Genomic DNA, 72,089 nt, shown 5'->3' with positions numbered 1-72,089 from the left:
TTCACTCTTATATCACTTTGATATTATAGTTGGACTTTGTTGAGTTGTAAATCTCTTAACCTCTCAAAGCTTTTAAGCACGAGTTGAATCTTTTTCTAGGAGAATGTCTCCATATTTGTTCATGTTACTTTAAGGACGGTCACTGGATGTGTCACTAAGAGGAAGTGGGAGGGGGGGTCTCTCATATCTAGGACTAGTGAGAGTCTTAGGTAGAAATTGCATGGGTAGTGATTAAGTGAGAAGTTAGTAGGATGGTGAAAGCTTTTATGCATGCTTCGAATTGATACTACTATAGTGAATTTCATTCATGGCTTGGAAAACCCAGATGTAGGTGAAGTTGCATCGAATTGGGTCAACAAATTACTTGTGTCTTTTACTTCATGTCCTTTAATTAAATTAGCTATTTGTTATTGATGTTGTCCTGACGTTCTGACATATTTCATAGCATCTGATTTGTCATAACATTGTGTTCAACATCTGTTATACCTACGTGCCAGAATTTAAACCTCCACTTATGTATTTCACCAAAGCAATGTAAAAGTACACCTCCATTTGTATTCTTCATAAGACTCAACATGACTATGAATGCATGGACTTCGAGCAAAAGCTCGACAATATACAAATCACCAAACTAATATATTCACCAAAGCAATGTAAAGTGCACCTCCAATTACATTCTTCATAAATTCATCACCATTTGCATTATCAAGTTTTTACATCCACACAATCAACAAGTCATAATTCAACAAGAGTTATCATCAAATCATCAAGTTAAAATCATCAAAGGAATCATAATCATAATAATAATCATCATCAACGATTATCACTTCAAGAAACAATAACGTTTCACAATCACATTTTGCATAAAAGACGAACAACTAACCACATCATGGCATTCCTCATATTAAACACTCAACCATCATTGATACATTCTTATTTTATCCTATTATTGTGATTACAAAGCCATTCGTAAGTTCTCCGACCATAAAATCTCATTTTGACAAAGTTCGTCTATTTTCACAAAAATCATCTTTTTCTAAATAATTCATCGAAACAAAGCATTCATGCTCAAACACATCAACCAAGAATTTTCATATATCAAATAACATCACAGTAGTTCATACATATCATCATCATAGCTCAATTCTGGTTATCTCCAAAAATCCACTAAGTTCGTCTCATTTTCTTTATCCAATGTTCATCAACACAAAGTCACCGTTAAATTCATTACACTACTTCATTTCTGTGATAAAAACATCCATTGATTGTTAGAATAAAGTCTCTACCCTTAAGAACAAGTTTGAGAACATTTGGAATGAAGGAAATTGCATTTTTGTGGTTTCTGGTCAGACAAAATCATGGCCCGATTTTCTCAAATCGTGGCACGATTCTTACAGAAGCAAAAACACCAAAATTCTGGTCAAAACCGTGGCACATTTTTCTCCAATCGTGGAACAATTTTGGCCCGACAGACATCATCAGATTTTCAACTTTCACGTTTTCAAGCGTAAAATTCCGATTATCGATCCGTTTTCAATTCCGTTTTCTCCAATGCGTCGCAAATACATAGACCATTCAAACTATAATTGAAACCATGATTCACAAAAGTGGTTAAAACGACTTTGACACGAAAACTCGACTTTCTCCCAAACGATTTCTCACCCAAAACCTTTGATCAAAAACACAAATTCTAATCATTCTAATTCATGATAACAACTTCATCAATCCATTCAAATTCATCAAAATCAAACTTCTCCAATTTGAACTCATTTTCACAAGTTTTTTAAAAAAAAAAACACAACAACTTAACCACAACAACACATTTACCAACACCTAATGCATGAATAATCATCACCAACACCTCCCAACAACATTCATATCATATAATCATCATTTCACCCACAAACAACAACAACATCATCATTTTTTTTTATCAATTTAAGTCAAAACTTCAAAATGACAATTTCAACATAATTCAACAATGAGATTTAAGTACCCACAACAAGTTTCTAACAAATTTCACATTTTCAAAATCATCACTTAACTAGGAGTACGAATCACATTCAAAATCATAATTCACACAAAAGCAGTTATGACCCATAAGTAGAAAAAGAAGATTATAGCTTATTTGATGAAATAGAACTATCCCCCTTAGCTCAAACCTTCAAAATCTTCTAGTTATGGTTTCACTCTTCTCTTCTATCTCCCAATCTCTAGCTTTCCTCTTCTCTAAGTTCTTCCTCTTCTATTCTTCTATTCTTTTCTCTACTTTCTCTCTCTAGCCTCTCCAACTTCTGTTATGAGAATGAAATGTTTCTAACCCTAATTTTCCTTCATGAGTTAAGTATATATACGACTCTCCAATGGGCTAGGTTTCTAAAATATAAAATAATTACCATTTTGAAATAATTACCTCAACTCGCTAGTAACTTAGTAAAAATAACTATTCTCTCTAAAGCACTAAAAATAACCTTCCCAATAAAATTACTAAATTACCCTTACTCATCAAAAGACCAAAACACCCTTAATCTTAAAATGACTAAAATACCCTTCTAGGCCAAAAATCAACTAATCCCAAATCAAATACACAAGCAAGAAAATAAGCATATATAAACACATATAATAAATAAATAAAATAATCCTTGTGAAAAACGGGCTCTTACATAGACGACAGACATGAATGACCCCTCAGATTTGAGAAAATCCTGAGGGACCCATAATCCACGTAGGTTTTGTCTTCTTCTGTGAACTGGCCATATCAAAGGATATGATAAAGCATTTATTTTGACTTCTTCTCTTTACGTGTGCAAACAGACAAGGGAACTTAAGAACAAAAGGAATGCAACAGATAATTCTACTTTCAATAAAGGAAATTCAAAGGACTATTCAACATAATTATCCATATCAGGCAAAGGGCCAACGTTCCTGATTGAAGCTTCTCAACAACTCCATATGCGCTGACATTCTTCTGCAACGTCTATCAAATGACTACCTCTATAAGGAGTTGAAGACCTGAAGAAGATTAACAAGACTCTACTATTTTACTATGCCATTACTCTGTCAAATCTAAATAGCGCAAAACACTTAGGATTTTTGTTTTCAAGTTCATATTTTAACAATAACTCCATTTACAGTGACACTCTTCTCCAACGTCTATCAAATGGCTGCCTATATAGGAATTTTTTATTTAAGTAAATATCTGTAATATCTCGCCTGTCAGTATCAGAATATTATCAGTCGAGTGTGTCAGAGGATTATTATTTTGAAAGAAAGTTTATGGAGAATATTTATTATGAGATGTCACCCTAATATGGATAAAGTATCAGTGTCGTTTTTAACACGTTTAAGGCAAGGGCAATTTGGTAATTGCGCGTCTATTGGATATTTAATTGTGTTTGGACTCAAAATATCTCATTCTTCAATTCTCTTTCTCTCTCTAGGGTTGGCAAAGACTTTCTTCTTCCTTCTCTCTACTCTCCATCGCCCTCCTCTCTTCTTCACCATCAATCTTCCTAAGTTTTTCTTCGCTCCCATGATAAGAATCCATTCCATGTTCTCTCATGTTACCCTAAGTTGGTGCAAGTTAACTTTAGATTGAACCTCTTCTTTTTCTCTCACGAAGTTCATCCATCTCTTCCTTTCTTTCTCACAATCAATCCTTTTCAAGATCTTCTTCCTCAAGTGGTAAGAATTAACCCTAGGTTCCTTCAAGATCATGGAGAAGTGTAGAAGCTTGGTTTTGGTTTGAATATCTCTTTCATCTCTCTAGAAACTCTTTTTCTCTTTTCTCTTCCAATCATCAATATCTCCAAGTTTGTTTAAGAAAATAAGTCAAGCAAGGATGTTAGCAAGCAAGGAACAACTATGGATTGATTAGAGATTTTGGTGGTTGGTTGAATCAAGAAGCTAGGGATTGTTATTGAGTAAAGAGGAAGCTTGAGTTGTTTGGGTTATGGTTTCAAGTTTGATTCAAGAAATGGTTTCTTTATGGCCAAAGATCAAGGTGTCTTAGTTGCAAGAAAGAATAACAAGATTGAAAGTGGTGATCAAAGAAGCAAGTGAGCAAGAGTTAGGGCTTTGGTTGTTTGAGCTTGGGACTTGAGGATGCTTCAAGAAATTGTTTAGGTGAGTTCCTTAGATAGCTCCCACCCTTGGGATTATGTGGTTTATGCTTGTAAGATAACCATGAACTTTCTAGGGTTTTTATATGTATATGTTACCTTTTTTTTTGTGTCAAGCATATATATACATGTGAATACTTGTGTCAAGACTATTTTACATGTCCTATATGATATTTAGCAACTTGCCATGCTTTGGGATGATTGTATTGAGGTTTTTGGGTCAAAAACTCTATTTTGCAGGTGCTGGACAGTCAATACTCGCAACTGCGAGCAGGTAGCTCGCAACTGCGAGCAGAATGGCCGAACTGGAGGTTTACTCGCCTCCTAGCTCGCCACTGCGAGTTGAAGCTCGCCACTGCGAGTTGTAACTCGCCATTGCGAGTGGAACAGTGCCCAGTGCATTGTTTTACTCGTCTCGCCTCAGTCGTCGTATTCCGGTCCAGTTTGCTTGTATGCATTCTTCTTCAATGATAACCCCTCAATACATGACTTCAATACATGGACTTTTATAAATGTTTCTTGATAGTTAAGCAAGTATTCATAACGTATAAATAAGCATGGCATGCAAGAGTTTTTAACATGAATTGAACGGGTAGCAAGAAATAGCTAAATTGGGAATGGAACTAGAGACTCGATGTAGTTGTCGAGAATTATATCATTGAATATTCTTTTACACTCATGAACTTATATGTTTTTACCCCAAGGGATCGATTAAGGATCCAAGTTAAGGAAATTAACTCAAGAGGTTATAGATTAACCATTCATGTATGCATAAGACTATGATTAATATAAGTTGTAGGTGTTCGTGTCTCTCGTTATCCACGTTAGGGGGATACGAGAGATTCTCGACCTAAGGGGAACGGTTTAAGCCGCAAGGGACCCACACGACACTGAGGGAGTCCGATGTACGTACATCGGTCATGTATGGGAGTGTACTCGGGGTTACTCCACCCGGGACTCTCCGTAAAACGAACCAAGATTATGATTGTTTGTTCAACGCTAACATAATAACGAACTTATGTACGATCTTGTAGAATATGTTTATGTTATGCAAGCATGTTTTCAAGTATGTTAAGTTATGAACAAGAGCATTAGATGCTATATGATATGTGCAAGTCATGTGTAGAACAAGTAATGAACATGATACCGAAGACGACCTTAGGTTTCCCCTAATCGTTCGGTTTAGAGTCGTGTCGTGATATGTTATGTTTAGGCCTTGATATGTAGAGCGTATACTTGGCAATGCGGTCCTAGGTTACCCTCGGCCGCCATGACACGTATAGGAAGTGAAACCTATAACAAGCAAGATAAGCCTGAGACGGGTTTAGCATGCACTACCGTCTAGGAGACATGACCACACACGTATAATCAACCGCCAGGTTCTAAAGTAGACACGTGGTGACCGTAGGATTTTCCCTTGAGGTCGCCTATAGCCTAGGATTAGGTGGAACTCACTGAGACATTATGTCTCATCCCAATCCTATTTTGTTTCAGATTAGCAGGTCGGACGACAAGTTGGTTGCCGGATGGATGTCTCATCAAATGCTCGTTCGTACACGCTGAGGAATGGTTTTGGATCTCAAGGATGTATTTGTTGTTATTTTAGACAAAAGGTGTAGTATCGTATTTTGCGAACGTGTAATGATGTATAACATTTATTCGAAGATTTTATGTTGTAATTTTAATGTATCCAATACTAAAAATAACACACGTGCTAAACTTTCTAGATACGTTTAGTATGGGTGTTACAATATCTTAGAAATCCTAAAGAGTTTAGTCATTTGTTCAGTTTACACTATTGTTAAATTCAGTGTAAAAGAAAATTGATTTGTTTACTTTGTAAACATTTAGAAAGTCTCTTGCCTACGTTCTTGTTGAAACCTTGAGAATTTATTAAGTCTTTAGGTAGTGACATAGAGCATTTATGAAGTCTCAATCAGTTGTGACTGAGCAAGGGAAGTTTCTTAGAGTTGTCCTTAAGCAAGGAAGTCTTTAGGTAGTGACCTAAAGCAAGGAATTCTTGAGCAGTTGTGCTTGAGCAGGGAAGTCTCATGGAAGGGTCCTAGAGAAATTTGTAATCATGTCTGATTATAGTGAAACCCCTTGGCAATGCAAGGGGATTGAACTATTCCTATGTTGTGGGAGGAACCAATGTAAAATTGTTTTCTGTCCGCTCTCTCTCTCTCTCTCTCTCTCTCTCTCTCTCTCTATATATATATATATATATATATTTGTGTTTTGTACGTATCTGCTGCATTCAGACTCTGATTCAGAATCTGTATACCTCAGATTCTAACAAGTTTATAAACACCAAGAAAAACAAACCATAAAAAGTTATATCATGTGTAAAAGACTTTTGTGTTGTTAAAAGAAATATCAATCATACATCTTAGTAGCATATATTAATTTTTGTTTTGTCATACCAAAGTGATGCGTTAATATGTTGAAAAGAATTATATATTAATTACTTTGTCAATAATTAACTCCTTCACACTTCTATGACAATTATGTAATGCCAAAATAAAATGAATTATTTTTATACAAAAGCATATATGTAACACTAACACACAAGGTAAAAAAATTGCTGAAGGAACATTATATCATTGTTAACATCCAAAGGGGCCTTGAAGCTGACAACAAATTATGGATAGATATGTGCGATCATATTCATGTTCCAAACTACATAGTACTCTATGAATTGAATGTCATCCACCCAGTTATCATATTCATAACCACTTGGACAAATTTGAACACTTCTTGAATGAAGAAGCTCAATGTTCCTCATTATAACACGACATAGGACCAAATGCTTAGTTCCATTTTCATCGGCATCGCAATAAAGTGAACTGTGAACATGAAAAAACTAAATCCTGTTAGAATTCAAACATAATATTCTATATGAAAATTTATGAAGTTCAATGTTCATCATATGCAAACTAACCAAGCATAAGGATGGGTAACAGCAGTAAGATGAACACCAAATACATATATTCCTTTAGAATGAGATAGTCCATAGTGACAAAGTCCATATTGTGTCATCTTTGATAGTTCCTCTGTAGAACAAGTATAAACTTCAGGGAAAAAGTTGTTCCCTTTCTCATGAATCCAAGCAATGGGTTGTTGCGAACCCATTTTCAAATCAACATGATACATATGTAGAAAATTTAGCACAACATCTTGACCATCTAACTCTACCTCCACATTTGCCTTCTTTATTTTGAAATTTTTCTTAACCAAGTCAACAACATAATACAGATAGTCCAACCATTCACCGTTCTTATAGAACATCAAACGTTTGGACATCCCACTTTTCTTATAGTTTAATAGTTCCTCTATAGAACAAGCATAAACTTCAGGGAAAAAGTAGTTCCTTTTCTCATCAATCCAAGTAATGGGTTGTTGCGAACCCGTTTTCAAATCAACATGATACATATGTAGAAAATTTAGCACAACATCTTGAACATCTACCTCTACCTCCACATTTGCCTTCTTTATTTTGAAATCTTTCTTAACCAAGTCAACAACATAATACAGATAGTCCAACCATTCACCGTTCTTATAGAACATCAAATGTTTGGGCATCCCACTTTTCTTATAGTTTAAAAAAATCATGGCCAATGATCTTGAACTAACAAGACTAGAGTCATCTGGTTTGCTAACATCTTTAACCAATCTCATTTGTTTGACAGCCACACTTGCTTTTGCTGAAACTCCAGTCGCATGTGAAACACGTCGAGTAGCCCACTTTTGCTTCAGATTCACTATAGTTCCATCCAACGACTTTGAGTGTTTTGCTTCCATTTCTATCTACTAGAAGACTATCTGTATACACATACTCAAATATAAAAGCTTGTGTGCAACAATTAAATAAAACTCTAGACCTTAAGGAACAAGAATATTTGACAATCCATGGATATATAAATCATTTGAGAATAATAAACTAGTATAAAGAATCATATGCTCATCATAATAATATAATGTTGACATAATAAAGATAGTCAATAAGAGAAATCCTTGGAGAGCAAAACAAGTAATTTGAAACAATTGGACAAGTTAAATATTGCAACAACACAAACATAACATAATGAAATATAACATCAAAGCAAATTTTGAAGGTTAATTCAGCATCATACTGTTGTATGTACAAGAATTTTACCAATATGTCGAATGTGAAAATTTATGCTATATAGTTCTACACAAGACAATCCAAGTAAACTCATAATCACAAAGTATAATGAAGTGACCTTTGATGACATTGACTCTCCAACAAAACAAATATATTTCGACAACTCTTCTTATGGTCCCCAAAAATCATTGAAAATAAACATTTAATGAGTGATATGATTTTCTTAAAACTAATAAAGCTTAATCCATTTACCATTTACTAACCTAAATCCGCCATTGAAATTTTCACCATTCGGCATCCATGAAAAGATTGAACATAGTAACCAAACTATCATTTACTAAAAGCTAAAATTAAAGATACAAGCGTAAACACAATAAATAAAATACGAATAAAACCAAAAAAAATAAACACAAGTAAGAAATGACTCAATTGATAATAGTAACACAAAAAAGTTATATCTACCCAGCTATGCTCGTAACAAAAGAATTTAACAATATAAAAGATCGTATCTTTTTAAAAAAAAATAATAATTGACTTAATCAAAATTCAAAACCAACAAGGCCATACATGCACCGTTCACAAATTCCAACCCAAGAAATTGTATCAATATTTCCCCAAATTTAAATAAATAAATAAATAAGTCCACACCTCTCTTTCAATTTTTTTAAGAAAAAATTTAAAATGTAAATATATCATTTTTAATTACTTATATCAAAAATATGTTAGCACCTCAATAACCGAGCAGTCATCTAAAAGACCCCGACATAAAATCATTCAACAACTATCAGTGAGTTTCAATATTACCTCAAACAACAAAATTATTTCAAACTCATTTCAAAATCAGAATAAAAAGATCCTAACTTGATCCACTTAAACCAACCCATTAATTACATATTCAATCAAACATAAAAATAAACCAAAAAACAAAGTAAATTACAATAATTGAAACTCAAAATAAAAAACAGACAGTTAAATTAAATAATACAATATAAATGAAAACTAAGCGATAGAGAAAATGCTTTAAATTTATACCTGAATTCAGAAACACCCACAACAATAGAATACCAAGAAATTTCACAAGTAATTTGTTCTAAATTCAAAGTTGTACATCTAATTGGAGGAGTAAGAGGTCCTTTTTATAGTTATTCTAACCAAGAAACATAAACTCTAAATTATTGGGTATCTCACAGACATGCTTGAAATGGTAAACATTAATTGATGTTTACCTTTTTTTTTTTTGTCGTCATCACTTCTAGAATGCTGAGTAAGCACTTAGTCATTGTTCGTTGTATTAGTTTTCTTTTTCAACAATTCACAAATCTTTTTTATCTTTCTCGAAATAAAATTTCTTAATTTTAACCTGATTTTCAATGAATTTGTTAAGTCATTAAAAAAATCTTTTAATGTGAAATCCATGTATGGATATTTGTTAAAATAATTCAGGTGTATCGTGTGAACGGTTTTATTATATCGTGAATGGTTTATTATGGCAATAAATTTTTAAATATCATGTGAACGGTTTTAAAATACTACTTGTTTTGACGATTTATACTTGCTCACAATATTTGCACTTATCATGTAACATATTTTAATCTAACGTTCTGTATAGATTAAACTCTTAAAAATAATGAGAAATGCATGTCTAATTATTTTTATAAATATTTAAGATTATCATGCTATTAAAATAACAATCAATTGTTATGGAATTTAATTTTATAATGAATTACATTATTTATTTAGAATTAATAAGAGAAAAAAAAAGAAGGGGTAAGTTTCAACATTTATAATACACACATATATAGAAATAGAACATTGCATGAAATGGCTAGAACTCTTTTAAATGAGGACAATGTTGAAAAATAATTTTGGTTTGAAGCCATCAACACTTCATACTATATTTTGAACATAGTCTCTATCAGAAGGATTTTGAACAAAACCCGATATGAAATTTGGAAAGGAATAAACCAAATATTTCTTATTTCCAATATTTTTGGGTGTTATTGATATATCTTTAATCATAAGGATAACCATGTAAAACTTGACTAAAATACAGACAAAGGATTCTTCCTTGGCTAATATACTACCTCAAAGGCATATAGAGTATATAATATGAGAACTTGGACCATGGAAGAAAGCATGCATGTCAAGTTTGATAAATTTGAAGAACTTGAGAAGAAAAGAAAAGATGAAGATGATGATATACTTGATACACAAGCAATCTCCAAGAAAGTAGATGAGGAAAAACCTATCTCAACTACAACTCCTTATCGGAATCCTCCTAGAATCTGGTGGTGAGTGGATTATTATCCACTGATCAAATCATTGGGAGTCCTGATGATAAGGTCAGAACTATAAAATCCTTCAAAGAAGAGTCAAACATGGCTATGATAACTCTGATTGAACCAAAATCTATAGATGACGCAATCACTTAAGAATCTTAGGTTGAGACTATGCAAGATGATTTATACCAGTTTGGCAAGAATCAAGTTTGGAACCTTGTCCAATGTCCTTGTTAGGTTTGTATTTTGTGATTGGACGCATTTTGTTAAAACAAGTGTTCTAGGAAGATGGTGGACAATGTAATGCCATACTTTTATTATTTATTATTTTATTGAGATTAGATGTCTTTTTATAATTTAGTCGACTTATTTTGATGAGTGATATTTTGTTATGTTATACGCTGGTATTTACTAGTATAATATATATGTTATTTGGTGTAGAAATATATTTGTTATTTTGTGTGGAAATATATATGTTATCTGGTGTAGAAATATATTTATTAGTAGCCCCTATTGTATATATTTAGTGGAAGAATATATTTAGTGTGAGAATATATTTAGTGGAGAAATATAATTATTAGAATAAGTAGATTTGGGGGCTGAAATAGAAAGAAGAGAGTTATTGGGCCTAATTAGATATAAGAAGAGAAGTTAGTATTATAAATAGAGGAGATGTTAGGTTGAAAGACTAACATATGCAAAAAAAAACAAGGTTTAGAGAGAAGAGAACAAGAGGAGAGAAGAACCAAGAGAAGGGCTGCCAATCGATAATTCTAAGGTAAGGGTGAGACTATCATTCGGTAATATTAAGTCTGTAATTCTGAATTTGCAATTAACATGTTCTAGGATTAGTTTGTGAGAATTTAAGAATTAGGGTTCTGAGAGAGAATTGATGATTAGATGATGAGAAGTTGTTAGATTGATGTAGAAATTGTGTACAGACCTTAGATAATCCATTGGGTAATCATAATCATAGAGCTTGAAGTGAATTTATGTTGTTCTTGAAGGTTTTCATGAAAAATGGGTCAAATGGTGATTTTTGTTGAAAGAGTGTTTTAGTTCAAGTTTTATATGGATTTGGGTGTCTTTTCATGTTTAGAAACGTTTAAACAAACTTTGGGACCAAATTTGGGCTTAGGGGATTCAAAATTGGGATTTTGGGATGAAAAATGGAGTTTTCCCGAGAGCTATCTCTGACAGCATTCTCTGTTTCATGTTTTTGCATCTTTTTCACACATTTCAGTTTTGAATTGGCTTTAGGTGTAAACACAAAAGTTGTAGGTATGGATGTTAGCTTTCTAATGCCGTTGGTTTGACTTCAAAAACATTTATAGAACTTGAGTTATGGTCAAATTACTGCACGTAGGTCACAGTGAATTTTTTATGGACTTTCAGAACACTTTTCCGAATTTAATATGTGCTGCATATGTCGCTGTTAATCTTTATTAAGATGTAAATGTCGGTCTAAGTCAAAGAGTTGTAAGATGTTCATGAAGTTTCTAAGACGTAAGATGTTGAGTCCATGCATACTCATTTAAAGATGAGGGCTCATGCCCTGGAGCTTTTGCTCAACGACGATGAGGGCTCATGCCCTAGGAGCTTTTGCTCAACGACGATGAGGGTTTATGCCCTATGAGTATATTTATGCTCAACGACGATGAGGGCTTATGCCCTAGAATGGTACCACATGCATTTGCATTTCATGATGATTCGAGATGGTTTAAGACATTAAGAGTTGCATAGTCGAGTCTAGATGCATTGTCAAGTCAAGTTGTTAAGTTGTGATGTTTTAACGAATTACCTTGTGATGTCTTTTAGTATGATGATATGTGACGATGATTGTGACTACTATATGATGATATATTGCTAAGATGAAATGATGATGTCTATGTATTTGATTATAATTGTTAAATTATAAGATGTTTATATTGTTAAATGTAATTTATAATTTATGAGCTTAATATTATTGTTTGAGAAATCTCACCCCTTCTGCTTGAAAATGTTGCTCTTCGTATGGGTAACTTGCAGGTAACCAAGATTAGTCGACGTTGTGAGTAGACTCTCTCACAAGTGTGTCCTAGGTGCTCTGATCATAACAGGATGGGAATTTTGTCATTGTTTTCTGTTCCTTACGTATTATTTTATGAATCTTTCAAGAATTGTTGTTGAACTAAGTTTCTATAAGATTTTATGTTGAGGCCCTTGTGCCAAAGATTATTTTAGAAGTTGAATAATTCCGCTGTGAAGTTTTTACATTGTTGGATTTTGAAGGATAAATTATTATTTATTCCATTTATGATTTTTAAGAAGTGTAAAATTCCGTTTAAGTTGTTAAACTCTGATTTTTATTAAGAAATTTTTATGTTGGGAAAATGAGGTGTTACAGACAAGATGTCTTGACATGTTTGTACGACATCGTAGCATGCCTTGTTTCACTTTCTTGGAAGATTTGTTTTATACGTGAGATCTCTGAACTGGGAAAATTACTTCAACATGCTCAATGGTCCTTCATACACCGAGTTGGTAAAGGATTTCTGGGTAAGGGAAAAAGTTTACGATCAGGAAGCTGCTCACGGGGAAGAGGTTTAGATGATTTTGCAGGATAGGCCTCTAAAAGAAAAGACCAGGAAACATATGGGTTTGCCTGATTTCAAATAGGTGGAGATAAGGTCAGCTGTAATCGGTGTCAAGGTCACCATTATAGGAGCAATGATAGCAAAAATCACAGGCTGCAGAGATCATGGTTTACACTTCACAGACACTGAGAAGACTAATGAAACCAATGAATGGGATCCAAGAATTCACAAGGCTCTATTTGAAGGAAGGATTAATGAGAAGTGTGTCAATCTGCTGAAAGAACAAAAAGTCCTTCAGAAGCTGATGATTCTCTATTTCATGCCAAGAGAAGGTGGTACAGACTATATGTATTGGGATCACAAGCACTTTCTGTGCTTCTTGGTAACAAACTATCCAATCAACCTTCCTACTTAAATCTTTAAGCAAATGCGTACCTCAATCAAAGATGGAATTAACAAAGGAAAGAAGACAGTGCCAGATACAAGACTCATTTCTGAGATCATCCATCAGGGGGGACTACTTCAAAGGTTGCATGAGCTTGGATTAGATTCTGATGATGACCTAGGCACCAGTACTAGAAAGGTGATTAATGGTACAATGCTTGGAAATGTGAGGATTATTGACAAGAAGAAGGTTATAGTGCATAACGATGACTTGATGTTGTCTACTAAGAAAACAGATCTCCTGGACTTCCCTCCAATTTCAATGGAAGACCATCCAGTTGTTATTGCTAAATACATTGCTGCTCACTTTAAGGAGACTTGAGTTCTTATCAGCTGGGATCGGATTTGTGACAAAATTGGTGAGTCTCTAACGCCAAGAAGGAAGAGGAAAACTGGTTCTGAAGATGTGAAAGAAGAACCCCAGAAGCCAGCTAAAAAGGCCAAAGTGGTGATTACGAGAACATTGAAGAAAAATCTTAGAGTCTCATTACGAGGACAAGGAAATCAGAAGCTTCAAAAAAGGTTTTGGAACTATCTTCTAGTTTACAAGTAAAGGTTTTAACTGATGTTGTTGAGGGTTTGAAGGATCTGATGGTTGATGATTCTAAAGAAGTTATTGCAAGTAAACAGACTGAGGACAGGGAGCATGTCAAGAAGTTGTCTCAGGATCTGCAAGGTATGGAAGATGTGGAAAGCTCAAGTTTGGTGACTTCTTCAATAAGGATCAAGAAGGGGTCTGATGCTTTAGATTCAAGACCAGAAGGTGAAGATACAGGTAATATTGCATACACTGAAGGTGAGAAAAACACAACAAGGGGAGGTTGAATTGTGTTAGTTTTTTTCTTCTTTTTAAACTAAGTCCAATGTTCAGAATCTGATAGAGTTCAAAGTCTGGAACAGAGTTCAGAGTCTTATGCAGCGGATAATTAAATAGATAGAGAGAAGAGAAAAACACAAAGCAATTATACATGTTCCTTCCACAATCCAAAAGTAGTCATGTCCCCCCTTGCACTTCCAAGGAGAGTTCACAAAATCAAAATCTGATTACAAATGCTCAAGCACAAAAGCAAGAGACTTCCAAATGCTCAAGCACAAAACCAAGAGACTTCCTAATGCTCAAGCACAAAAGCAAGAGACTTCTAAACAAACAAAATTATGAAGGTGAGAAAAACACAAGAAGAGGGGGTTGAATTGTGGTTTTGTTTTCATTCTCCTAAAACTGAATTCACATTTCAAAACCTGATAGAGTTCAGCTTCTATGTGATAATCAGAGTCTAGTTGCAGTGGATAAGTAAGAAGAGAGGGAGAGAGAGAGAGATAGAGAGAGAGAGAGAGAAGAAAGACACAGAGCAAATATACAGGTTCCTTCCATAAACCGGAAGTAGTTCTGTCCCCCTTGAACTTCCAAGGAGAGTTCACTAAAATCAATATCTGATTACAACTGCTCACTGCTCAAAATAGCAAGAGACTTCAAACTACTCAAGCACAACTGCAAAAGATTTCCTATGCTCAAGAACAAAATCAAGAGACTTTTTATACTCAAGCACAACTGCAAGAAACTTCTAATCAAACAGAATTACAAAACAATTGTTTGAGGTTGAACACTTGATATACAATTAGTGGTGTTCACAATACAAATCAGATAGAGACTCTTAAGACTCTAGAATTTCTAAGATATGAAAGTTGAAAAGAAATTCTAAGTGAACTTTGATGTGAAGGAATTTCAGCAGAGATTTGGCACTTGTAAAATTGTTGTAAGAGTCTGTTTTTTTTTCAGGTCTTCACTCCTTGATATAAAGGTGTGAAAGAGACGTTGGAAATCTGCCAGCACATCAAATAAGAGTCGTTGTATAAGCTTGATCAAATCACCAATGATTTGTTGCTAGATTTGGTTATTGTCCTATGAAGGAACAATTTCAAATCCATTCTAAGCATAGAGGAATAGCAGCGTAGTCACAGCTGTTGTTCTTGTACTATTGCAAAAACAAAACAAAGTAGTGGAGATAGTGGTTGTACAATTATACTATTGTCCTTTTTCCTTCGCTTTTTCAGTGGATAAGCATCCAATGCCTTCAAATTCCTCTGAATTAGCCATTGCTCCAGGCTTCCATTCCTTCTGCGTACATAGGCATGAAAATAACAACATTTGACAAAATTTGACGCTTCCAGTTTTCAAGCTTCTGATGATCTTCAGCTTCTAATGATCTTCAGAACCTCTGATGACGTCAGCTTCAGGTAGACAGCTTCTGATAAGAGTGCTTCTGATGACGTCAGCTTCTGATGATCTTCAGAACCTCTTGTCTTCAGAACCTCTTTTCTTCAGATTCTTCCTTGCAACACAAGCTTCCTTTTTGTAGATTTCATTGCACTCATTTGTTCTTCCAGAACCTATGCTTGAATTAAAGACACTAAAATTTTTGTATATGGTCCTGCATACTTGAAAAAATATTAGGATATTCAATTGACAATTTTTAATACCTTGTTATCATTAAAACTTAAAGGGTAATGTTAAACACATTTTGTTCCAAAAATCTCCCCCTTTTTGATGATGACAAACATTAGTATTAAAATGTTCAATTGTTGTTAATTTAATTAACAAGTTGACTTTAAGGTTTGAGGTTTGTAAGCTCCCCCTAAGTCCAATAGTCCTTTAAGGTGAGGTTTGTAAGCTCCCCCTAAGTTCTATACAAGTGAATTAAATTCAGTTTTAAAAGCGTAATAACACTCAGAATAATCTCACATGAAATCAATAGACTAAGAGATAAGAAGTATATTTTCCTAATTCAATTTGTTAAGAATTAAAATTAGTGGGGCTCAGGGCCTTTAATACTATATCTACTCCCCCTTTTATCATCAACAAAAAGTATATAAAAAAAATAAAGACAAAATAAGAGAAGTGATAAAAACATCATGTGATAAATCTAACATAGTCAAGTTAATCAGAGAAAATAAATAAGTTAGAAGCATCAAAGTAACAACAGTGTTCAGAAGCAAGACTTAAGACATAAAAATATGATTTAAAAAAAAGCTATAAATGTGTGCAATCTAAGGCTTGGCTTGTTTCTTCATCAGTTCCATCATCTCTTGCATCGTGTTGGTCATCTTATCTGATTGGTTCTCCATTGCTTCTTTGAGTTCATTGTATCCTTTGATGACTGCTTCTTCTCTGACCTTTAACTCATCTTGCTGAATAATCATCTTCCTTTGAAGATTAGCATACATCATCTTCTGCTCAAATAGATCCTTCTCCAGCTTCTTGATTCTCTGTTCTTGTTTAGAATCATTCTTCAACTTCTAAAGAATGGGAGCATCAACTTGAATATTCAGCTTTGTTGCCCAGGTGAAATCAGGGTTCTCAGAATGGACACTTGATGAGATGATATTAGAAGCATCCAAGTAGAAAGGAGTGTCTGAGATGTACAACTTGCTCAGCTCCTGATTCTTGTTAACATTCACTTCTTCCATGCTTTTAACAACTTCTTTGAACCGGTCCTTAAGAGTGTTCAGAGCCTGATTATGTGCTTCTAAATAAATCTTTTGAAGTTCACACATCACATAATCAACTGTTTCTCTAAGAGTAGTCCATTCATCTACGTAGTTCTTTTGATGAACAAAGTTGCTTCTGGTCTGCACCAGTTTGTTCAAGTCCTTGAAGATGTCCTCACATACCTCCTTTAGTATAACAGAATCTAATAAAAAGGTAGGTGGTGGTGAGACATTTATAGGTTGTGGACTAATGGTTGTTGAGGAAGAAGGTACATTTGTGCTTGGAGTTTCAATAGCAACAGATTGGTTTGGAGGAACAAAGGGTGCATCATGAACAGATTCTAAAACAAATGGTGAAGATGAGTTTAAGGTAGTACCAGTTTGAATAGGTTGCTCATCTTAAGCATCTAAATCTGTTGTGATCATGAGGTTAGGTTCAGAGGAGAGTTCAAGAGATTTAAGTGTAGCTTCAGAGGATGGTAGTGCTACACTAATGGGTTGAGGATCAATTGTAGCTTCTGAAACAAAAGCAGGTAAAGCTACAATGACTGGTGATTCAACAAGAGTTTGTTCTTCTGATACTAAAGTGTCAGCATCAGTCATAGTTTGATCAGGTATTTAAGACTCAGGTTGAATATGGTTTGGTGATTCTGGCCTTAGTTCATGTTGTTGTTGTTGGCGGCTTTCTGAAATAACTTCATCAGAAGCTATTTCAGAGGCTTTCTCTGGATTTGCAACATAACCTGGTAGTTCTCCTTTGTAATGATCAGGCAGATGTTCAATTACAGACTCATCACTAGGTTTTTTGGAGGTTTGAGGTTGTGATGATGTGGATGTAGCTTCAGGATTTTCAGAAGCTGCCTGATCTGGTTCACTAGGAGCTATTGCTTGTAAAAGCCTAGAAAATTGTGGTACAAACCAATGATCAGCAGGCAGATTCTTACATAATCCAAGCCTTTGGTCAACTAAAGCACCAAGTCTATCATCTATAAACAATGGTTAAGAAGTTCCAACATCATTAGGTTTAGAAGATAGGTTAAATGGTGATGGGGTTGGGGTTTTATCTGAGCTAGAAGAGGATGGTGAAGAATCTAAATCTGTTATACTATCAGAGATATGGTGAGAAGGACTATTACCTCTAGCAGCTTCTGAAGTAGCAATGTAGTAAAAGATTCAGAGAATCTAAATCAATGTAGTACAAGATTCAGAGGCCATTTGTTGTTGGGTTTTAGGTTGTTGTTGGATTTTTGAAACAACAAAATTAGGTGCTATCGCAGAGGCTATTTCTGAGTTAGGTTGATAATCAGGTAATTCACCATCTAAATGTTGAGAAAGTTTATCAATAACAGATGAATCACTAGTTTAGGATTGAGAAGGAAAGGCTGACTGATAAACTTGAGTTTGTACTATCTTTGAGAAAACCTTCTCTTTCTGCTTAAACAGATTCTCTATCCTAGCATCCACATCTAAGTAAGGAGGACAAACAACAGTATCTCCATCAGGATGCAAAGCTTGAATAGGTTTAACAAAGAAAGCATCAGACTCTTTGTCTTTGAAACTGTCAGACTCTGATTGAGGTTTGGAGGATGGTGATGGGGGTAAAGCTTTTTCTAGATTTGTATAGACTCTGCTAAGTGGTATATCATCTAGATCAGTAGTGTTGTGTGTAGGTGAAGGTGGGTCAAGGTCTGCAGGGTCTGAGAGAGAATTGTGAGGAACATTACCTTTTTCTGAACCAGCTCCTGAAGTAGCAGCTTCTGAGCATCCTTGCTCCCTCTTCACATGCATTGTAGTCTTCAGCATCTCATTAACATCTTTGTCAGCTGTATTTTGAATTTCCTCAGTGAGTTTCAGAATCTTCTGAGCATTTTCAACAACCTCCTTCTTTACAATGTGAGCAACAGAAGTTCACAATTCTATGGTTACACTCTTAGCCTATTCAATTAAAAAAGCTTCTTGAGCTTGTTGACTCTCTTGAATTGGTAGACTCTCAGTAGCAACAGATTGAATATCTGTCTAAGGGTCTGAAGGTGTCTCAGCTACAGCCTTCTTGCTTCTTTTCCTTGTAATTAAAGAATAAGCTTCTTCAGCTTCTACATCTTCTTTTTCAGTGTACTTAGACACCACCATCTGCCTTATCTTCTTGGCCTTCTTCTTCTGAACCTTTGGCTTTAACTGGGAGGCAACTTCTGAGGCACCACCTCTAGTTCTCTTCTCCATAACCTTAACAGGTTCTCGATCATTGACTTATTCTTGAATGTCAGCTAGAGTTGTTCAAACACTTTAATCTTAGGAGCCTTCTTATGTTTCCTAGGCTTTACCTCAGCCTCTTCGTCATTGTCAGATTCATTCTTCTTTGATTTCCTCTTGTTTGCAACTTTCTGAGGAGTATTGTCTAGAGTTTCAGGGTATGAATTGTAAGCAATGATGTCTCAAGTGCTTTCATAATGGGAAACTACGTAGGCAGTAAGAACCTCTGGATTGTCTTCTTTGGATATTGGGGGGAAATCCACAATGAGATCTGATAACACATCAGACTCTTTCAGATCAGTCTTCAACACTGTAGCTTTCTTTACAATTTGCATGTATTGAAGTGTTCTTCCATTGATGATCTTGCTTGTGCAAGTTCCATGATCTTTATCAGACACTACTCCAGTGGACCTTAAAGTGTTGAGCAGTCTAGTCTGAATGAATATCTTTGATAGTAGTCTTCCATAAGGCACTTGCCTTCTCATCTTTTTACTTTGACTCTCTTTGAGTGCCCAGCACATATGGTTGAAGATGTATCTTGGAAGATTGACTTTCTAATGGTTGATTAAGAAGAATAAGAATAGATTGTGGTCTACTGGCATTGTGTCAGTGCCACCACCCCTTTGCAGAAAACATTCAAGAACTAGCTTCTGAAGAACTCTATGTTCCTTTTGCATATCACATAATTTGTTTGAGGGTATGTTCTTGTGAAAAACTTCCTTGGTTTCATTTACCCAAGAGCTTGTCTTACTCAGATTCCATTGAAATTTTCCTTCATTTGAGCATCTTGCAGCTCTAGCAATAATGTCTTATGTAATGGTGGCTGGAATTTCCATTACAGCAAACCTAATTTCAGACCTCTTGAACTCTGGAAAACCCATTTCAGCCCTTGTCTTCCCTTTCAGACTCTTATCACCAGCAATCTTTTCAAATTTCTCCATTTTCCCAGTTTCTCTGTCGTACACTTTTACTCTTACCCAGAAATCCTTTACGAGCTCTTCGTAGGTTGGACCATTCAACATAGTAAAGTAACCATCCAACTCTTGTGTAAGTATGTAATCAATGATGTCTACACCATGCCTCTTCAAGGCTTGAAAATCTACCGAACTTTCGACTTGAACAATCAGATTATCTTTGTCAAGAACCATAGTCCTAGGCTTGACCACATATGATTCTCAGTATTGACTTGCATGGCTACTGCTTGATTTGAACTTGATTCTGCCATTGATGAATGTAGAAGATTTAGGGTTCTTAGGTTTTTCGTTTGAAAATGAAGAGTTTTTTAGAGAATAGCTTGAAAGAAGAAAGTGTAGATAGTGAAGTGAAAAGTGTGCGTTTTTGTCTAAGTGTTTTTAGTAAAAACGTTTGCAATTCAGAAAAGAGACAAACAAAGAAAAACATTATTGACAGGGGGTCGCGAGATACAACATTTGAAGCACAAATTCATCATTGCCTTTTTAGTTATAAACCAATACAAATAAACCACGTCAGAGTGTCTCAAAGTAATTGTTACATTAGTGGGACAAGTGTCACAAAAAGTAACTCCCACCTTTTCCACTAACATAGCTACCAGAGGCAAAGTCTCCAGACTCTTAGAGTTCAGATGCTGACGTCATCAGAAGCTGAATTTCCTCAGAGTCTCAGTTAAGAGAGTCTGATTGACCTTAACTTCTGAACAACTTCAGATTCTGAATTCCTATTCAGAGGCAAGCCCAGAAAAAGGAGTTGAAGACAACATTGAGATCGAAGCTAAGAAAAATAGCTATTCTAAGATAGGTCCTGTTTTCAATTGCAATGTTGCTTAACTCTCTTTATCGAAAAACAAAATGTTTAATCATATCATGAATATTGATGCTGAGCTTTGGAACATTGTTGAAAATGGCATTGACTTTGAAGTTAATATAGAAGGTATGGCTCTCAACAAAAAGGTTTTAACCGAGGATCAAAAGCAGCTGCTCTATAGAAAGCATCATAGAGTGCATCGAATTTTTGTAGAAGCCTTGCCTTTCTCTAAATACATGAAGATCATTGAGAATCTACAGCGAAGACCTTTTTTGAATCCTTGTGCTTGATGACACGTCTGCATTAGAATATGTATACCTCAGATTTTGCTCAGGCTGTTCTACCAAAGAAAACGAAACCCACGAAAAAACTTACACAATAAACCCCCTTTTTTGTGTGTTTTTCTCACCTTCATGTATTATATTCCTATATATTGATAAACAATTAGACATCTTATATTTGGAGTGAATTATTTTCTTTCTAATGGATGAAAATGATTTTTTTTTAACGCATGATGTTTTTGACTTGGAAAATGCTAGATATGAAGAATGATTTTATCAAGAAAGATTCAAGAATGACATGGCACAATAATCACCTTTAGATTTCAGTCTTATTTATTAACCTTTCTTAAAAAAAAAAAAAAATACATAACACCTACCACCCCATGATTTCCGGTCAGGCTGAGATTTTATTGGCTAACATTAATTTCAGGATAATTTCTTGATAAAATCTAAGGGTGATTATTCTGTCATGTCATTCTTGAATCTTTCTTGATAAAACCTTTCTTGATATATAGGATTGCTCGACTTGACTTATTTGTGAGCATCTCTTAATTAATTGGAAATTGATTCAGTCTTGAACTTTTACTTTCTATAAAAAGTAACGTGAAATTAAAATGATAAGGATTTTTTTTAGGTTGTTTCTATAGAATGATAATGATTGCAATGGACTTCTTTCTGATCCTCCCTCATATATGCATAATTTAAAAATAAAAAATCACGATTGTCATATGTGATAATGTGTAATTATGCGTGCTATATTTTTGTTTTTTAATTCTGGAACATATTGGTATGGACAATGCATAAAATATGCAAGGTTTGGGATTTAAACCTCGACCATCACAAAAAAAAAAAATGCGTGCTATATTTTTTCTTTTCAAGTTTTTCCTTGTGTTTTTTGTGATTTCGTCGTCTATGTGCGGCGTTGTGTTGTTCGTCGTCTTGTGCAGCGTTTGATTTCGCATTTTGTCGCAATGTTCGTTTAGTTCTTATTGAAAGATTGACATTAGTCAATTACAAATTCAATTAATGATTTGGGCATCAACGTTGCAGATCCGGAAACAAAAGTATTTCGATGACTTAGATTTTATCATATTATTTATAGGCATTTTGTCGTTGTATGTTATTAACTTGGATGCTATGAGGTTTCAGAGTGATGGAAAAGTAGCATATTATTATTATTTATGGTGACATCTTTGCAGACCTCAAAAGTCTCGGAGAAATTGTGGAAAGTATTCAATATAAATAGAATAAAGAATGCCCTCAAAATGCCAGATTTCAAATTACCTACGTGCATGAGGACATCCAACGCCTCATACTCATCCATGTCTACCTTTCAAAATATGCTTATTATAGATTAATTTGTCACTATAACGATACCACAAAGTTAATACACGTAATGAGAGAAATAAAGAAAGACATTTTCATAAAACATTATTTTTGTACATCTTCTAAGCCAGGGTCGATATCTCTGGCTTCTTTCTTTTCATCATTTTTCAATTTTCAATATTTCTCCAATTTACTAATTATGTATAGTCTTATACTATTTTTCATTGACTTTCCAATGCTCATTTCCCTCTCTTACAACTATCTCTGCTCGTTTTCATATTGCATGCATGGATGGCATACCACATTAATGATTTTTCTTTCAATCCATAAAGCTTCATTTTGTTATGCTAGTACTTATGCTATATGCGATCACAAGAGATTTTTGTGTTGTTTTGTGGGATAAAAAAGAGTAAAAATTTTGGGTTTTCTTTAGTAAATGATGATTTAAAAAGTTTTTGGTATGTGAATAAAAAAAGAGGGTCTTGGTATCGCAGCGGAAAGAATAAGAAAGCAAGGAATCAAGGAAAATTGTCATTGTTGGATATTGGGTATGAATAGTGTCGTAAGGATAAAACTCACACACAAGGACCACAGTAGCTAGTAATTATACAAAGAAGAAACTATTTAACTAGTGGTTAACCAAGGTTAAGCTAACTAACTAGATTAGTTAAATAATAACTATACAGTGGGTAATACTCCCCCTCAAGTTGGACTATGTAAGTTACAAAGACCTAACTTGGAGATAAATGATTGAAAAGAAGTAATATATAAAGGTTTGGTAAACACGTCTGCAAGTTGCGAGGAAGATGGAACCGGTAGAAGATGAATTGTAACACCCATACTAGACGTATCTAGAATGCCTAGCACGTGCGTTAAGTTTAGTATTGGATACATTAAAAATTTACAACAAACAGCTACAAATGAATATATATTCAACCAAATGCGTTCGTACGTAATATTACAACTCAACTTCTCTAAAATGATATGAATGCATCCTTGATTATCCATGTCATCCTGCAGCAGGTACGAACGAACACTTGTTGCATCATCCATTCAGCTACTAGCTTGCTAATCCAACCTGCTTATCTGAAACAAATAAGGATTGGGATGAGACATAATGTCTCAGTGAGTTCCCCTAAATCCTAGGCTATAGGCAACCTCAGGGGAAACCTACGGTCACCACGTGTCTAAAATACAACCTGCCGGTTGATTATACGTGTGTGGGGACTAGCATACTTAGACGGTTGTGCATACTAGGGCCGTCATAGTCTTATCTCACCTGTTATAGGCTTCACTTCCTATACGTGTCATGGCGGTTGAGAGGAAACTAAAACCGCAATGCCAAGAATACGCTCTACGTATCGAGGCCTAAGCATACTATAATCATGACACAATTCTAAACCGGACGATTAGGGGAAACCTAAGATCGTCATCGGTATATCTTTCTCTATTCTTGCTCTATGCATAACTATGTTGTATCTAACAACATATTCTATCTTGCTATCATACTAGTTCTTGACGATCTACGTCTATGTTCTACTATTCTTGACGATCTACGTCAAGGCTCTACTATTCTTGACGATCTACGTCAAGGCTCTATGACATAACATAATATATCTAATAATATGCACAGTCAGATTCATTCATTAAGTTAGCGTTTGACAAACAAATATTATCTGAGTTCATTTTACGGACAGCCCCGAGTGGAGTAACCCCGAGCGCAATCCCTATCTATCCGATGGAAACCTATCTAAGGTATAACCAACGGCACTCCTGCAGTGACGTGCGGGATCCTTACGGCTAACCCCATTTCACCTAATGGAAACCTCTTGAACCAACCTAGTGTGGACACAAGAGACACGACCACTACATCTTACTTACTAAGTGACATGCGGGTTCCTTACGGCTAACCCCGTTTCACCTAATGGAAACCTCTTGAGCCAAACTAGTGTGGACACAAGAGACATGACACCTTTAACTTTAAAGTCTGGGTCTATAAATGCATGAGTATTAAATCTATGCTAGCTATCTCTTTTACCTCGGATGCCTATACGATCCATCTAGGGGTAAACTATATGCTTGCTTAACTTTCTATGTGAAGAGATATCTAATCAATTCACGTCTTGCCATACTCGTATGGCACTCTAGCTTCTATGCGAAGAGAATACTCTATGTCACTTCGCGTCTAAGCAAGCATACTACTCATGTCTAGCATTCTATTCTTTACTAATTATTCTAGTTCTTGACAAGCTATGTCAAGGCTCTATTTTCATCCCATGCCTAGCTCTTTGCTACCCGAGTAACTCGGCTAAAGCTCTCTATGCCAACCTTGCCATACATGTTAAGATTACCATGTTTTCCATTTCAAGAATCATTTGATGTTATGTGCATTGCCTAGATGTTGTTTTGGGGTTATAAAGTTATAAAACGTTGAAAGAAAAGCATCAGAACGCACCACCGACCCACACTGAGCCAACAGCCAAAAAGCATGTTGGCTGGTCCAGAGGGCTGCGCTAATAGCGCCCCTGGAGCGTGGCTTTTCTGGGGAGCTACGCTATTAGCGTAGAATTTCGCTAATAGCGTAGTTCTTCGGGTCTGTGGTACCAAATTTCCAATTTTTGACCCAAAACTCATTCTAATGGTTCCTGCAATGCACCAAAACATCCAGCAACATACATATACATTTCTAAACTTATTTCATAGCAATATTAACATGTACCAAGCAAGATCAAGGCAAAGGTATAAAATTCTCATTTTCCTAAAATTAACATAATACATGTTTTTCTTGCAAAATCAAACACATAATCCCAAAGGTGGGTTCTATCTAAGAACTCACATGATAATTGCAGCACCTAACAAGCTTTGATCCATCTTGCTCAAGTTCAAACCCTAACTTCCAAGTTCCTCTAATCATGCTAAACTTCTCCTTCTTGATGTTTCTTGCTCACAAAGCTTCTTTGATTCATGCTTGATCACTAATCCCATGTGTTTGGAAGTTTAGAAAGATTATGGTAGAGAGGGAGAGTGGCGTGGCTAGAGAGAAGGGAGAGAACAATTCTTTCTCTCAAACCTAGAGAGAGAAAGTGAAGTGGGAAATGAGATATTTTTCCCCAAAATCGCTTATATACTCCTTTGTGCGAGTTTACTTAAATGTCCTTCGTCTCAGTCGTGTTTACCTGACTCTGATACATAACTCATGCTTGACTGATATTACTCATTAATATCTTTCGTCGTACTTAACTTTATTCATCATGCTCACTTTCTATGAATCTTAGTCCTCTGATACATTTAGCAGATGAAATTTCCATTAGCTGACGAGCGGGATGTTACACGAATGATACCGCGTTGAATCTTCTCACGTATGACATGACAATCAATTTCGATGTGCTTCGTTCTCTCATGAAAATTGGGATTGTGAGCAAGATAAATGGTTGAAGCATTGTCACAGTATACAGCAGATGGAGCATTTATGGGAATTTGAAGATCAGCAAGGAGATAATGCAACCATTGTATCTCACAAGAAAGACTAGCTAATGCTCGGTATTCGGCCTCAGATGAGGACCTAGAGACGGTATTTTGCTTCTTAGATTTCCATGACACAAGAGATGACCCAAGGAAAACGCAATATCCCGTAATAGACTTACGAGAATCCGTACAACAAGCCCAATCGGAGTCAGCAAACCCAGACAGGTGGAGGGGACTAGAGCTGGAGAAGAAAAGACCTTGTGCTGGAGCAGACTTGAGATAACGCAGAACCCTTGGGGCAGCCTGAAAATGAGAGACAAGAGGTTTTGCAACAAATTGGCTTAGTTGCTGAATAGAGAATGCAATGTCAGGACGAGTGGTGGTGAGGTAAAGTAATCTACCAATAAGTCGTCTATAGGCCGACACATCAGAATAAAAAGATGTACCCTCACTGCTAAGTTTCATAGAAGGATTGGAAGGAGTTGCAGCAGGTTGTGCAGCCAATAAACCACTATCATCAAGAAGTTCCAAGGTGTATTTTCGTTCATTAATGGTGATGCCTTCCTTTGATCTAGCCACTTCAAGTCTTAGAAAGAAACGTAAGGCTCCAAGGTCTTTAATTTTGAATTTATTGTCCAAAATGGTTTTGACAGAATTAATTTCTATCATGTTATCTCCAGCCAATACGATGTCGTCAACATATACTAACAATGCAGTAAAAGAGGATTCAGAAGCTTTCACAAAGAGGGAGTGGTCAGCTTGGGATTGAATGTACCCAAGAGAGAGAAGGGTAGTTGTGAGTTTGTGATTCCATTCTCTGCTAGCTTGTTTAAGCCCATGTAGAGATTTGTGAAGTTTGCAGATTTTGTTGGAACCAGCAGAGACATAGAGTGAAAAACCAGGAGGAAGAGACATGTACACTTCCTCATTGAGATCCCCATGTAAAAAGGCGTTGTTAACATCCAATTGTTCAAGGAACCAACCTTTGGAGGCAGCTAAGGCAAGTAATACCCGAACAGTGGTGAGTTTGGCAACCGGGCTGAATGTATCAAGATAATCTACACCTTCCATTTGGGTGAAACCCTTAGCAACAAGTCTGGCCTTGTGCCTTTCAACAGTTCCATCAGCGTGAAACTTGGTTTTGAACACCCACTTACAACCAATTGGAGTTTTTCCACTAGGAAGGTCAACAATGGACCATGTTTTGTTCAAAGCAAGAGCATCAAGTTCAACTTGCATAGCCTTTTGCCAACAATCATGTTTAGAGGCTTGGAGAAAGGTTTTTGGTTCAGTGCTAGCAGCAGCTGCCAAACAGAAACTTTCGTAGGAAGGAGAAAATCTATGGTAAGATAAAACGGAAGATAATGGGTAAGGAATGTCAATACCTGAGGATGTAGTGGATGAGCTAGATAGGTTGCAGTGATAGTCTTCCAAGTACTGAGGTCTAGTGTGAATTCGGGTTGATTGCCTTATAGGCTGAACAGGAACTACATCATTAGGAGTAGGGGAGGATGGGCTAGAAGGATGAATAGGAATGACATCATTGACAGCGTCGGCACTAGGGCCAGATGCAATAACAGGATCAAATGTGGGCAAAGGATTGTTAAGTATGGGAGTAAGAGCTGCATCAATAACAACATCTGCACTAGTGACAAAATCGGTAGTAGGATCAAAAAGAAAGGGAGAATTATCAGGATGTGGGCAACTAAGATTGGCTGGGGAATGTTCATTCTTAAAGGGAAAATGAGTCTCATAGAACACAACATTTCTAGAGACAATTAATTGATGAGAAAGAAGATCATAAAGAATAAAACCTTTCATGCCATCTTTGAAACCAAGAAAAACAGTTTTGCAAGCTCTAGGATCAAATTTTGTTCTGTGAGCAATGTAGGTGGAAGCATATGAAAGGCATCCAAAAGCTTTCAAATGAATAAGGATCGGTGGTTTATTATAGAGAAGTTCATAAGGACATTTATTTTTAAGAAGAGGAGTGGGAATACGGTTTATAAGATGAACAGAATGTTGAATGGCAAAGTTCCAAAATTTCTTAGGAAGATTAGCTTGAAAAGAGAGAGCTCTTGCCACATTTAAAAACTAATGAGGTAATTTTCTTTGTTTAGAAAAGTGACATATGTCACAGGGGAATTTAATGTTTTCAAAACTAATGAACGGATATTTAGTAGAAATACAATGATGTCTATCAAAAGAAATATGGCCTAAACGCATATGCCACAAAAAGGAATCATTTGTATTTGTGATGTTTGAATTACAAGTAGAAATGGGATCAAAAGGGAAGATGCAATCAGAACCCGAATTTTCACAAGTAGACTCGGTAGCAGGGAAGACAAGCACATAAAGTCCATGAAGCAATCTAGCTGTACCAATCATCCTCTTGGTATTGACCTGCACAAAAGAACAAGAATTATTGGTAAAGACAGCATAACAACCTCTAGTTTTGAGTAGTTGTGGAACAGAAAGAAGATTAGAATGGAAATTAGGGACAAAAAGGACATTGAGAAGTTGTAAATCCGAAGAAATTACAACAGTCCCTGCCACAGTAGCAGTGACATAAGTACGGTTAGGTAAGCAAATTTTAACAGGTTTAATAGTGAAATGATCAGTCAGCAAAGATAAGTCATGGGTAATGTGATCTGAGGCTCCTGTAACTACAATCCAAGAGATGGATTTCTTACCAAAATTTGAAGAAGAGGTATTTAGAATGAGTGGATTAGTAGTACGTGAGTGAGATGCATGAGGCATGATAGAATTGACAGAATGGGATGCAGATTGCAGCTTTGACTGTTGAAGCAAATCCATGAGTCCATTGTATTGCTCCTGTGTGAGGGAAACATTGTTGGTGGCAGGTTCTGAAGAATGATTACCAACAATACCATTGCCATTGAATGTCACATGAGCAGAACTGCCAGTTTTGGGACCAGATTTTGTTTGATAACTGGGAGGAAATCCGTGTAGCATGTAGCAAGTGTCAATGGTGTGATTTCTTTGGCCACAATGTGTGCAAAGACGATTACCACCTTGACCACGACCTCCCCCATTATAACGACCACGACCTCTACTGTTATAACCACCTCTTCTATTATCTTGACCTTCGCCTCTATTGAAAGAATGAACATTATTGGCTGCAAGTGGTTGTACATTAGTAGCAGGAAGAAGTTTCACATTGTCATCAATGTCAGTTCCTAAAGCAGTATGAAGTTGACGTTCTTGTTGAATCACAAGACTAAAAGCCTTAGAAATAGGAGGAAAGGGATCCATCATCATGATTTGGGATCTAACATAGGCATATTCCTCATTTAGGCCTTTCAAAAACCTAATGGTATAATCTTGATCTCCAAAAAGGCGCATGGATTCAACAGCACCACAAGAACATTGAATTGCACATGTATAACTAGGGAGAGGCCTAAAATTATCTAGCTCATCCCATAAAGACTTCAATTCAGTATAGTAATCAGAAATGCTAAGACTTCCTTGTGCCAATCGGCAAATATCATCATGAATGCCAGAAATTCGAAACATGTCGCCTTGATCCAATCGATAATGTAAATCCTTCTAAGCATCATAAGCTTTATCAAAGAAAACAATTGATTTAAGTACATTTGGAGAAACTGACCTTTGAATCCACGAAAGCACCATACTATTGCAACGAATCCATTGATTGTGAAGAGCATGATTCTTGCCAGGAACTGAAAAGGTACCGTCCACAAAAGCCATCTTGTTTTTGGAGATTAGAGCCATTCGCATTGATCGGATCCAAGATTGAAAGTTTTTGTTTCCTTGTAACGGAGGTGCGACCAAAACCACCGCGGGAGTTTCGCTGGGGTGCAGAAAGAACGAATTCGAAGAGTTCGTCGCGAAATCAAGGTGTGAATCAAGATTCTGGTTCGCCATTTTAGAAAATACAGGGAAAATAAGGATAATCAAATGGGACAGATTGAACCCTAAATATTGAAATTGGGAACAATCGAAGGTGAAAATCACAAAATCGGAACAAGAATGGCGAAAACAGAGCTCAGAGAAGCTCTAATACCATCTTGGTATCGCAGCGGAAAGAATAAGAAAGCAAGGAATCAAGGAAAATTATCATTGTTGGATACTGGGTATGAATAGTGTCGTAAGGATAAAACTCACACACAAGGACCACAGTAGCTAGTAATTATACAAAGAAGAAACTATTTAACTAGTGGTTAACCAAGGTTAAGCTAACTAACTAGATTAGTTAAATAATAACTATACAGTGGGTAATAGAGGGAAATTGATTTTTGGTTCTTTTAGTAGAGGCAAAAATAATTTTAAACAAGTTAAATTTTTACTAGAAAAAGATATATCTAAAAAGGAAATCTATATCGTAAAATTTTTGGGTTTGATAATTAGTGAACATCAAAAGTTTAATTGAATTTACTAGTTAATAGGGAAATTTGCTTCTGTAATAGAACTATCATGTACTTCTGCCCCATCCTTTTGATTTAGCATGCCCAAAATTTTGGGAAATTTTCCCGGATGTGCTTCCCGCATATTTGCTTTTCAATCCAACAGTGTGACATGATTGCTTCAAGAAGGATGGACCAATTGATAAGAACATTTCTTTTATCTTTTTTCTGAGAATGAAAGGTGATCCCCAATCATGTTTATTAGTTGGTCCATCCTTGTTGAAAATAAAAAGGGATAGTTGTTAGGAAACATGGTATCCATGGATAAAGGAGAGAAAAGCTTATGGAATTGTTCAATTGATAGTAAAATGTGATATTACAAATGAGAAAGTTATCCCACTTATGGGGAGGTTACAACTATATATACTAATAGGACTAATACTACTTGTAACTAAACTATGTATCTCTAATAGTCCCCCTCAAGTTGAAAGGTGCTCAAAACACTTCCAACTTGAAATGAGAAAATACAAGGAAATACATCAAGCAAATGAAAATACAAGGAAAGATGCCAGAAACACATCGGCTAAAAACTAAAGTCATCAAGCAAGTGCTTATCCAATCAAGAAGCAACCACAACTCAAGGTTGAACCAATTGAAGGAAGAAGCATCAAAGCAACGCTTAACCACCATCCGGTAGAAGCCAATATCAACAAAGGCAATTAAGGCACAACGCTTAAGCATCAAGAGTGTTCAATCACTCAAGATAGAAGCACAACACAAGAAATACAAGGATATCCAAAAATCAATGATGATATCCAAAGAAGAAGTGCAAGGAATGGTCATAGTCTACAATGGAAGGAGGTCATATGTTGAACAAACTTCACACCAAAGGTAACATGAAGCAACAAGACCAAGGTTCCAAAGATAAAAGTGATGCCCTCCAATGCCGAGCCGAGACAAGAAAAAACCAAAAGCAAGCCAATAGAGATGCATAGCCATGTAATGTGTCTTCAAACCATAGAAAACAAATCCATGTTGATGCATTCAAACCATAGGCCAAAACCAATGCTTCCAATAATGAAGCTAAACCAAAACGCAAAAGAAACAAAATCTCCAAACATAACAATCCAGTAAGAGGAAAATAGCTTGTCTCTGTAGGTGGGTGGAAGGTACCCCATATGCTTCTCCATCGGACAAACTTGACAAAAATGGAGAGCCTTCCAGACAATCACCTTGATCAGACATAAATTGAGTTAACGGTTGTAGCAGAAGATCTTGAAAGTGGTTATGAAGGATTTCAAGCCAAGAAAAATAGTCTGAACAGTCCAAACACAAGAGTGAGCTAAGCCTGATCATCAGAATCAGCAATTTATGTTTCATGTAATGGATGATGCAAGTCTTAGCTCTATCTTCTTTCCTGGGGAGACACCACTTCACAAGTCTAGGTATAAGATGCATTACTGTGACAAAAAGTGGATGCTTGCTGGCAGAATCACAACCAGTTTCCTCAAAATTATTCCGGTCAACCAAAGTGCATAGTAACGGTAGAAAAGTTCCAAGAAATATGCCAGGATTCATAGAACCCAAATTGTTGAGATGCAATTCATTCACCGACAAGCATTTCTTCATACTACTGTTGTCACAACTCCAACACTCATCCAACAAATTCCAAGGCATTCTCAAAAGACAATGATTAACAGAGTCATAGTACACTTTGACAAGCCCATCATCATAGTCCTCCTTCAAATGTTTACATATAACACGCAGCGCTTTAACGATACTAGCCACAGTCGACCAATCACAATTCCTCACCCCATGTTGCAGCATGAAATCAACATCAGGAGAATCCAAGTCATTATTTTCAGACGAACACGAGAGCCTTCTAGTTAAAGCCATTTCCAATGAACAACACAACAAATGAATGAATTCACCCCAATTGTTCCCCGTAGTAGACACGAACTCATTCTAGTCACAATTTTGGGAAGACATTGATGAACAGAACAATGCTGCTCCAAACCGCACAATTCTTCTTCGTTTGAAGCAGAATCAAATTCACGAATCCGCAACTGAATTTTTCTCATTACCAAATTGAGAAACCATAAACAATATCTCAAAACTCCATCAAAACACATGAGTTTCTCAAAATACTTCATCAAAACGCATGAGTTAATCCCATATAACAGAATCATGAACCAAGAACCAACAGGTATTAAGTGACGACTTTCCACAAACACATGGTGAGCACAAAAGGCACATACTGCAATGTCAACACAACACGTTTCGGAAGACTGAATAGTCAATACGACACAACAGTAAAAATAGAAAGAAGATGGAATATCAACGATGCAGAGAATCGATGCGAAAACGACTCCGTCTTGAATCAAAAATTATGATAAAGATGAGTCGCAAAACGAATTTGAACCATGAATTTGAATTGAAACTACCAGAACAAAGTAGAACGAACAAAGGAAAACAATGGAAAGAGATCGAACAAGAAATTTGAATCGAGTATGAAATTGAACAGAAATTTGGCAAAGAAGGAAAATATACCATCAAAATCATGAAACCCTAACAATTGGGGAAAATGACATGATCAAGATCGAACATGATCCAAAACCAAAAACGCAAAACTCGACCAGAATCGAAGCAAGAATCGCAACAATAAACTGACATGAATCTCATATATTGGAGATTCGAACAGAGAACAAGAGGTACAAAGACGATCAGAAAAGGAAATTACAAAATCTAGAAGAAATGAACAACATGAACAATCGATGAGAGAAACGGAATTGAACGAAGAAAGAAATCACGAAGATGAAACCGAATTGAAATCGGTGAGAAAGTACAAGAAATCTAGGAAAATGAAGATTATAGCGAGAAACAAAGTGAAAAAGAGAAAATTCTATTTTCTCGAGAAAATGTAGCGGAAAATCCTTCAAGGAGGATACCAGATTAGCTCTGATACCATGTTAGGAAACATGGTATCCATGGATAAAGGAGAGAAAAGCTTATGGAATTGTTCAATTGATAGTAAAATGTGATATTACAAATGAGAAAGTTATCCCACTTATGGGGAGGTTACAACTATATATACTAATAGGACTAATACTACTTGTAACTAAACTATGTATCTCTAATAATAGTCACCCTTCAATCTCAAGAAAAAAAATTAAAAGAAATGTTCTTAACGAGTTGTCCACCATTCTTGAAGCTATCAGGCTACACTACTGATATGCAGGCCCGGCCTTGGGGGAGTGCATGGTGCTCAACCAGGCCGGGCCTCTAAATGCTACGGGCCTCAAACAAAAAATTATGTCTAATACCCACCCCCCACTTAAATAAAAAAAATATATGTTATATCTTTTTTTTCTTCGCTACACGTTTGAGTTTTTTCTAGACTCTAAGTCAATTTGGAAAGCTATTTCATTGAAAGAATCACAACAATCATTTTTTTCTTCGCATAAACCATTCGTTTTACCCTTTTTCCACAACAGAGGAGTGACAAATCCAAACGACACCGTTAGATAATTTTCACCTCTTTCACTTATTTTTTTTTTTAATTCTTTTCATGTTTAGAAGTTCTTCTGATTCTGATTTTTTTTAATAAAGTTTAGCTACACAAAAAAAATTGCGTTTTATTTTACTAGGGGCCTATTTTAAAAAGAGAGCCGAGCCTCCTATTTCACAAGAACGGCCCTGCTGATATGAAAAGCAAATCTACAGGAATTTGCAAAAAACACATTCAGGAAAAATTCAATCTAATCCCAAATTTGGGGCATGGTAAATCTGATAGATAGGCAATATGTTGAATGATAGTTTTATCACATAAACAAAAATTTCTCCAATTAACATTGATGATATTCACTCGTGCCTCAACTATTTTGGTCGTGCCTCAACGTGAACCTCTGATGCTATTAAATAATCAGTTATAGAGTTGATTTTTTGTATATTGCTCTTGTTTCTTCTTCACAATCCTCATGAAACCATTAAACTACATAAGTAAAATCACTAGTCCATCTAAACAATACCTAAAAGGAAAAAAAGACTTTAAAACATTTGATTTAAACTTTATAAATTCAATTTTTTTTATAAAAAATAAAAGCATAGGCAGAAAGAAAAAAAAAAGAATTAGATTCAAATTGAAGTTAATGGTATTAACACAATTGTGTTGGTACCATCAACTTTAATTAGAAATTGAATTTTTCAGCCAATGTTTATTTTTTAAAATTGCAATTATAAAGTTCCAATCACATGCTTTTAAGTCCTTTTTTATTTCAGGAACTATTTAGATGGACAAGTTATTTTTACTGATGAAGTTGTATGGTTTTGTGAGGATTGTGAAGAGGAAACAATACCATATCAAAAGACCAACTCTGCTACTGATGATTTAATAGCATTAACGGGCCATGTTGAGACACAACGTATTATTGATCCAAAATGAATACATGAATTTTATGGATACATGAATTTTGTTTTATCACATTCATTTGATAATTAGTGAACTTCAAAAGCACATTCATGAAAAATTCCATCTCGTCACAAATTTTGGACATGCTAAATCTGACAGATGGGTCAGAAGTTGATTGATAGTTTTGTCTCAAAAACACAAACTTCCCCTATTAACTTTGATGATATTCACCATTAAGCTATAGAAATTCATTGATTATCAAACGAAGGTGGCAAAACAATTCATTCCTCTATTTTTGTCGTGTGCCTCAACATGAACCTCTGAAGCTATTAAATAATAAGTGACAGAGTTGATTTTTTATATGGTCTTGTTTCCTCTTCACAATCCTCACGAAACCATATAACTTCATAAGTAAAAATCACTAGTTCATCTAAATAGTACCTAAACGAAAGAAAGACTTTAAAACATTTGATTGAAACTTTATAAATGCAATTTTTTTATATAAAAAAAACATTGGTAGAAAAAAAGATTCAAATTGAAGTTAATCGTATTTACACAACTGTGTTAGTACCATCGACTTCAATTAGCAATTGAATTTTTCGGCCAATGTTTATTTCTTAAAATTTGCAATTATAAAGTTTAAGTCACATGTTTTTTAGTCTTTTTTTTCTTTTAGGAACTATTTAGATGAACCAGTGATTTTTACCGATGAAGTAGTTTTGCGAGGATTGTGAAGAGGAAACAGGACCATATCAAAAGACCAATTGTGCCACTGATGATTTAATAGCATCAGTTGTTCATGTTGAGGCACGACGTATTATTGATCCAAAACAGATGTATGAATTTTTATTTATCGCCTTCATTTGATAATCAATGAACTTCTGAAGGTTAATTGAATTCACTGGTTAACTGGGAAATTTTGTAAACATTGTTATGGGAATATAAAGAGACGCATATAGAGTAATTCTGAGAGACAAAAGCCTACTGCAGAAGTAAATCATTATTCTAAAATTAGTTCAATTAAAATCCAAAAGACATATATGCCTCATATAACGTAATACATATCAACAAGTAGTATCATCAAAGTATTCTATAATGGTAACTTTAAAAATGTATAAGTAGTAGTAGAGGTTGTGGCATCAAATAATTACATGTTCAATTTTAATTCCCAATATACATTTTCAACTAGTTTGTCTTAGTCTGAAATTCACATTTAATATTTTTTTCCAAAAACACTTTTTATGCGTTTTCATTACAGCATTGCAACATTTAACATAAAAATTGGTCAAGTAAAAATTCCTTATAACTTATAAGGACAAAACCTTAAGTGTTAAAAAGGTTTTTGGTCCTACAAATATAATCAATTTTGTTTTTGATCCTCATAAAAAAATGACATGTTTTAGTCCCTATAAAAATTTTCAACACATACTTTAGTCCTAGTAAATTTAAAATTTGTTTATTTATGTTTAAACATTTAAATTTTTGAATGATTTTTCACATACTTATTTAAAACATTATACAAAGTTCTTGGGTAAAAAATTAACTTAAAATTTGATTTTTAGCTCTAAATAAATTTTTATTTTCATTACTTTAATCTTGTAGGCATTTAGAAAATTCATATTTAAATCATTACATGTTAAAAAATATATATAATTCTTTACAAAAAAAAAAATTATTGTAATTACTTTAACATATATGTAAAAAAAAACCGTTAAAAACTTTATAAGTTTGAGCATAATTAAACAAATTTTAATTTAAAAAGGATTAAAACTGTGTATCGAAATTTTTTATAGGACCAAAACATGCCACTTATTTTTATGAAGACTAAAAATAAGACTCGCTATGTTTATAGTGACCAGAAATTTATTTAACCCAAACTTTAAATTAAAAAAATTACAACAATGCCTCATTGTGTGTAACATTTAGATCATTGATAGAAATCTCACTGAAACCAGCTAAAATAATTAAATCATCATCCTAAATTAAAAATAATGGAAAACAATTAGCAGAACAAACATAGTAAAAATTAATGAGAATAGAGAAAAATAGAGAAAACTTTTTTGATAAATTTTAAAAAAAGGAAAACTTATGGAATTAACAATTTTGTAAATGGTTCTTTTATTCTTTTATCAGCCAAGAACAACAAATGATTTGCATAAACAAAACTAACATAATTGAAATTGGAAACCACATACCTTATCAATATAAGAAGCCACCATCGGTTATTAGTAACGCTCACATGATTTTGTTGCATTGGATTTCCTCTCCATTATTCTAAAGCATTGCAAGAACACAAATCAGTCTCTATTTTCTTTCAAAAGAAAAGGCATGAAACCAAAAATAAAGTGGTAATGCATAGGAACAAATTCTTTTCTTCATCATTGTTCATTCCTTGTATCCTTTCATTATTAAACACCATAGAAATTGTAAAACCAGAAGGAACAAAAAAACATACAATTAATATTCAACACCAAATAAGATAAAAAAATATATAGATATTGAAAATTTAGAACAACTATATTTACTCACATGGTCGCTATTTTGGGATTGCTTTTTTTTTTTTTTTGAAAGAATTTTGGGATTGCTTAGTGAAGGGAGAAAAAAATTAGGGTTTGTGAGTGCAGTAAATGGAGAAAAAAAATTAGGGTTGGCGAGGGCTGAAATTAATGTATGGATAGAGTATACAAACGATGAAAGAGATTGAAAACTTGAGCAACGAATGATGAAAATTTGTAGGCAGTGAAGTGAGACAAAAATTAGGGTTTGTGAGGGCTGAAATTAGAGGTGCCGTAGTTCATATGGTTCAATGAGACGGTATATATTTGAGAGGTTACGGTTTCTGCAATCATGTACATGGGCTATTTGAGCTTAAACGAATGGAGCTGCTATAACAAATCAAATAGAAAGATCAACTCCAAACACCCCGTAAATTTTACTTTCTAAACAGCACTTCAAATATTTTAATAAAAACTAGAACATCGACCCGTGCATCGCACAGGTCAAACCAACCAAAAAAAGTCATGAATAAGTTTTACCGGATAACTAAAATGTAATTGAATATATTTTTTTTAGGGGAATTGAATAGTTCACATGATGATTATGATGTATTACACAATTCATATTAAATTGACATCGTTAGAGTTTGAGGCTTGAACAAAGAGAGACATTAATATATTTTAGAAAATTGCTATTTAGAATGATGCAGCCACAAATTTTAAGCGCGATACCTAAAGAAACTTATATTGAATAGTTAACAAAACTTAATCATTTTCCGTCACTTCAAATAAGATATTCAAGAACATGGTAGGGTTTACAAAACTTGAAACTTAAAAGTAAATTTGCAAGTTGTTACTCGTTAATCATTCCAACACCTGTAACCAATAAGATCAACATGCCTACTTTGAACAACTTATTAATGAATCCAATATCTTCATTCTTATGTGGAATGTGTTAGGATTTACTTTATTATTTACATGATATCAAATCCTCAATGACTTATAGTGACACGCAAAGCAATTTTAAAAATGAATAATAGTATCATAGTAAGCTTAGAGAAGGCATCGTACTATGAATATAACTCGATCAACTTACTATTAACGAAGCCTCAACAAATTCGCATCTAAACCCTACAAAATATTCCTTTGGATGACTTAAAAATACTAAACCAATTGCCTTCCACAACCTCATAATCTAGGGCTATATACCAAACAATCCAAAGCACTACAAATGGAAAACTTCAAAATACTGTAAAGATCCAATATGCAGACCAATTAAGAGAGACTGACAACATGACGATCCCCAAACTAATTAATTTATTCGATAAAGAATAGACTGACATGTTAAAAGATGCAGGAAAAAAAATGTGACACTTCATTCCAGATCTCTCCACAAAAACATGTCTACTCTTAAAATAACAAAAACAGGACCTCAATATCTCTAAAAATAACAAACACAGAATCACAATAGTGCCAATTACTGCTAGGAAACAATAACAGAGATTGATACAAAACTGGGCGTGGGATTTGGCTGCTCCATTCAAGACATACTCGTAGATTGTTACTGATGAATAATTTGCCCAAAACTCCTGAACATCTTTGGCAAACTGCTCTGAACGAAAACAATTTCTTCTCGAATTAGTACGAATTCTCACCTCCTAATACTGATGCAATTGTTGTTTGTCGTCCATGTATCTGCTAAACCATCAAGAGTATGAATGAAAATAACGTACGACAGGGAAATTAGAGCAACATATAAGTATTTTGAATCCCCGAATATTAGTTCACCACTTATGCTGAAAATATATACAATCTCACAAAAAAAAAATTTGTTGAGCATGAATCCATTGTTTAAAATCACAAAAAGAAGCTATTCCAAAATAAGTCTCATCTCAATCCATCAAAAAATAATTATGTAGAATCCCTAAAGTGCACTTAACCTATGGATAATGAAGCATACGACAGGACGGTTACAACTTACAAAAAACAAAATGTTGATGCATCACTATTGAAAAACCTAAACACCAGGAAAACATAAGTGTCTCTGATATGAACATCATATCATATTAAATATAGAATACAATATGAAATTTCATAGCATAATATTACCTTATGAGAAGGCAATCGATTTATTTGATATTTTTAATTATTTTCTTTGTTGGTATACACCAAATATGAGCTACTCTAACTTTCATCTTAAAATCTCTCTTTCCTCTAGTAACAGCTATAAGAGAGGAGTGTAAGTTTTGGCCATACTTTCAAATCAAAAATCACCATGTATAACCTTTGTTTTTCGTTTCAAAGCTACTGCAAGTAAAGAGATGAGTACCTTAGATATATACAGGGAGCTGATACATACAAATAAAGGTGCAAGTGATAACAACTAATGTGCATTGAATACGCATTACAGATGTGTCTTTGTATCCTTTGATAACTAAATAATAGGCTTAGAGTTGCGACATCAATGAGAATAACTAAAATTGAGCAAAATTAGAGTTCCCTTGATAACTAAATAGTAGGCGCAGAAAAATTGGCCAAAATATAGTGTAATTCAGATTGTAAACTATACACCAACAAACTACAAATTTGTTTGAGTATATTAGTACATGAAATATAGTGTAATTCATGCTGGCTAGTATCTAATCTTCCTACACACAGGTTTGCAATACGAATTAAGCATGTAGTACAATGCCGATGCATAAGTTTCGCCCTCTAAATTAACCGGCCATAAACAAATAAGTGATATATTCAGATTAGCTATCCAGACAGAGAAGTAAATTTAACCGATAAAAAAAACACTACAGTTTTAACAATCAGATTTACCAGGCGCACCAAGTACACGTTTTTGTTTGTGCAAAATATCATCAATTAGATTAGGCGAAGTGTTATTCCAAACAGCCTCTGGTCTGGACAGCTAATCAGAGACCATCAATGCTGCAAAAAGTCTTCGCAAATAATGTATGTTTCGACCTGAACTCTTTTGCATGAAATTAATGTCGGATACCACTGTATCTTTAATAAAATCACCAACAGTCGGATTTTTTGCTAAAACTCCATTGTCCACACCTGAACCATGGCCTATACGTCATAAATTAATAATATATAAGAAAAAATGTCAAAAAATAGAAGTATAACTCTGCCAAAAATTAAAATTGCTTAAAGGTCCGTAACCGTAATCTGCTAACCCGAGTTGTTTGGTTTACTGCAACCTTCAATATTCTCAGTAGAGTCTGCATAAGGGCAAGATATGGTGAGGTTTCTCTAAAGCTTTGCATTTGATAAAACATGTTTTCCAGGTCCAAGAAGCTTAGAAGACTCTATGCTACAGCTGCTGCATTTGAACACTGAAAAAATACATCCTTAGTGGCAGTTCCTTGAACCTTAAAAAGGAGAAGCATAATTACCATGATTAGTGAAAGCTATGCTTACCACTTGTTATATCACTCAATGGAAATCCTGAACCAGAACCTATGCGATTTTGGCACAGTAATTCCTGACCATTGAAATACAAATCATTTGTAACCACCAACTCTAAGGTAAATACAAATAAGAAGGGCGATGGTGCGATCAATGCTAAATGGCTTAATGTAAAATCTTCCTTTGAAATATTTCTCCCTATGTTGCCATCTTAATTTGATGACATACAGAGCTTTGAATCTTTAACCCAAATCTCAAAACTATAATGTATGACCTTTGAAATATTACTCAATGCTTCAACCTAAATACCAAATGAAAAAAATTAAACAGCAAAAATCATATTAACAAATATGAGCTTTGCTATTTTTTACTGTAAGCATAAGTTATAGACGGATTATACTCGTTTCTCACTATAGTATCTCCATTTTTATACCAGCAATCTCTTTGCCACGAATTTCCCTCTGACTGTCACACAAATAATACATCACACATCAATCAAATTAACATCAACAGCTATCGCACAACACAATAACAAAATTTACAATCACATACTTTAAAGAACAAAACTGAATCGTCATAGTTATATTCTCTTTAGTTTTTTGAGAATCCAAAGGCTAATTTTCATGATAAAATTGTGGCTTACTTCGCATTGACGCCGACGCCAACAATGTTTAGATGACGAAGTTGTTGAAGAGGCCGACCAATTCACACATTTCTTGCTCCAATCGATCCCAATCGTTTCTATTTAGCTACTTGTTTCGATGCCATTTACACTTCTCGCCGAACAAACAAAAATCAACAAAATAATTAGAAAAAATAACAATAATCAAAACAATTGAGTGAGATTTCATCGAATTCAACTATAATCGCAGGCGTGTTCGTGAAAGTTATTAGAGTGACAAAAATTGATGAGAAATGCATAAGGAATATTATTAGCTTAAGATAAGAAGAATTGAAAACTGACTTGAAAATGATGACGGAGCAATTTCATGAATCCGAAGTTGGCAGAATCGGGAGAAGAGATTCGAAGAGGTGAACCTCAAGCAAATATAGTTTTAGTGATATTGGTAGATAGTTTAGTGAATGCAAGCAAATATAGTTCTACTTTTATGGATCGTGTGATGTGTTGCTTCACAATTAAAGGGATGGAAATATGGCCAAAATTATAGCAAATTTCATAACAAAATTCGGCTGGCCAAAATTATAGCAAACTTGATAACAGAATTCGGCTGACATTAATTAAGTAAGATGATCAATGGCCAAAATTGAATGGCGCCTAAATGTGCAAGATCCAATGGCTCAGAAAAGTGGAGGGAGAAGTGGGGGGAAAATATTAGGGTTAGAAATTGCTTTAGGGGTTAAGCTTTATTATATATATAATATAATATATAATATATAATATAATATAATATAATATAATATATAATATAATATAATATAATATATAATATATAAGTTTAAAGTTTAATAAATAAGGATTCGGATGGCCAAAACTATAGCAAAACAAATTTCGGATTTAAGTGAATTGATAACAAATTTCGGATATGGCCAAAATTATAAATAAGGATTCGGCTGGCCAAAACTATAGCAAAACAAATTTCGGATTTAAGTGAATTGATAACAAATTTTGGATATGGCCAAAATTATAAATAAGGATTCGGCTGGCCAAAACTATAGCAAAACAAATTTCGGATTTAAGTGAATTGATAACAAATTTCGGATATGACCAAAATTATAATTAGAGATAAATATGAAATAGTTGTTTCGGAAAATAGAAGAGATAAATACGAAATAGTTGTTTCGGAAAATAGAAGAGATAAATATAATATGATCAATGGCTAAAATTGAATGGCGCCTAAATGCGCAAGATCCAACGGCTTAGAAAAGTGGAGGAAAAAATGGGGGGAAAAAATTAGGTTTAGGGTTAGCTTTACGGGTTAAGCTTTAGTAAATAAGATAAGATTGAAAATCACTTGAAAAAACATTCAAAAAAAAAAATCGAAATCAGGGTATTATTTTTTCAAAAATAAATTCGTTCAATTAATTAGTTTATAAGAAAGTTGGCTAGAGTGAGCTTACCTCAGTTGGTATTGACAATGCATAAAATATGCAAGGTTCGGGGTTCGAACCCCGGCCACCACAATGCATAAAATATGCAAGGTTCGGGGTTCGAACCCCGGCCACCAAAAAAAAAAAAGTTGGCTGGAACATAAACAAAAAAAAAAAGTTGGCTGGAACATAAACATGTTTTGAATTCATCAATATAAATATAAATAAATGAATTATGTGGAATTTTATATTTTTCAAGATACGAAAACCAATAACCTTTTCTAAATTTTATGTTGTTATTTTTTCAAATATGGTGCTTAGAATGAGACGAAAAAATTATGAAAAGATTTGTGATGGTACTAACAGAACTCGACCTTTTCACATATGTATAGAGGGTGACCGTTGCTGCTAACAGTTGTGGATCCAAGACCTAAGTCAAGGTTACAATTGTTTTATCTTTATTTAATAATAAGAATAATATATGTATATAAAGCATATATATTTCAATGATAGAATATTAATATATGTGTTCGCAAAAAAAATATTAATATAAGTATCCTCTAATAAGTATCTTATGCACCAACAAAAAATGGGTACTAAAAGACTTTGGCCACTCTTAATACCAGAAATAAAACATTTGGTCGAAATCATGATCAAGAATTCGACAAGCTATATGGGTTATTTCAACATGCTGCAAAGTGGTAAGGGATTTCGACCAAAAGCATACAGACTTCGACATACTGCAATTTCAACCAAGTGTTTAATGTGTTGCATGCATATGGTTTTCGACAAATGACAAGTAGAAATAATCTAAAGATACAATTGGAGTGCAATAAGGCAAAGTGGAGTGTGTAGCCGTAAACAAGGTTGAAGTGCATGGAAGTTATTTTCTAGTGTCTTGGGAAGTTATTTCTACTTTTAATTTAGTCCATAAGATTTAGTGGTAGTTTTTTTTACAAAATCTACATATTTATCAGTTTGTAATAAGAAAAAATGGTTGGTTTCTTGATTTCTGAAAACTCTGTAACACGCACGGCATGGGAGCAAACGGGTTCAAGAGTGGACAGATTGACAGAATATTCCAACCACCCTTTACATTCCCTGCAATTTAATATTATCATTCTTGCTTTATTTTCCTCTTTCATTTGCAACTTTCATTCCTTTTCATCTTTCTTTATTTTTCTTTCTTTTGAATATGCTAACTTGAGCATTTTTCTATTATGTTGTCATGAGACAACTTGTTATTAAAAGATGTTGGAAGCAATTCTAACATTAATAAGAACAATAATTTTGTTCTTAAAAAATGCATGAAGTAATATCATAAACTGCGAGACTTGAACTGACATTATAAAAAGACATTTATCCAGTCTAGAAGTGTACTTCTCCTCATGGTCTCAGATTCGATTATCATCGGTGCCAATTTGTGTGCATTATTTTAGCTTCTTTAAAAAAAATCACCTTGTCTATTGTAAGGATATTTTATTAAACTCCAGGGTGTGCAAGCACACACCTTCCCCCAAGTGTAGATCGGCCTCTTGCTGCTTAAAGAGTTGAGATGAAGCAACTATCAGCAGCGGAGCATGAGCCTATGCAGCATGAACATGAGTTCCTTACAAGACCATATGATACTTTGGTTCTTACCTTGAATGACAATCACATTGCTATTAGACTAACAATATGACATGTATCGATTGGTCTTGTATACATCATACATGTGGTGTCAATGGTCAAAAACTTGATCGGATCTCAGTGCGTTAAAATATATCTCTCACAACAGTTGAGTCTTTATATCTTCCATTCCAACACACATGCATTTTCAATTAACGTTATTTGATATATTGTATTTTTGTTCTTATGACCTCGAAGTTTATTGATACCTATTATGTGTATCAACTCGACAGTGTATTTGTCATGTCAAGAACTAGTTTTCGTCTTTCGTCAACCAAATGTTGTATAAGTGAATGAACCTTTAAAATATCACCTAAGTCGTGAATTTATTTTCACACCCTTAAAAAAATTTACTTTTTTTTATACAGAACGTTCAATACAAGAAGGATACATCTCAAAAATATGATGACTAGACCAAAACATACCATCCTAACAAGGATGCGAGCACTGAGCAACCATGTTCGCTTGTTGTCCAATAAACTTTACCTCAAAGTTAAAAATTAAAGATAACTAGAAACTATGGATCTAAATTCAGAGGCTCCATTGCTAGGTGAATAAATAAAATCAACCAAACTGTGAGAATCAGTCTTAAAAGTTACATACTCCCACCCTTTATTAGTTGCCAATTGGATTGCTTCAAGTAAGGCCTACCCCTCACCTTCACGAACTGCCAACTTAGCTTGCTGCCACTTTGTTTGCACCAACATACATTCCCAATCGTTGTTACAGATACAACACCCAAAAGAAGTAATGCCTTCAACATCATGAAATGCGGCATCGATGTTACTACTTATTAGAGTACTGAGAATGTATATTCTTTAGTTTGGACGGTCTAAAGAGAAATTGAAATGATACTACTTATTGGTATTTAGGCTTTCGTCTCTAAGCATTGCTCTAGATGCGCCTCTTTATATTCTCATATGGATGTTTACAATATTTCTATGGATGATGAACGTGAGGTTTATGAGTGTTGTTATCTATTCATATAGTTAGGTTTGGGTAAACCAAACGACTACTGAACGGAAAATCAGCACACTTGTGTTAATATCATTGACTTCAATTTGAATTTGAATTTTTCGGCCAATGTTTTTTTTCTAATTTAAAATTTAGAATTATAAGGTTTCAATCAAATGTTTTTAAGTCTTTTTTCTATCAGGTATTGTTTTGATGGACCATTAATTTTTACTGATGAAGTTGTATGGTTTTGTGAGGATTGTGAAAAGGAAATAATACCATATCAAAAAACCAACTCTGCCACTAATGATTTAATAGCATCAGAGGTTCATGTTGAGGTACGACTTATTATTGATCCAAAATGAATGTATGAATTTTGTTCTGTCACCTTCATTTGATTATTAGTGAAGTTCTAGAGCTTATTAGAATTTATCTGTTAATAGAGGAAATCTGCGCTTCTGTGATAAAACTATCAATGTACTTATGAACCAACTTTTGATTTCGCATGCCCCAAATTTTAGGAATTTTTCCCGCATGTGCTTCATGGATATTTGCTTCTGAGACCAACAGTGTGGCCTGATAGCTTCAAGAAGGATGGACTAACTAACTAGTGTTAAAAACATAGTCTTGTTTATTTGTATCGTTTAAGTTGTCTTTGGGATTCAAAACTATTCCTCAATGTTTATATTTTCTTTTGAAGTCAGAGCTGCACAATCAACTGTGTTCTAGTGTTAATCTCGAACATAGTTATATAAAGAGTGAAGGAAACATATATAAGAAATAGGAACGTGTGGGAATTTTGGGTACCTTTTTTCTTGATCAATTATCTTTGTTTTTTTACACATTTAGAATTTTGGGTACTTGTGAACTTATCTTGTTGTCACAATTCCCTCTATGTCGGAATATTTATTCCTCGAATGTCTCAAGGATGAAAACACAATGTTTACTTGGTTCCTAAACAAACAGAACTTACAAAGATCTAGTTACTTGAGATAATGCACATGAAAATCCTTAAATGCTAAATGATAACAAAACCTAATGAACATACAATATGATGAAGTATGGCGGTAGAAGGAAATAGTTTTAATGCTTACTTCGCATACACCAAAAGGACTTGCAAAACATGCCATTTATTTACTTGGTAAAAATTATTGAGAAAATTTCATTCTCCATTGTCAAGTATTGGTACTTTTGTGTTGATTAGAAAGTCCTTAATTGTGTTGCATTGCCTAACAAAGTTCTAATATCAGTATAAGAGCTGCTCGATGAAGTGGGAGGCACAAGTTAAAAAGCTAAACATAGAAGTAATTTCATAGAACTTGTGTATTTAATGTTATAAAAGTTTAACAATTTATATTTCCAATACAAAATTTATTTGTTATTTCCTTTTTTAACTCCTTAGCTTGTGCCCTTAGGGCACAAGTTAGCACGACCGATAATTAAAATAAAGCTAAAACTTAACTCTTAATGGCGGACCTTTATTGCTATGTCTCTAGCAGAATAGGTGAAGAACTAAAGTACAATTCTCCTTTGTCCCACTTGAAATTAGGTTTACCCTTCGCATCCATTTCGATATCCCCTTCCTCCGTCACCGAAGATCCAACGCTCCAAGTATGGTTTATTGATTGGATGTTGCTGGGAACCCAACATCCAATCAATAAATCATACCTGGAGCGTTGGACCTTCGGTGACGGAGGAAGGGGATATCGAAATGAATGCGAAGGATAAACCCAATTTCAAGTGAGGCAAAGGAGAATTGTACTTGCTTTCACTTGTGCTATTAGAGACATAGAAATAAAGGTCCGTCATTAAGGGTTAAGTTTTAGCTTTAATTTAATTATGGGTCATGCTAACTTGTGATAAGAACATTTCTCTTTATCTTTTTTCTGAGAATGAAAGGTAATTCTCAATCATGTTTATCAGTTGGTCCATCTCTCTTGAAAACAAAGAGGGATAACCAACCTTCATTCTCAAGATAAAAATAAAAAAGAAACGTTCATAGCAGTTGCTCCATCATTCTTGAATCTATCAGGCTACACCACTAATCTCAAAAGCAAGTCTATAAAAATCTATGAAAAGCATATCCAGGAAATATTTCATCTCCTCCCAAATTTGTGGCATGTTATCGATGGGCCAAAAGTCGATTGATAGTTTTAACTCGGAAACCTAAATTTCCCCATTAACTTTGATGATATTAACCATAAAGTTATATATAAGTTCATTGAATATCAAACGAAGGTGGCAAAACAAAATTCATACCTCTATTTTGGTCGTGCCTCAACATGAACCTCTGTTGTTTTTAAATAATCATTGACAAAGTTGGTTTTTGATATGGTCATGTTTCCTCTTCACAATCTTTGCAAAACCGTATAACTTTATAAGTAAAAATCACTGATTCATCTAAACAGTACCTACTAGAAGAAAGGATTTTAAAACATGTAATTGAAACTTTATAAATGTAATTCTTTTAAAAAAAACAAAAGCATTGGCCGGAAAAAATTCTATTCAAATAGAAGTTAATGGTATTAACACAATTGCTAATTTTTTCGGCCAATGTTTTTTTTATAAAAAAAATTGCATTTATAAATTTTCAATCACATGATTTTAAGTCCTTTTTTTCTTTCAGGTACTACTTAGATGGACCAGTGATTTTTACTTATGAAGTTGTATAGTTTTGTGAGGATTGTGAAGAGGAAACAGTACCATATCAAAAGACCAACTCTGCCACTGATGATTTAATAACATCATAAGTTCATGATGAGGCACGGCATATTACTGATAAAAAATGGATGTATGAATTTTGTTTTCCCCCTTAATCAGTGAACTTCTAAAGCTTAATTGAATTTACTGGTTAAAAGGGGAAATTTGCGCTTTTGTGACAAAACTATCAATGTACTTCTGGACATTCTTTTCTCTTTAGCATGCCCCAAATTTTGGGAATTTGTCCCGGATGTGCTTCCCGCATATGTGCTTCTCATACCAAGAGTGTGGCATGATAGCTTCAAGAAGGATGGACAACTGAATTTTTTATATTTTTTTTAAATGTAAAGTAATTCTTGATCATGTTTATCAGTTAGTCCATCCTTCTTGAAAATAAAGAGGGATCCCACCCTTCTTTCTCAAGATAAAAATAAAAAGAAATGTTCTTAACGGTTGGTCCATCATTCTTGAATCTATCAGGCTACACTACTGATCTTAGAAGAAATCCATAGAAATCTGCGAAAGCATATTCCGGAAGAATTTCATCTCCTCCAAATTTGGGTAATGTTAAATATGACAGACGGGCCAAAAGTCGATTGATAGTTTTGTCACAGAAACACAGTTTTTCCCATTAACTTTGATGATATTCACCATAAAGTTATAGAAGTTTATTTTAAACGAAGGTCGCAAAACCAAATACATACCTCTATTTTGGTCTTGCCTCAACATGAACCTCTACTATTAAATTCTGATGGAGCGATTTCACGTTCATTTTCGTTGTCTGCTCGAAGGGTGTCAAGAATTCAATGGTCACCACAGCTACTTTCTGGCGATGAGGACAGTCGAAAGGATGGTGAGCGGGCAGTGTGGTGAGACACATGGCGTACTGCAGTTTTCATAGGGAAAGTTACAATACAATCAGATTTAGCATAAGCTCAGTCGCACATGGTGGGACCTATTAAGCTCTCCCACCCTAGAAGGCGCCTCAAAGCAATCATACGACCAAATTAGACTTAGGCTGTCATAACCAAGTCGGTTTTGATTGTACTTTGCATTTGGCCAACCTAAGAACCCAAATGGTGAGAACATTAAATTACAACCATGAAACTCAAACGCAGACAGGACATGTTGCTGAATGAATATGAAATCAAAAACTGACATCAAAAGTCATTATCTAACTTTGGATCCATACAATATATACGTAGTTGAAGGCACAATTGTAGTCTTAAAACACCAGTTAAAAAGCATAGTTAACCCCAGTCGCAAGCCATAAGCAATAAGCATTCATCTCTTACAAACAGCAGCTCATAGCTGGATAACTGTTACACATTAACTGAGATGAGACATGTTAGTGTGTGACCCAGTTGCCATTTAATTATTGACGCATCACCAAGCTTTGATGAGTCGCCCCAAAGCAATAAGGACGCTGAACACATCAAAATGATTTGCTCCATGTAGTTCACATATACTGCAAAAAATTTACAAAGTAAAAATCAGAACAGTAAAACCTATAAATATTCTAGATTTTGGAAAACTCCAGTAAACAAAGCAATTATATATGGTATAGAATAAGTAATGACTACACAAGTTCTGTTCCAGGATAGAGATATAATCCCAGGTCCCAAGTATGATTTTCAGGCTAAGGTTCATAATTAAACGCTCATACAAGAGACATGTTCTCTTAAAAAAAACACGAGACGCGTTCTCCTTTGGCTTTTAAAACAAAAGCCTTCAGGTTTAGATCTAAAGATCCATATCCTTTGTCTTCTAGATTTTCCCCTTCTTTCTGCAATGCAGAACCATTAGGTCATCTTTTGGGATCAGCAAATATCCTTCATCTCATGATTAACCAGCGTGTAGGATAAGCCACGTCATTTTCACGATTTACATCCGTACAGAGCATGTGGAATAGAGGTGTTAGGGGCCACAGAAGGAGTCCCAAGGCCGTTAAGAATGTAACAATTGCCATTACGGGGATAGGAGTTGCAGTAGGTTGGCCTTTACGACCTAAACGGTCATCAAGTGTCCAACTTCGACCTGAAAGGTCGTCTCCACTCTCCGTCCATAACTGAAATAACTATACTTTTGAAGAATTGATCCTCTATAACCAAAGGCTAAATTAAGAGTTCAAAGAGACCTACTCATTATTAATTGAGTTGGATTTTTCTCTTCAATTCAGCTCATTAGTACAGTGATGATGGCATTACTTCACACTGTAATTCTAAGCCCACAAGCTTTATCATTACATTTTCACCTCCCAGAACCACTCATCAAATAATCAAACACATAAAACCACTAGAACCAGTGACCTTGTTGCCTTATTTCATGCCTCTTTTGTTCTACTTATACACAAATACATGAGAAGCACACACCCAGTTATTCAAGCTTAAGGCCCATAGACATTAGGTGTGCATTCCATAACTACAATGGAAATTTATCAAGATCCTTACACTAATAAGGTGAACCTGCCATTCAGGAAATCTAACTAGTATTATACCAATAACTCAAATTTTACCTTTTCCCTTGAATAATTCAACCAACAATCATGAAAGAGACTGGCTTAGTTAAAGTCTTAAAATCTTGTATTTTCTCGGTGATAATCACATATTTTGTTTAAAGCAGTTTAGTGGTATATCAGTTAATGAGAAAATGAAAGCCAAGGCCTAAGATCACTTGCTAAATGAAAAAAGAAATACCAAACGAATTAACTAATTATGTTTATGCTTGTGTTTTTTCAGATGTATAGACAAAATATCTGTCCGCACTCATCAGTACAATCAACAGTACACTAACAGAAGGTAGGGAGAATTTGAATGTGACAGAAATACCCGATAAACATCAAAACTCGCTAAAAGAGTGAGGACTCTTCACATATAACGCAAGGAATGATATTCCCTTCAGTCGTATAATCGTATTATCTATGCTAAGTTTTAAACTTAATCATTCTAGTTGCAAGCCCTATGGTAAATACCTTCCGAACTTTTGCTAAAACTCAATGACTGATTGTTAATAAATATATCTCAAAGATGGAACACTTTTTCTGCCTCCACATTCAAATCTCATATAACCTATGATTTTTAACTTCGTTGCTAAATGCACAATGCTTGTACAGATTTTATTCTCACAAAACCCTCAGGCTCACATATCAGAACTATGAAGTCGTTATATTATTCTAATGACAGTAAATTTCTTATCACCCTAAATTAGATAGAGATCATAATGCAGCTACTCTACCAAAATACATAAAATATGGAGGACATCAAGTTCATAAAATAAATGAGAACAATAACAGAAAACAGAGTTTGGGTAATAAGGGTGCAATAACCTCATCATCATCATCGTCATCATCATCTGATAAGTCAATTATTATTGCTTCCTTGATACTGCTTCCACTACTACTACCACCAACAACATCCTCCCCTGGCAATTTCTCCACATACTCCTTGGAATCAATTTGATCGAATTGTTCTTCGGAAGATGGATACTTCCTCTTTTGACCAGTCTGCTCCTCATAAAACTTTTGCTCCACCATATCTTGCCACTGTTCTGCTTGAAATAACCATTTTTTTTTCAAACACATGAGATTCAAAATGTAAGACACGTATGGGGCAAGCCAACAGAGTGTTAAACAAAAAGATTATCAAAATCCAACCCATTCAATCAAATTCTTAACATTAGACAATCAAAACGAAGACAACAGCCTCGGCAATGTAAACTGAAACCCGTGTTGTCAAATAACAGTGTGCTATAGCGGTATAGCATAGCAGATTTTGAGGGAAAAAACTGGGCTATAAAAACGTGACGCTATCTTAGTTTTTTTTTTTAGGGCAATAGCGGCCGCTGTTCGAGTTTCTGGTAGAGGATATAGTGGCAGTAGCAGGAAAAAAAATCGGGTTTTTAAAAATAATAAAATTGAAGAGCCTGCACTATGTGTACCATTTATAACAAATTTTTAAAATTTAAAAACTGATGAGTCTGTGAGTATTACTCTTATATTCACTATAATATGTAAAGCTTTCAACGTGTAAGCAATGTTTTGCCTCCATTCCCTTTTTTATTTGTATGCAACACGCCTTTTTATATACCGTTGACTCATTCCAACCCCTATGCGGCTTGCTCTATTTGCAGGTAATACTATCTGCTATTTCACATAGCGGATATTTGACATTCCACTATTTACCACAGCTTACTACTGATATTATTGACTGAAACTCGTGAAACAAAAACAAAACACATAAAAGAAAGACAGAACTTGGTTTTTAGAGTCCTACAGATGTAGGATAGGACTTAATATTGTCTTAGATTTTAGTGATAACTCAATCTCACAAAACCAGCAGTAAAGACGAGGAATGTGCAACATTAAATCTCTCAACACTTAGAATGAAATATCATGGTTTCATTCTCTATTTAATAGCTCAACCAATGAAAAGGACTTATGATAAGCATGGTCGAGAAAGAGCACGGGTCTATTTTATGGATTGGCTTATTTGAGCTTAACTAGTGACATAATATAAGCACTTGTGAGATTGTTTGTAAGAACTTATGCAAACAACTTATGACACATCCATAACTTGGTTTCCGCTTATTTCCATAAGCTCTGCACCAGGATAGCTTTCAGAACATTTTCCAGCTTATATGAAAATAGTTTGACTTTATTTTACTACAAGCTCTTATTAAGTTACTTATCCAAACAAACAGGGTCTAAGAAACATGCAACATGAAAATATACCTTCACTCAAATCTGGAAGTCGTTCCAGTCTCTTTTGGCACACACTTAACCTATTCTGTTGAACACAAAATCAATAATTTTCAGCAAAAAATACAATGCATCCCCAAATGTCAAAACTTGAACAACAAATAAGCTATGAAACACACGAACACCGACACTGACACGTCAACACAAAGATGAATATATTGAATGTAATCATATGTGTACGGTGTCGTGCCAATGTCGGACACCGAACATGTCATTCGATCAGACGTGTCGGTGCATGCAACAAAATTAAAAACATGGCCAAAAGAAAAGAACCCTTTAGCTTACAAGCTCAGATTTAAAGGCATGGTCATTTGGGTTAATCCCTCTGCACTTCAACTTCACTATACCAGAAAAAAAAAAAAAAAACAACAAAAACGAAAATGGGTCATCAATAAAACGATGAAAATGACAATAAAGTTACAATTTTTGAAGGAAAACATTAATGGGTTGCATTGAAATACGAACATTCAAAAAGGGTAGAAGTGAGTTTGGCGAGGGAGAAGAGAGAATGAGCACGTTGAAGGAGTGGGAGTGTCGCAAGATGATCAGGGTCTGATAGAGCAAGGAATTCAGGTAATTGAGTTTGGAGTTGTTCAACGTTGTACAAAGCACGTTTGAGTGATTCTATTGTTGTTGATTCTGGTTGTACTGTCACGTTCTCTGTTTCATTTGGTTTCACCATATTCTTTCTCTTTCTCTCTTCACTAGAATAGGTTTTGAGTCAACACGGATTTGGATTCTCTCCTACCACTCTTTAGAAGAAACTTTAAAGGAGGTAAGTGTAATTTCCCTTAAATATATTTTTGGATATTTATCTTTTATTAAAAATAAAAATACAACACTTTATCTTTTTTTTTAACATGTGTTTGATCCTTTTACTCACGTTTTAGTTATTTAGTCGCAAATCATAACATAAGTTAAAAGAAGTTTAATGTAGCAATCACGATGTCAATACAAACTCAAGTGGCATAGAATAGGGAAAAACAACAAATACGTTGATTTTTAGGAATATTGAAAATGAAAACAATAATACTAACCGCTTGAAGAAGATTTTCTTAAGATTGTTTTTGAAGGAGAACAATTTGTTGCGACGCCTTTAAAAGAGATTAAATTGTTGCAACGTGTTTGACAAGCTGAAAGCTACGTAGATTTAGTTTCCAACTTTCTCGAAGTTTGGGTGACAAATGTGAAACTTTAAAATCACAGTTTTTGAGATTTTTTTTTCTTGTTTTTTTCTTGTAGCAAGAAATAACCGTAGGTTAGATGCTGTGTTAGGAAAAAGTGATGATTAAGATTGATTTATTGAATTTACAGTGTAAAGTTTGTATTTGATCTTACACAAACAGTGTTGATCTGCTGCTTCAGATCGCGATGCCTACTATAAGCAATTTGGGTCCTTGAATTTATCATGCTGATGGCTTCTCAAATATCTTTTTCATGGCTCTTGATTACTTCTTTGGGGATATTCGTCATTTATTTTTCATGCTTTCATGGAAGGCTTGGAGTGAAAAACTTTGAGACAATATACCTCTAAATACTTTGAAGATTATCTTTAAAGTGAGAAACACTTTGGAAGAATGGCTTTAGGCAAGAAGAAAAATCATTGGAGGTTTCCGGAGAAGGTATTGTTATAGGGTTGCAATTCCAAATTCTTGGGGACATGTCTTTACATTAGAGATCATGCAAACATTGATTTTGCCAACTATTGTGTTTCTATACACTCTTCACTCTTCGTGACTTCGTAAAGTGTTGAAGGGACTTCATTGTGTCACTGATGTTGGAGATTCGTTCAGTTGGTAGCTCAACACTCTAGTTACAAGTTGTTTATCAAGAGATAGGCTAATAAAGTTGTTCATAATTTAGCTAACATCTATATGTAATACAAGTCTTCACTATTATCCTGAAATTCCTGATTGTGGTAAACATGGATGCTGATGAATCATTAAAATAAGCATTTTTTCCTCGAATATTTCACAATAACAAGTACTTGAATATAAAAATCACTCAATTATCCTGAAATTCCTGATTGTGGTGGTTGTTGATGAATTATTAAAATAAGCATTTTTTTTCCTCGAATATTTCACAATAACAAGTACTCCCTCCGTTTCAAAATGAGTGTCGCTTTAGCCAATAAAAATTGTTTCAAAATGAGTGTCGCTTTCGGTTTCCAATGCAATAATAACTTTTTCTTTTCAATTGTACCCTCCAATTAATACTCTGCACACTACTTCTGTAACACCCATACTAGACGTATCTAGAAAGTCTAGCAAGTGCATTAATTTAGTACTGGATACATTAAAATTTACAACAAATAAAACTTCGAATGAATACATTATACAACTAAAAGTGTTCGTACACAAAAATATAGCTCAACTTGATTAAAACATAAAAGACGTAATCTTGCACATCCATCTCATCCTTTAACGATTCGAACGAACACTTGTTGTATCATCCATTCGGCATCTAGCTTGACGTCCATCCTGTTAATCTGAAACAAATAAGGATTGGGATGAGACATAATGTCTCAGTGAGTTCCACCTAATCCTAGGCTATAGGCAACCACGGGGAAAAACCTAAGTTCACCACGTGTCTATTTTACAACCTGTCGGTTGATTATACGTGTGTGGGGACTTGCATGCTTAGACGGTGGTGCATACTAGAACCGTCATAAATCATCTTACTTGTTAAGGGCTTACTAAAATCATATGTGTCATGGCGGTCGAGGGAACCTAAGACCACTATGCCAAGATACGGTAAACGCATCGAGGTCTTCATATAACATGTTCATGACACCATCCTAAGCCGGACGATTAGGGAAACCTAAGAACGTCATCGGCATCACATTCTTTACTTGTCCTAGTCTTGACTTGTACTTAACATTTCATACATAAGTTCATTCGTAATCATAATCATGTCATATCATAATCGCATCTAAGTTCATTAATCATTATGTTAGCGTTGAACAAACATTCTTATCTTGATTCATTTTACGGATAGTCCCGGGTGGAGTAACCCCGAGTACAATCCCATACATGACCGATGTACGTACATCGGACTCCCTCGGTGTCGTGCGGGTCCCTTGCGGCCTAAACCGTTCCCCTTAGGTCGAGAACCTCCCGTATCCCCCTGGCGTGGATAACAAGAGACACGAGCACCTACATCTTGTTAATTTCAGTGACATGCGGGTCCCTTACGGCTTGAATCGTTCTCATATTGAGAACCCCTTGTATCCCCCTGACGTGGATAACAAGAGACATGCCACCTACTTATACTTGTCATGGTCTTGTCGCTTATTTAGGTTAAACCTATTCATGCTTAAAGCTTACCTCGGAACCTTGATCGATCCGAATAGCGGTAAGTGTTCATACTTGTTCATTCATAACGTGGTGTAAAGATAACTATCTTGTCCACGACTTATGCATTGCTATATCTATCTTAATCATGTGCGAAGATATCATACTTCGCTCCTAATCATTCTAGTTCTCGACTACTATGTCGAGGCTCTAGTCCCATTCCCTTACTTGAAATATAACTTGCTACCCGATCATGATTCAAATAACGCCCTCATAAGCCATGCTTCTCTATACTAAATGAATACTTGCTTTACTTAATTTTCCAAAGGAAACATTTTTAAAGTCCATGTCTTGGAGTCATATGTTGAGGGGTTTAATACTGTAAAAGAATGTTCGAAGAAACTGGACCGAAGTACGCCAAAAAGGGCCTGAAGCGAGCAAACAGGGTGCTGGCACCCAGTTACTCGCAACTGCGAGTACCTCTACTCGCCACTGCGAGTTGCTCAACTAGCCACTGTGAGTTGGTTGCGAGTGAACACTCCAGGACGAGTGTTTTGCTCGCCTAGGCAAGCTGTTTGCTTGCCGTGGCGAGTTATGACAGTCCAGACCTGCAAAAATGGTGTTTTTGACCCAAAAATCCTCAACACAAGCTTCCCAAGGCATGGCACACTACTAGAGATCATAAAGAACATGTAAAATCATCTTATAACAAGTATTCATTTGTATAAGGATGCATGATACAAAAAGGGGTGACTTTTCTATATAAAAACCCTAGGGAAAAATACATAGTTTTCTTGCAAGCTTAAATCACATGATCCCAATGGTGGGAACTAACTAAGGAACTCACCTTGCAAGCTCTTAAAGCATTTCCAAGCCTCAAGCTCAAGCAAGCATCATCCTCCACTTCCCATCTTCCAAAACCCTAGCTTGATCCTCTTGTGTCCTTAGCTCTTGCTATACAATCTCCATGTTACTTCTTCCTTTATGGTTCTTGACTTCAAGGAACCCAAAATCTAACCAACCTACCACTTATCAATTAACAAACCCTAGATTCCCAAAATAACCTCAAAGCTTCATACCAAATCATAGTTGTTCTTGCTTGCTATGTTGTTAATAATTCATGCTTAGTTCTCTCACAATAACTTGAAAGAATTCTTGCCCCAAAGAAGAAAAGATGAAATGAACTTCATGGGAGAAAAGAAGAGATCCATCATAAAGCCAAGCTTCCACAACTTATAGTGACATGAGAGGGCAAGGGTGAATTCCTAACATGATAGGAGAAGAAGTTTGGAAGGTTTGATGGAGAAGAGAAGAGAGGGTGGCGTGGATGAATGGAAGAGAGAAGGAAGAGAAAGTTGTTCCCAAACCTAGAGAGAGAAAAGAATAAGAAGAATGAAAATATCTTGCCCAAAAACACTTAAATATCCTTTATCCATGAAATTACCATTTTTACCCCTGCCTTAAGCGTGCTATATCAGACTCTGATAGTTATTACATAATGAGCTGACGTAGCGTAATAAACATTTCCATTCATACTTATTTTCCATGAACTTAATTCTCTGACACAAACGACGGATAATAATCCGTTACTGACATGCGGGATATTACATTCTACCCCCCTTAAAAAAAAATTTCGTCCTCAAAATTTAGAGATCACTTAACATGTAACGAGTTCAAACATAGCCTCTTGAAATAATCCTTGCATCGTCGAAATCATTCTTCTCATAGTCTTAACTTATCTTAAAACATCATGATTAAAACTTATACTTATGGCATATAGGATCAGATATCCCGGATTCATATCTTGCCTGTTTAGGATAATCATTCATATAGGTAATTTATCATTATCTGGAACACTCAGGATTCACCTTTCAACTGAAGTCTCACTAGAATTCAGGTTTGCCCTACAGTGCTCAATTGCATCATAAAATATCTTATTGTATAACCACTTAGCTCATACATACTCTTCCTTATGTAACTTGAGGCACCTATCTCTTACTTGCATTACTGACTAGACAATTTTCCGAATCTCTTTTCGGAACCTTAGGAAAATCTTCTGATCTCAACATGATCTCGTTGCACTCGAATCTATCGTTAACTCATATATCTTGATACGGATAAGCAACTTTAAACTTTGTCATCATACTTAACATTCAATAGCCGGTCTTTTTGTTCACCTGCTCTACAACTCTCCGACTAAAACCATTTCCACTTGAATATCCTTAACATATACTTGTACATCTCATACGTCCTTTTAGAGAACATCGTTATCCGTTTCGTCAAACTTTATTTCCCATTGTGCATTACATACTTTCTCATGCCACATATTGTTAGATAATAACGACACTTGTTCTATCTTTTTACTTTAAGAAATCTTATAATCATTGGTATACGGATCCTTGGAATGAATATATGTATTTTCTTTTTAAAAAAAACATTTTAAATCCAAACCGATAACGGTACTGCAGAATCACAGGACGAGTTTATATATTCTGAAAAAGGTTGAATCTCGTCTAGACTCGTCACTGACGAGTTGATTCGGAAGTCCGCACGTCTTAAGTGATTTTACTCACTTATGACGTGTGTCACCGGTTTAGAAAATGAAAATATCATGTTTTTAGAATAATTCGTTTCCAAGTCCCTTAATACCCATTTTCACTTTAAAAGTTGAATAATCCTGGTTTAGCACCATTCAAGCAAGTATCGTCATCATTTGGCAATCATGGCATCGGAGAGTATGAATCTCATCACACATAACGCATGAATCGTAATTCCTTACGTGATAAAATTCTTAGACTTCGAAAGTGAATTCTTTTTCAATTCGATTAACCATTCTTGCACGAGCTTGATATCACCAATAAACAATCTGATTACTTCATTATAGTAACTTCAACCTCTCATATTTTAATTAGGTGAACACTTCCATATATCTTTACCTTATCCATCTTTGTCTGCAAAAGTCTCGTTACTCAATCAATGTTCCGAGTACTGTTCGCTTGTCTCGTAATGCTTCTCGTTAAACTTCTTTACTATTAACACTTATCTGATTCACTTCTGTTGCGCCACTCTGATTTCCACCCGTTTGGTTTTAACCAATACTCTATCCTATTGTGACGAGTGAAACTTCTCATTCCTTCCTTACGCTTTATCATCTTCCTGAACTCTTCTAAAGACCATTCATGTGACATCCCATGCTGCAGCTTGCTCTTCATAAGGCCTTGTTAGATAAAATCTCATGATAGACCTACCGTATTCTCATATTACCTTCTTGTGGTTGAACTTTATATACTTAATAGTAGACTTACCTTCTGTCGTATCATTACCATACTTAAATTTTCATAGCATGCTCATAATGCACATCGTGCATATCTTTCTTGAACCTCCTACTTGCATCTTCGTTTCTCGCATGCTATGCTTTGCTTAACCTTACCAATGCTAGCTCGTTAATTTTCTTCTTGAAGAAAATTTCATAAATTTGCACATGGATCATTGGTGTTGATGTTTCTTTATTTTCTATATATATATATATATATGTATGTATGTATAAAATATTGAATTTTGGATCTCGGTCTTTACCATAAAATTTCGTGGAACGAGTGGATAACACAACAGTGTCATCGAATCGTGCTCCAAGTGTTCAAATTATTTTACATGCGTGGTAGTTGACCGATACCTACAGAATTCCATTTAAAATTTATGAACACCAATTCCAATTATCCATATGCGTGTATCTTTTCTAAAATCTTATAAACTTTGCAATATTAGAATTCGTCATAATAACGAGCCTTGGTAACTTAATTAAGCAAATCATAGATTCGAGGGATAATTAATACTCCACTAAAACTGAGAATCTTGTGATCTAACATAACTCCTCACCGCCTTAACTTCTTACTTCACGTCTTCACGTCCATAACGTCCGTTCCATATACCGGATCCTCTAAGCTCTTGGTCTAAACTCCTTTAAAACTCTTGACACATTAATTCTCCAAAGTCACCTTAAACTGAATCGATTCCGTTAATGGTTGTTCATGCTCTTTTTCCTTTAAAAACTTTAGAATGTAATGTGCATTCATTACTTGATATTATAAAAAGTGTTATTGCAAAAAGGTTGTGAAGACAACTCTCCAATAGTCCCTGCAGACCCTAGGGACGAGCTGACAGTTTTCGAAAAACGGAAAATTTCGCCCCATATTCGCTATCAACGAAATCATCCAAGGTAATTTCGCTACTAGCGAAAATTTCACTATTGGCGAGTTTCTTCATCTCAGTTCTCCAAAAATATATTTATATATATGTACAAAATCTTATTTCTCAAGCAATCCAATGCACATTATCCATTTTTATCATCATTAAAACATTCATATCATATGCACGACAAGCATCAACATCATTCGGTTCAATTCTCGGCACATCAAAAATTATTGCCTTTCTATAACACAGTCTTACTCCAATCACGACTCTTACCGGAACTTCCGGTCACTCTTAGACATTCCAAATTCTTCACTTTCGGTATACAAAATACCTTTAACAACTTCCCCGACGTTGTCAAATCGATCCATCTTAACTTTACCTTACATTCCCGGAGAAAATCAAACTTAAACTGATAATCTCTCCGGCCACCATTTGGCACGATTAGACTCTTACTATTCTTACTCCGAGTTTCTACCTTCTCCAATCATCTTCATCACATACTTCGTTCCTCCCGGTCCTATTCAGCTCTCAGGCATCCGTTCTAACAGTCAAGTGTTAAATTGAGTTGATCGGGCTCAACTAACATCAACAATTAAAACATTTACCTGGAACCCAATGGTCCCACTTCCTTGTTGTAACTTAATGACCCAAGGCACGGTCTGAATCGACCTGCTCTGATACCAAATGTAACACCCATACTAGACGTATCTAGAAAGTCTAGCAAGTGCGTTAATTCAGTACTGGATACATTAAAATTTACAACAAATAAAACTTCGAATGAATACATTATACAACTAAAAGTGTTCGTACACAAAAATATAGCTCAACTTGATCAAAACATAAAAGAGGTAATCTTGCACATCCATCTCATCCTTTAACGATTCGAACGAACACTTGTTGTATCATCCATTCGGCATCTAGCTTGACGTCCATCCTGTTAATCTGAAACAAATAAGGATTGGGATGAGACATAATGTCTCAGTGAGTTCCACCTAATCCTAGGCTATAGGCAACCACGGGGAAAAACCTAAGGTCACCACGTGTCTATTTTACAACCTGTCGGTTGATTATACGTGTGTGGGGACTTGCATGCTTAGACGGTGGTGCATACTAGAACCGTCATAAATCATCTTACTTGTTAAAGGCTTACTATAATCATATGTGTCATGGCGGTCGAGGGAACCTAAGACCACTATGTCAAGATATGGTAAACGCATCGAGGTCTTCATATAACATGTTCATGACACCATCCTAAGTCGGACGATTAGGGAAACCTAAGAACGTCATCGGCATCACATTCTTTACTTGTCCTAGTCTTGACTTGTACTTAACATTTCATACATAAGTTCATTCGTAATCATAATCATGTCATACTTCACTCCTAATCATTCTAGTTCCACGACTTATGCATTACTATATCTATCTTAATCATGTGCGAAGATATCATACTTCACTCCTAATCATTCTAGTTCTCAACTACTATGTCGAGGCTCTAGTCCCATTCCCTTACTTGAAATATAACTTGCTACCCGATCGTGATTCAAATAACGCCCTCATAAGCCATGCTTCTCTATACTAAATGAATACTTGCTTTACTTAATTTTCCAAAGGAAACATTTTTAAAGTCCATGTCTTGGAGTCATATGTTGAGGGGTTTAATACTGTAAAAGAATGTTCGAAGAAACTGGACCGAAGTACGCCAAAAAGGGCCTGAAGCGAGCAAACAGGGTGCTGGCACCCAGTTACTCGCAACTGCGAGTACCTCTACTCGCCACTGCGAGTTGGTTGCGAGTGAACACTCCAGGACGAGTGTTTTGCTCGCCTAGGCAAGCTGTTTGCTCGCCGTGGCGAGTTATGACAGTCCAGACCTGCAAAAATGGTGTTTTTGACCCAAAAATCCTCAACACAAGCTTCCCAAGGCATGGCACACTACTAGAGATCATAAAGAACATGTAAAACCATCTTATAACAAGTATTCATTTGTATAAGGATGCATGATACAAAAAGGGGTGACTTTTCTATATAAAAACCCTAGGGAAAAATACATAGTTTTCTTGCAAGCTTAAATCACATGATCCCAAAGGTGGGAACTAACTAAGGAACTCACCTTGCAAGCTCTTAAAGCATTTCCAAGCCTCAAGCTCAAGCAAGCATCATCCTCCACTTCCCATCTTCCAAAACCCTAGCTTGATCCTCTTGTGTCCTTAGCTCTTGCTATACAATCTCCATGTTACTTCTTCCTTTATGGTTCTTGACTTCAAGGAACCCAAAACCTAACCAACCTACCACTTATCAATTAACATTCCCAAAATAACCTCAAAGCTTCATACCAAATCATAGTTGTTCTTGCTTGCTATGTTGTTAATAATTCATGCTTCGTTCTCTCACAATAACTTGAAAGAATTCTTGCTCCAAAGAAGAAAAGATGAAATGAACTTCATGGGAGAAAAGAAGAGATCCATCATAAAGCCAAGCTTCCACAACTTATAGTGACATGAGAGGGCAAGGGTGAATTCCTAACATGATAGGAGAAGAAGTTTGGAAGGTTTGATGGAGAAGAGAAGAGAGGGTGGCGTGGATGAAGGGAAGAGAGAAGGAAGAGAAAGTTGTTCCCAAACCTATAGAGAGAAAAGAATAAGAAGAATGAAAATATCTTGCCCAAAAACACTTAAATATCCTTTATCCATGAAATTACCATTTTACCCCTGCCTTAAGCGTGCTATATCCGACTCTGATAGTTATTACATAATGAGCTGACGTAGCGTAATAAACATTTCCATTCATACTTATTTTCCATGAACTTAATTCTCTGACACAAACGACGGATAATAATCCGTTACTGACTGGCGGGATATTACAACTTCCAAAATATTACTTTTAAAACTAACCAATAGTTAATAAGGATAATTTGGTAAAATAACCATTCTCTTTCTCTTAATCATTGCATTTCTTAATATGTGTATAAACACCTAAAACGACACTCATTTTTAAACGGAGGGAGTACTTGAATATAAAAATCACTCATAATATTTTTGGAAAAAGGGTATTAGGAATAGGCTCTCTAAGATTAATAACCAGAATTGTTTATAAGGCAGATTGGGGTTCGACAAATAATGCATCTTTAAAACTTTCCAAACAATTTCATACCATCATGTACATAAGTAAAAACAATCCATCAGCTCCAAAAGATCTTAAAAAGTATTCATACAGAAGTTTATTAAGAAGTCGTTCGAGTTCTTAGATAAAAATTAGAAAGGGGCCATATTTATCACTCAATCACATGAATACTGAATAGACAAAAAATGGTCCTTTTCAAAGTGGGTGTGGTAAACAAAAGAGTGCATGCAGTTCTATATGAAGCGGGGACTACAGCAAGTCAAACATCAGAATTTTTTATTTTTTTTTACAAAAGTACTTAATTAACACCAGCTCCAAGTTGACGGTGAAAATAGAAACTACTCAAAATCCACAGCACTATTTTAATAGTGTTTGGAAAAGCAAGTCCAAGGCATTATTGGCGTCAAGCTACACCTTCAGGCTTCAGTTGAATGTGAGGTCACAGTATTTTTAACGCACAAAAAAAAATGCTAATAACATCATCATGGTGCAATCCTGAGTGGGTCACGTGGATAAAGTGATGTTTTGCGAATGTTGTTCAAGCCACAGAAGAGCATTACTACACGCTCCAAGCCTACTCCAAAGCCACCGTGTGGTGGTACACCATATCTGTAAATGATCAATCATTTAGTTTTCTGGTAAGCAATCTTTTACCCCATAAAATCATTATAACCAGAGCTCAGTAAGAGGGGCAGCCTAAACACCCGTATTAACAAAGACATTGAACATGATAGGAATAAGTAAATATATTACCTGAAAGAATCGATGTAAGCAGATATTGTCTTGACCTCAATGCCGCAAGCTTGTGCACGTTCTTCCAAAAATTCAGGCACGTGGATACGCTGAGCTCCTGATATTATCTCCTCGCCTAAGCAACAAGGATTGAATAGAAGTTAAAATCAAATGACACCCAAAAGCTTCAGCTTTTATGGAAGTACAAACACATTTGGAGAAGCATGATGGTTAAAACCAAAACATGATTAATTGCGTGCACCAAATTGTCATAACAAAGCATTGCATGACAAAATAACTTAATTTCTCTGCTTACCTCGAATGAAGACATCAAAAGAGTTACTGTAGTTTGGGTTGTCATAGCAAGGCATTGTATAAAATGGTCTTACAGCCAACGGGTACCGGTGAAGGATATAGAACTCTGTTCCATACCTATAAATAGAATTACAGTCGAAAAACAATTTTAAATTATAGCATATAATAACAAAAGACAATATTTAGTTATAAAAGATTTGAGACAGGGAATTACTTTTCTAAAACCAGCTGGCCTAGTTTCCTTTCTGCTTCAGTATTCAAGTCACCAAAAGGTTCAATCTCTACTCCAACTTCCTGCAAAGCAAAATCATTACTCGCTGCAAGACAAGGATACTAAGACAAGAATACTGTAAATTTCTACCATCTTATATATATCATAGTTACAGTAGAATAAGTCCTTTTCTGAGTCTTGATGTAAATGATTCTAAACAGTGCAACCAAACTCCCAAAACTAACTACAAGAGGAAAAATACCCCAGGAATTCCTCAACAATAGTTAGGAACCTAAATAAGTGTCACTAACTTGCTCACCAATCAAATAACTATATGTCCTTTTCTTGAATTAAATTGAAAAGGCTCCCCAATAGTAACAATTATTTGGTTGGAATTTTCAAAAATTGGAGGGTAAAGCTTTTATTTGTTCCCCAAACTACCATCATCAATGAAATGACTAAATGAGATCTCATTTTATGGACAATCTTAAGCTGACATTAGTTCTAGTATCCTGTCTACCCAAGTACATTTTCATCAATTTACATTATGTATCACTATCACCTTTCAATGACATTTATATAATATAGTTTCAATAATTTGACTATTACATAATTTTAAACTTCACTACAAGATTGGTGAGAGTGAATATTCAGTATGATAATCTATAAGATTAAACTGTACACAGGCTAGTCCCTAACAGTGCTTAAACTTCCACCCCTCTCAATTTTACAAAATAGACAGGGATAAAAGACGTAAAGGTTCAAGCACCGCCATCATCATCCTATCACATTTGTTTGTTTATCGACAACTTGCAAGTTAATTAGTTAAGAAATATTTAAGCTTACCTTGAGCATCTGAATACCTTCTTCATATGTAAGCCGCAGAGTATTTGGAAGATACTGCACATTCATAGGGATATAATCAGATCACAAAATGTAACAATGCATTCATTTGCGTCTAATATTAGTATATTGCACAAATAAACATGATATACCCACTACAAAACAAATAAATTGAACAATATGAAACAGATAGTATAATAAATAACAAATCCCAAACAAATTAACACCTTTAGGGGTTCAAACGGGTACTGATTTGCCACAGCTTCGAGATCCTTCTTACATTTTGTGTTCAAAGTGTCAAACATAGCAACAAACAATTTGTCAACTACATCCATAACCTGCCAAAAAACACAAAAGTATCAGTAAATCATATTATGTCCCTCGACAATTTCAAACGCAAACACTCAAAATTTTCATTTAGCCAAATGTACCTCATAATAATGTTTCTTAATCTCCATTTCAACATCAAGACCTGTAAACTCGCACAGATGCCTATGAGTAAAGGAATCTTCTGCTCTAAACACGGGACCAATCTCAAAAACACGGCCAAAATCACCACATATTGACATTTGCTTGTGAAGTTGAGGTGACTGAGCCAGGCATGCAGGTTGCCCTTTGTAGTCCAGCCTAAAGACAGCAGCTCCACCCTCACTAGATCCAGCAATCAACTTAGGAGTGTGGATTTCAACAAAGCTTTCAGCTAATAAAAATTGTCTGAACGCCTACCCAACACCGTATCACACCGCAAAATGCATTTCTTAAGTTAGTTTATCGGTAGGCAATTATTCCAACAAACTTACAAGCAGCAACTATGATTAAATAAAAAAAAACTTGTCAGAATAATATTAGAGAAAATAGGCTTTACATTTCCAACTTGAGACTGGATGCGGAAAATTCCTTGATTTGCTGGTGTTCGCAGGTCAAGTACTCTAAAATTCAATCGTGTATCCTGATTCACACGAACAAGTTGTTCACCAGCCTGCACCAGTTAAAAAATCACCATCAACATTCATGTAAGGGAGACAAGTTCCAGTATATTAAACAAAACAACAACAAACACACATCTTTAATCAGAAAGGTTTTAAACTGCGACATGCAAGATAGTAATTGCAGCTGAAACACCACACTCTCATCTTGATTGTAGTGTTTGCTACAACTTCAATTACAACATTTCTAATCGGTAATGAATATATATACCTGAATGGCCTTCTCAATTTCAACTTCACTTCGAGCAGCATCCTCGATATTAATCGGCAGAGTAGGAATGGCCTTACTCACACAATACAGTTTCCTCACTTGGATTTCAACCTATAGAGAACAAAACCACATAACACCATTATAATCAAAATCAAAATCCTAAACAATCACAACTCACAAACTCTAAATTCAAAACACTGACAAAATCACAAAACCTAAGTAACAAGATATCATAACCAACCTGTTGTGAGGCACCTTTAATAGGAGCGGCTGGAATGGAAACCACACCTTCGACATCGACAATAGACTCACGGCTGAGAGCGGCGGCAAATTTCACCATCTGCGGACTCACTAAATCAGGTTGTGCCTGAACCAAGCACTGTACGGTGAAACCATTTTCTCTGATGACTAAGAACGCCATCTTCTTCCCAACTGGTCGAATAGCTTGTGCCCTCCCACGGATTAGAACCGGCTTGTTCTCCAGTGAATCATTGAGAGCCTCAACTCGGGTCCAGTCGTTGACATTGACAGGGGTCTTCGATTGGAGCTCAATGAGCGGGACAATACCATAATTGACAGCAAGGGGATCATCTTCGACAGAGAGAGTCGATGTAGCAGAGGTGGCGGCGGCAACTTCTCGGCGGCGTTGCTTTTCCAGCTTTGCGGCATCCTTCTTGGAGGCCTTTTTGCTTTTTGTTTCTGATCCTTCCGATGACGGTGTCGGCTCTTGAGATTCTGAAGTTGACATTGATTTTCCTGAACCAAACAAACAATGTGAGAAAACTAATAACGTGCCCTCTTGCTGAGCTTGAATTATAAAATGAGTTTAATTTTATCATATATGGTGCAGTCACTGGTGCAAAACATGATTAGTACCAAAAATGATGGTTAGATAATCTTTCCATCAAATTACATTAGTACCAAAAATTGATCTCAACTTAATTGCACCAAGTAAATTTTCAAGTACTTAGATTAAACCCTCATTCCAACCCCATTGCATTTTTTTTCTTCAAAGCCACAACATCAGTGTAAAATTTTCAGTCAAATAAATAAGACAACAAAAATTCAAAGAACACCACTTAGAACACTTAACAAACACCTAGAGGGCAACCCATTAAGCTAACAAATACAACCTAAATCCTTTTAACAAATACCAGCACAGAGGCATCACATCACATCAATATCCAAACTCAAGAAACAAGATTCATCAACAAAAAATACCATTTGAGCACAAAAAACGGAAAATTCTTAAAGAATCTAAAAATGGAGGTTACGCTATTAGAGAAACTGAAAGTTTAAAATTCACCATTGTAAAATTTTCAATCAAATAAAGAAGCAACAAAATTCAAAGAACACCACTTAGGACATTTATCAAACACCTAGTAGGCAACCCAATAAACGAAAAAATACAACCAAAGTCATTACATTAAATTTAATCATTTTAACAGATAACAACACAGAGAGACATCACACAAGATTCATCAACAAAATTCGCTTTTGCGCAAAAATTTCAAATTCTTGAAGAAACTAAAAATTGGTTTCTACCAATAGAGGAAATTGAAGGTTAAAACTCACAAAAACTCAAACTAATACACAATAATTGAAGAATGAGAGAAGAAAAATTGAAAAAGTTACTCGATTTGAAGAAGAACGAGATTGGAGATGGTGTGTGGCGAAGAAGAAAAAGAACGCGGTGAGGAGTGAGTGATGAGAGTTTCGGAGAAATGAGGGTTTTGTTTTCACAGTTGTCAGCACTTGGAGTTTTAGTGTTTTTATTTCTTTTTTATTTTTATTTAAAAAAAAAAAAAAAAACATTTCGACATACTCAGGGTGCGTTTGATGGTCAGGATAGGATAGAGACAGGATATGATAAGAGTTTGGTTTGTCCCGATCGTGAAAATAGAAAGCCAATAACACGATGCTTAGAATGATGTGCTAATATGTATAAGAACATAGCCAGTTGTTCTTCAATACTTATTAGTCCATCTTCTTTCAACTTTCCCTCAGTACGGAGGAGACCACATAATAAACGAAAAGATCTAATATCCATGCGAAGTTGATTAACACATATGACATCATTTCGTTGGGTCAAACTCTCTAAAAATTCTCCTCTTAATCCTTCTCTATCTACTAGTCGTTGCCTAAGAGTTTGGTTTTCGTGAAACCATATCGAAGAATGACTCATAATCATAATAATTGCATTACAAATTCTAACCATCTATTCTATGCAAAACTGTGAATCAACTTTTTTGCATAGAAAAAAATTAACATGAAACACCAAATTCAAAAGGAACAAGAAATTGAATAAAGGAATATTAAGTGCAAAAAAAGATAAAAAAAAAAATGGAGCCAGCAATTGAACGTAAACCAAATATGAAAGAGAGAAAAAAATTCCATGGAGTAAAAGCTTGAAATTGAACGTAACACCATATCAAAGAGAGAAGTGGAGAAAAGAGGATTAGGGAAAATATAAAAGGACAGCAAAATAGAGAACATCATACCTTGATGAATCGCAGAGAAGAATTTTAGGAGCCGCAACAGAGAAAACGAGAAAGAGGAGTGGAAGAGTGTGAGGGTAAAATAAGGATTCAGCGGGATAGGTTAATTTTAACCCAGCCCAAACTCATGATAGAAAATACAAAGGAGTGATAGGATAGGATAGGATAAATAAAATGAATAATTTATCATATCCTATTGGTGCATCAAACAAAGGAGATATGATATATCTTTTATATCCTGACTCTCTATCCTGACCATCAAACGCACCCTCAATGTATGTCCGTTATTTTTATTGTGTTAACAAAACTTATTTATTTATTTTTTTACAAAAATAAATAATATTTATTCATTCAAATTGATAGACTACATCAATAAAATACAAATATGAAATTATTAAAAACAATGAATTTGTAAACAGACTCACAACATTTATGTTAATAACATGAAACGACAAAGTATTATGCTTAGTTATATTCGAGTCTCCATAATACTAATGTCTCTGAATCTACAACGTTGACGACGACAAAATAATTTTTGTGAAATTTTTATTGAAATTATTTTAATTTAAATGTATACGTATAAATTTTTGGGACTTTTAAATTGTAATAATTATATTTATTTATTCAATGACATCGATAATATAGCATTTCTATAGGCAAAATTAGTTTATAGATATAAATGAAAGTGAAAAAAGTAACCCCAGATTCCTTTAGTTATTTTCATCATTTTTTTTTTTATGAAATTGGCATGTCAGGATCTTCCCCTATAAAAAAAAGGTTCATCATAAAAAGGGACGTATGAGGTTTTCAACTTTATAGCTCGTGTTGTCCCACATTTCAGATGAGTTAATGTTGATAGTCTGGACGGTTTGACTTGTCTTGCTACTCCAAAGTAAGGATATTCACCAACAAAAACATCAAAGAAAATGATAGAGTACTATTTAAAATGGATTGTTTTCCATCAAATGTTTCTTTAGCGTCCTAAGCTTAGCGATTTGCTCCATCATATGGTGATCAAATTGATGGACTCCTTTAAATGCTAAAATTTCCCCCCAAAATAGGGTTTGAGTTTTTGTCCATTCACTTAGAAGCTTCGATTCGAACACAAATTTCTTAACTCAATTCCACCATATAGAAAGATCTCGATTTCAAAACCACTTGAATTTGAGTTTTTCGGAAGACAACTTCAACCTTGAGTTGAATAGAAGCTCAAGTTATCCTTCAACAAAGGAGATATTAATTTGTAATTTCTTTAACACGTTAGATTTAGCAACGACTTTTGATCCTGCTCCTTAGTTGACCTTTGGAAGAAAGATAACATTGTAATTAGCTTAGGCAATTTTTCCTCCTCTTGCACACTAGGATCATCTAGTACTTTCGAAAGTTAGCACTTATTTTTGAGCTTTTGCTAATGGGATCAGTGATCACTAACATATTCTCTATTATTACTAACATATTCTCTATTATTGGTTGTAGAGGCTTAAATAATTTTTCACTTCGACTACTCAATTACCCCTGAGATAGGGTAATATCACTAGGAAGGGAACTGAAAGCTTTATTGTGCAATTTGTTTGACTATTTTAGCCACTTGAATCTCCATATATGGACTTTTAAAACCAGCTCGCACTCCTCCATAAATTAATATTTTGTGTAGCCACCCTCCTGGTAGCTATCTCTTAATCAACTTCTCTCTTAGCAGGGGCTGATTTGAAAAACCTCCTTGGTAACTCCCCTTGCTGTCTTTGAGAGGCACCTTGAATTTTGGTCGTTCCAATAAAGATTGTAAGAATTTTAATATGGATTATTTTGTTTAGGTTATCATGTTTTTGACTAAATTCACTTGCTCAAGGTCATCTTCACACCCTATAGGAATTCCACACCCTCCATTCACATGTAACTTTTCACAAAAATCACATCCTATACTTTGCAACAATTTCACTAGAGTAACTCGGGGTTGCATTGCACCCAATTACGTGGCTTCCAAACCCTTCTTTATATCATATAATTGTTGGGTAATTATTTTCTATTCAGCATTTTGAGTGTCAAACAAAACCAAGGAGACGTGTGTGTTTTGCCTGCACACGTTGGGTAACTATGTACACTATTTTCAATTGATACAACTTAAAAGAACAAATATCAAATAAACCAATGATACAAGAGCTCTTTAATAACAACAACAACATCAATAATAATGTGTCTTGCTAATGTTTCACTATTTAAAGATTCTTAATTAAGAAATTATTTATTGAAAAACTTAATACTAGAGTACTCGACAAGTACTACTTGACAAGTCATAGAGCGTGTTTGTTGTTTGATTATGTGAATGGGATTTGGGAATGAGCATAGTTTACGTGATAATACACGAGAGGAAACAAAAATGTTGTTGAAACCTATGTTATCATGTTCAACATTTTCTATATAGTGTATGTATATATAAGAGCTTGTACCCAATTATATAGGACATACCTGATTCTACGTTAACAACTTCAACAAAGAAACACATCTTTAAAACTCGTTAATCTCTTTGATATTCAATCATCATTTCATGGCATTTCAACTTCCACGACTTTCTAGGACTGTCATCATCAGCCCTCAATATTGTGGTATGATGTAATATCCTTAGGAGTAAACTTGTAAAATTAATTCTACTACAAACTTTCTTAGTTTTGTTGGTTTACTCAACGAGATCATATATATAAAAACAAAACAGTGTTTTAGTAC

At 34.9% G+C, this 72,089-nt stretch overlaps 5 protein-coding genes and 1 long non-coding RNA gene across 8 annotated transcripts; 1 reads left to right on the top strand and 5 right to left on the bottom strand.

Moving 5' to 3' along the window:
* Positions 1 to 3,411: 3,411 nt before the first annotated feature.
* LOC146916248 (uncharacterized) lies at positions 3,412 to 5,871 on the top strand. Its single transcript, XR_015013787.1, has 2 exons — positions 3,412 to 4,125; positions 5,616 to 5,871. It is a non-coding gene; the product is annotated as an uncharacterized LOC146916248 (long non-coding RNA).
* An 891-nt stretch (positions 5,872 to 6,762) lies between these two features.
* On the bottom strand, positions 6,763 to 7,922 carry LOC146916247 (inactive poly [ADP-ribose] polymerase RCD1-like). The gene is made up of 2 exons (XM_085721584.1): positions 7,063 to 7,922; positions 6,763 to 6,967 (listed from the first exon to the last, which is right to left on the bottom strand). The coding sequence occupies exons 1-2, from the start codon at positions 7,920 to 7,922 to the stop codon at positions 6,763 to 6,765; spliced, it is 1,065 nt and encodes a 354-aa protein (XP_085577710.1).
* Positions 7,923 to 20,091: 12,169 nt separating this feature from the next.
* On the bottom strand, positions 20,092 to 20,430 carry LOC146916246 (uncharacterized). Its single transcript, XM_085721583.1, has one exon. It carries the CDS (start codon positions 20,428 to 20,430, stop codon positions 20,092 to 20,094), a length of 339 nt encoding a protein of 112 aa, XP_085577709.1.
* Positions 20,431 to 31,607: 11,177 nt separating this feature from the next.
* On the bottom strand, positions 31,608 to 37,151 carry LOC146916245 (uncharacterized). Its single transcript, XM_085721582.1, has 2 exons — positions 37,128 to 37,151; positions 31,608 to 32,489 (listed from the first exon to the last, which is right to left on the bottom strand). Exons 1-2 carry the CDS (start codon positions 37,149 to 37,151, stop codon positions 31,608 to 31,610), a joined length of 906 nt encoding a protein of 301 aa, XP_085577708.1.
* Positions 37,152 to 49,343: 12,192 nt separating this feature from the next.
* Positions 49,344 to 53,719, bottom strand: LOC146916244 (uncharacterized). The gene is made up of 5 exons (XM_085718357.1): positions 53,437 to 53,719; positions 53,257 to 53,312; positions 52,945 to 52,999; positions 51,541 to 51,761; positions 49,344 to 49,683 (listed from the first exon to the last, which is right to left on the bottom strand). Exons 1-5 carry the CDS (start codon positions 53,651 to 53,653, stop codon positions 49,675 to 49,677), a joined length of 558 nt encoding a protein of 185 aa, XP_085574483.1. The 5' UTR covers positions 53,654 to 53,719; the 3' UTR covers positions 49,344 to 49,674.
* Positions 53,720 to 63,517: 9,798 nt separating this feature from the next.
* LOC146916243 (aspartate--tRNA ligase 2, cytoplasmic-like) lies at positions 63,518 to 69,447 on the bottom strand. 3 transcript variants are annotated; one of them, XM_085718355.1, is made up of 11 exons: positions 68,506 to 69,447; positions 67,112 to 67,626; positions 66,871 to 66,981; positions 66,539 to 66,652; positions 66,105 to 66,395; positions 65,901 to 66,011; positions 65,677 to 65,730; positions 64,834 to 64,913; positions 64,621 to 64,736; positions 64,326 to 64,440; positions 63,518 to 64,181 (listed from the first exon to the last, which is right to left on the bottom strand). In XM_085718355.1, exons 2-11 carry the CDS (start codon positions 67,616 to 67,618, stop codon positions 64,055 to 64,057), a joined length of 1,626 nt encoding a protein of 541 aa, XP_085574481.1. In that variant the 5' UTR covers positions 67,619 to 67,626; positions 68,506 to 69,447; the 3' UTR covers positions 63,518 to 64,054. The 3 variants fall into 3 exon arrangements, with proteins under 3 accessions (XP_085574481.1, XP_085574480.1, XP_085574482.1); XM_085718354.1 differs by having other exon boundaries at positions 69,372 to 69,447; XM_085718356.1 differs by having other exon boundaries at positions 68,446 to 68,617.
* Between the last annotated feature and the right edge of the window lie 2,642 nt (positions 69,448 to 72,089).

Source organism: Medicago sativa, chromosome 6, assembly GCF_051527215.1.
Source record: "Medicago sativa cultivar Bolivia chromosome 6, Bolivia_mono, whole genome shotgun sequence".
NCBI lineage: Eukaryota > Viridiplantae > Streptophyta > Magnoliopsida > Fabales > Fabaceae > Medicago > Medicago sativa.
This window is presented reverse-complemented; position numbering and strand designations above follow the sequence as displayed.

Excerpts from the sequence above, each read along its gene's own strand:
- LOC146916245 (XM_085721582.1), bottom strand. The coding sequence starts at position 37,151 with ATGGTGGCTTCTTATATTGATAAG. Across the intron at positions 32,490-37,127 it reads TGGCTTCTTATATTGATAAG|AATGAGTTCGTGTCTACTAC; the intron begins GTATGTGGTTTC and ends AATTGTGACTAG.
- LOC146916244 (XM_085718357.1), bottom strand. The coding sequence starts at position 53,653 with ATGGTGAAACCAAATGAAACAGAGAACGTGACAGTACAACCAGAATCA. Across the intron at positions 53,313-53,436 it reads CACTTCTACCCTTTTTGAAT|TGAAGTTGAAGTGCAGAGGG; the intron begins GTTCGTATTTCA and ends TTTCTGGTATAG. Across the intron at positions 53,000-53,256 it reads ATGCCTTTAAATCTGAGCTT|AATAGGTTAAGTGTGTGCCA; the intron begins GTAAGCTAAAGG and ends TGTGTTCAACAG.
- LOC146916247 (XM_085721584.1), bottom strand. The coding sequence starts at position 7,922 with ATGGAAGCAAAACACTCAAAGTCGTTGGATGGAACTATAGTGAATCTG. Across the intron at positions 6,968-7,062 it reads GTTACCCATCCTTATGCTTG|TTCACTTTATTGCGATGCCG; the intron begins GTTAGTTTGCAT and ends TCATGTTCACAG.
- LOC146916243 (XM_085718355.1), bottom strand. The coding sequence starts at position 67,618 with ATGTCAACTTCAGAATCTCAAGAGCCGACACCGTCATCGGAAGGATCA. Across the intron at positions 65,731-65,900 it reads ACCCGTTTGAACCCCTAAAG|TATCTTCCAAATACTCTGCG; the intron begins GTGTTAATTTGT and ends ATGAATGTGCAG. Across the intron at positions 64,441-64,620 it reads TTTTGATGTCTTCATTCGAG|GCGAGGAGATAATATCAGGA; the intron begins GTAAGCAGAGAA and ends CTTGTTGCTTAG.
- LOC146916246 (XM_085721583.1), bottom strand. The coding sequence starts at position 20,430 with ATGGTTCTTGACAAAGATAATCTGATTGTTCAAGTCGAAAGTTCGGTA.